This window comes from Sphaeramia orbicularis, chromosome 11 (assembly GCF_902148855.1).
Source record: "Sphaeramia orbicularis chromosome 11, fSphaOr1.1, whole genome shotgun sequence".
Classification (NCBI taxonomy): Eukaryota; Metazoa; Chordata; class Actinopteri; order Kurtiformes; family Apogonidae; genus Sphaeramia; species Sphaeramia orbicularis.
Genome location: NC_043967.1, coordinates 32,707,479 through 32,779,567, shown reverse-complemented (window position 1 = coordinate 32,779,567; position 72,089 = coordinate 32,707,479). Strand labels below are relative to the sequence as shown.

At 35.7% G+C, this 72,089-nt stretch overlaps 1 protein-coding gene and 1 long non-coding RNA gene across 2 annotated transcripts in view; one reads left to right on the top strand and one right to left on the bottom strand.

Annotated features, from left to right (window-relative positions):
* Positions 1-7,278, top strand: part of LOC115428235 (uncharacterized) — a 15,140-nt gene extending 7,862 nt beyond the window's left edge. The window contains exon 3 of the long non-coding RNA XR_003936593.1: positions 7,178-7,278. This is a non-coding gene — a long non-coding RNA (uncharacterized LOC115428235). The remainder of the gene's footprint in view (positions 1-7,177) is intronic.
* A 7,955-nt stretch (positions 7,279-15,233) lies between these two features.
* oprd1a (opioid receptor, delta 1a) lies at positions 15,234-70,109 on the bottom strand. The gene is made up of 3 exons (XM_030147082.1): positions 69,769-70,109; positions 22,154-22,509; positions 15,234-17,053 (listed from the first exon to the last, which is right to left on the bottom strand). Exons 1-3 carry the CDS (start codon positions 70,017-70,019, stop codon positions 16,524-16,526), a joined length of 1,137 nt encoding a protein of 378 aa, XP_030002942.1. The 5' UTR covers positions 70,020-70,109; the 3' UTR covers positions 15,234-16,523.
* Between the last annotated feature and the right edge of the window lie 1,980 nt (positions 70,110-72,089).

Sequence of the window (72,089 nt, the reverse complement as noted above, 5' to 3'; positions counted from 1 at the left end):
AGGCGTTCCCAGGCTAGCCCAGAGATATAATTCCTCAAGCGTGTCCTGGGTCGGCCCCGAGGTCTCCTGTAACACCTCCCCAGGGAGGTGTCAGGGAGGCATCCTCACTAGATGCCCGAACCACCATGTAAGAAATATAATATGCAAATTGAAGTTACAAGAATTTATTGGGCTATAGAACTTTTGCACATTTTTAACAGAGTTAAATGTTTCTTCTTAAATAATGTTATGCCCTGTAACAAGAAAAACTGCAACAATTGTACATTGAAATCAAAATAGTGGACTTCTCATTGAGAGTAGGTTATTTTAGGTCTGGATCTGAGGCATGTGTTTATTAAATTTGGTAAGGCTAGGTCAAACTTCATATGGGGGCTTAATTTTGGGGGGGTACTCCTGAGGGAACAATTTGTGGGAAAACAATGACATTCCATCTTCCCACAACAAACCCAAAGTCACCTGTGTTAATTCTCTTGGAGTGTGTTAAAGCACAATGGCTGAAAAAAGCAAAAATGGGCCAAACATGACATATTCAAGTTGAATTAGTAAACTTCCTTGGGAAAACTTTGTTTGAACCATGCCCCACTAATGGCATCATGATCCTACTGGCGCTCCCTCTTTGCCCAAAAAAATTGCTTGATAAAGCTGTGAGAAAGTGAGTTTCCCTCACCTTATCATTGACTACCTGCTGCACCCCGAAAATGAATTTACAACCGGTGGGTGGGGGTGATGTGTCAGACAATATGTGCCCCCCCCCCCCCCCCCCCCACCTACACACACACACACACACACACACACACACACCTACACACACAGACCTCAATCCGTGAGTAGGGGCTAAAGTGTGCCGAGTGATTTATAATGTTGTTATGTACAACAGCAGTTGCTAACGTGCCCACATGCACACACAACAATGTCACTCACGACCCCCCCCCCCCCATGTTCTTACGCCCCCCCAGTTGAAAACCACTGGTGCAGGGTATGGGTCGAAGAGGCTTAAATGCATGGGTTTGACTTTGTTGACGGCTCTATGCAGCCATTTTACAACATCCATGACCCATTAAACACAAAACTTTCCCAGCCTATCACTTGGAGTTACTTGGAGTCACATGCTGAGTAAGGCAGAGGACATCCTGGATGATTCAGATCATGAATATTTAATCAACGTGAGAAGCATTTGCAGTGGACGACTCACCTCAGTTAGATGCGGGACTAAACATTACACTGCTATACACATTTTTGGAAATTGTCTGCTTCCGAGATAAAATTGGCTAAATCTTACATACTTTGATAAGATGAAGAGGAAAACAAATGATAAAACTGATGATTGGCTAATTTTCCAAGATATTTAATGACAAAGTTTTATTATGTATATACATGTACATAAATTATTTGAAAGAATACTTATATCTGAAGTGTCCAAGTGCTACCGGAACAAGGATTAAACAAAAGAAGTCTCATGACTTTTTGTAACTAAATGTATTAGGAAAATAAAAACTGAAACATGACTTAAAACAACAGTTATTTAGTAGGTACATGATGCATTATGGCTTGTCTCTTATCCGCATTGTTCACACAGTTTTGAGGCATCTCTGGTTCCTCAGGTAAAAAATATGAGACAATTTGACAAAAGTATCACACACTGACAATTATAAAAGCTGCTACATATGACTCAGATCAATGCTCGTAGTGTAACAAAGTGTATAATATTTCAAAGAAGGCATGTTCTATCCAAACATGAGCATAGATGAACATGTTCTACATTGCAGAAATGTTTTGAGTCAGAACTTGTAGCTCAGACACACAGAACCTTTCAATTAATAATCACTGTCATTACTTTGTATAAAATTTCAATATTCGACTTATTACTGTATCTTGATAACTTGAGCCGACCATCACTTTTGACTTATTACTTCCGCCAAGGAGGTTATGTTTTTGCCGGCGTTGGTTTATCTGTCTGTCTGTTTGTCTGTCCATGTGCAAGATAACTCAAAAAGTTATGGATGGAGTTGGATGAAAATTTCAGGAAATGTTGATACTGGCACAAGGAACAAATGATTAAATTTTGGTGGTGATCGGGGGGGGCACTGATCTGCCTTGACAGAGGTCTGCACTCTCCGAGTGCTTCTAGTTTTTTTCTTTTTTAGTGACTGAAATTGGGTAAAGTTTAACTACTTTTATTCTGGAAGCATTTTGCATGTAAACCAGTGTAATAGAAAATCCACAACATCCCCACCAGTAGCTTAACCTGATGGCTGACACATCAGTGAATACTTTTTTTTTTTTTTCTTGCGCTTGTTTTCTCGAGCTCATGGAAAATGAATTTACCCCTTGTGGATAAATAAAGCTGATCTGTTTCTAGTGTGTGTGTTTGTGTGTTCAAACTTTCATGAGGTTAGCCCCCCACAAATGCAGTTCTATTGTACAAGAGCCCTTAGGGCGTTTTCACACAGCCTACTCGAATCCATATCCGAGTATGTTGGACCCAAAAATCCACTTACTTTTATCCATGTGAATGCTAACGTTCCGTACTTGAGTACTGTACCTGAGTCCAGTTGAGAAGGTAGTCCTGGGTATGGCCCGCCCAGACTCTAGCACAGTACGTTGCAGTGTGAAAGCGATCCGTGCCCGAGACCAGACGTGACCTAATCACCACAAGACTATAGACGGCACTTCTGTTGTCTCCTGAAAAAGCTTCGGATCTGTGTGGCACGAGCTCGCCTTATCGACCGAACTGCTCAGTGATATGGGACATCGAAGGTCGCTCGTCTTCACTTTGCCTCAAACTGGCTAATAGATAGAAAAGCAGTGCCTGTCTTGCCATCATTGTAGACAAAGGAACAGAACAGTCACTCAGTTGATGGCATCTTCTGACTTCCGCGTTTGTTGGATAGTGACAGAATTCTTTCCACACCGCCACCTACTGTTTTGGCCCTGGAACACCCATCGGTACTCAGGCACGGGCTATGGTACGCACTCGTAAACGCAACATCTGCGGGAAAGGTGTGAACATACCCAAGTACGGAACGGACTCAGGTACGCTGTGTGAAAATGCCTTTAGAATGCCTTTGTACTTGTTGGTTGTCAGGTTTTACAAACACAAAAAAGCTGGAAATCGATAAAACAGGAGCCGCTACACATTTTCTCCACAGTTTACAGAACACATATTTAACAACTGTTGAATATCACATAAGGGAAACGAGTCTTCCCCTCAGCTGTTAAATTGGCCAGCCCTTGGTTTATCTGGAGGGAGGCCTCTCTGTTGTTCTGAATAGAGCAATCAGGATAATTGATAAGTAGCTGCTAGTGAAGGAATCCTCCCTAATTAAACTGAACATCTTCAGCTTTTCACTGGAGCATTCTGCAGTTTGTGGTGTTGCCAGTCTCCATGGTGACTGTAGGATGTTAGTCTGAATTTGCAGAGGAGATGCAGAGTTGGTTTAATTTTCTGATAGCGGCGGATAGCACACTCTGGGACTCGGAGCAGCCTCGGGTCATCTCCGCTGTGTTTATCTGAGCACCAGTGGAAATGCACTTTCCAGCCCAATGTCATCACGGACTATTCTCAAGCACCCTCCACTTTTAAGCTGAATCTTAGTCATGCAAGATGGATTGTTGCATTATGAACCCAATTATTTTCAAAAGAATATACTATTCCATTTCCTTGTGTTTCCAGGAAGCCAAAACAGTGAAATTATAGAAAGTAGAGCCCATACGATGTGATCACAGCTTCATTTTATTTACGCCTGAGGCTTAATACACAGCTGCAGCATTATAAAGATTTTATACAACAGATGCACCAGAAAAAGCAATGAACTAATATGAAAACACCGCAGAAGAACTAGCATTGTGTCAAGAATGATCAGCACAACCGGCTTACACAATGTACTGCAGTCAGCGCTTCTACAACAAATCAGCATCTTGCACAAATGTACAGTTATTCATATCCACACAAGCTTATCAGTATTCAGGTTATTGTTAAGCAGTTGTATAGCAAATAGAAAAAAAATGACAAAATATTTACTACATTATTAATGTAAGGGTAGTCACAAAGGTACCAAAAGAAGAAGAGGAAGAAGAAGACTAAAGGAGCAATCAGTAATATGACCTCTTCAGCTACTGATAAGCTATAAGAAATGTCTGACAAAGGTGAGAACTAATTTAAGTCTAATCTAAACCCCCTCCATGGATACTCATTCATCTCCACATTGGAAAATAATCTTTTTGAAAGCTGTTTAGAGTATATTGCGTAAAAAACACAAAGAGAGTTCCAATTACTATATTTCATTCTGATTTAGAAACTTATTTTTGGAATCCAGGTCTTCCAACATAATGATAAATAACATAATTTCCTCATTGTTTGTCATAGTGAAGCAGATGTTGAATTCTCTGATTTGCAGCCACAGTTGGCAGCTTTTAGCTTTTAGCCCGAGGTACAGGTACAAAGAGATACACAGTAGGTTTGTTTGGTGCTGCCTAAACCAGCACTACGATTCAAATTAAGTACTTCCATTGATATTGTAAAGAAATAGTGGATGAACACTCCGTGATGTCACACATTGGCAACACCATCTTTGGAAACAAGTGAGTGAAGTTGGAGAAGAGAAAACACTGACCACCTCGACTGCAAACAATGCGTTAATAAGTGGTGCCAGGCACAACAAACCCCATTCCTTGTACGTATTGTAGCTTATTTTGGCATCGATCCAGCTGATGCCATCATGTCTATGCATGTGGTGATGTCAGCATATTAATTGCGTCTATATATGTGTTTTTATAGACATTTGAAATTGTGCCCATTATAAGTAAATGGGAGAAAAAAAAAGATTTGAAATTTTTCCCAAAATGTAACCACATCTATTCTGGATCACTGGCAATCAATTATTCAATTTTGGTATGAATTCAATCAATAGTTTTTCTGCTACAGGCATGTGAAATTGCGCCCCATTGTAAGTAAATGGTGAACAAAAAAGATTTTAAAAATTCATAAAAAATTTAAACTTTGACCTACGTTTCCCAAAATGTTAAAAACAATATCCTTTGCCTCCCCTTTAGGGGGCAGGGTAATAAATATCATCAAGTGATTTCAGCTACTTAAATGTTGACATATACAGCTGTTTTTGATCACAGTAGTCATGACATACAACCACACTAATAACAGCTTCTTGAGCTCATATGCAGGCTGGTTAACAGACTATATAATTTGATGTATATTATCAGCTAATGCAGCTAAGTTACACAATTTAGTACCGGTAAACTGCATGACCAAATCATCTGGTGGTATTTTTAGTGTAACTCCCAAAAACTACAAGAAATAAGCAAGATCTGTGAATGTCCAACTCACCAGCCCAACTGCTTGTAGAATAGCAAACATAGTATGGCAGACAGATCATCTTTGAAAAATCTAAACAGAGGAGTTATATCAAAATTCACCCCCTGTATAGTTGAAAATGATTTTGTACCAGGCTTTAATCGTGTTTTTCAGCTGTAAATTTAGCCATTTTAATCTTAACCCATAAAGACCCAGTGCTATTTTGGTGTCAGTTCCCAAATTAATCTTTCCTAAGTGATTTATCACCATTTAATATGATATTATATTCTGTGATTTGTGTTTTTTCAGTGAACATCAGGTATTTTCCTCATTTTAATTAACTAATCATGTAGATGTTGATAAAAGCCCAGATTAAAGTTATATTATAGGGATATTGTATCAGAAACAGTGAAAACTGAAGAAAAAGTGACCTTTTCAGTAAAATCTAACATTAACTGAACATAAACCCAGTGTCTCCATCCACCGTCATTTATTAAACTCCATGGGTTTTACTGGCGAATCAATGTTTTAGAAGATGACGGCATTTCCATGTTCACTACGGAGCCTCTGAATGTCCAAATGGGTCATATCTGATGACCATGAAAAGATGACAAACTGCATTTTACACCAGTTATTTACATGTATTGATAGGATTAGTGGATCAACAGGTATTAAACAGATTAGATCAGTAGATGGTTTTGGTCACCTGTGGCTGTTTGGGTCTTTATGAGTTAAATATCTGCAAAGATTAAGTTGTTTTTTCATTAGATTAAGTAAAAGATTAAGACTAAGTTTATACTTCTTCCTCCTCCTTTTCGACTATGCAATACTCAGACTTGTATGTGCTTGAAGATAGATTCTGTCCATTTAAATGTTATTTGGTTTATGTCTTAATTTGCTTTGTTTTGTCTTATTTTTCTTTGCATATTCGAAATAAAATATAAAAACCAAAAAGTTTGAGATCAGCCCCCTAGTGGACATTGTAGTTACTGCAGATTTTGGCACATTAGCACTAGCTTCACTTTTTTACCCCAGAGGTTAGTGCTGTTCTTCCATTAGTACATTTACATACATGACACAATAACATATCACATTTACTTTTCCAGTGGTCAAATTTCAACAGGTTGGTGTTGTCTCCATGGTGATACAACCTTTACTGCTATTTCATGGATATTCAGCCGAGCCTTCCCAGAGTAAATTTCCCTTTCAATGTCTCTGTAAGGAAGGTCAACCTCTGCATTTAACCCCTTCTAGTGCACACACAATAAGCAGTGGGCTGCCTCTGAAACCACCAAGAGACCAACTCCAGCTCTGTCAGTACCTTGGCATAAAAGCGCTGACAGGAAAACTGATCTAGAATACATGTTTTGGAAACCAGAAGACCCAGAGAAAACCTACAGGGCATGGGGAGAACAATCAAACGCTATATAGAAACTGCAAATGGAACTCAGAACTTTCACCTGCCATTAAACCTAACTGTATGTCTATTATTTGCCACTTTATGCGCTAACTTGTACTTAAATTTGTTTAAAAAAAAAAAACAATTGCCACCATTCCTGATCCCTTTCTTTCTGATATGCAGTCAAAACCGTGAGTGTTGGGGGCGAGAAGTGTCTGGCGTTCTACACTTGACATTTTGATCGCCTCGAGTGTATGTCTGGGTACTTGCAATTTGCTGTAAATGACAGTACACAAAGTAGATAGTAAGTGAAAGCCCAGAAGTACATAATTTGAGACATAGTGTTGGTCTGGCCAGTGGTGGTGATGATCTGATATGGGGCAGGTTGGAGTTAAATTGAATTGAATCAAACTATTTTATATTGTGACTGACTGGCAGTATATGTTTTCACCAAAAGGAAGAATAATCAGTAGTCGTTTTTACATTGGATATCTGCGCGAAACTTTACAGTTATTTACTAAATGTCGAAAAAACACAATTGCGTAATGTCGGTTTTTCCATTAAATCATAACATAAACACGGCGACGAACGTAAATATGGTGTTGATTTTCAGATATATTCATTATTATTATATATTACCCCTCTATCTCGTGCAAAATTAAAAAATTACCGGGTTTCCTGGTGTGTCCACACATACCATGACATATTTCTTCTTCTTTTTCACTTGTTGTAATGTATGAGGGGCAACTGAAAAGTTTTGAACCTAACATGGAAAGGATTAAGATATAAAGACCAAATTTGGTCCATGAAATCTTTCACCTATCTTAATCCTATCCACTAAATTTCTTGGTCATAGCAATCTTTTTCCCTGTTTACAGGTCCCTGAACTTTGAAAATGGACAAACTTGAGTTTTGGGCTGTCATCAAGTACGCGTACGACTTTTGCCTTCTATGGGGTTGGTGACATGGGATGTTTCCATTGTTTAGACTGCTCCTTGGTCTCAGGCTGATAGTGATGGACCCAAGTCTCATCCATAGTCACAAATCAGCCCCATACTCAAGTTTGTCCATTTTTCAGGAAACACTTGATACAGAAAGTTCAGGGACCTGTAAGACAGGGAAAAAGATTGCTATGACCAAGATATTTACTGGATAGGATTAAGATATGTGAAAGATTTCATGGACCAAATTTGGTCTTCATATCTTAATCCTTTCCATGTTAGGCTCAAAACTTTTCAGTCACCCTTCATACATCAACATCCGTTTTTTTAATTCACCTGACTCTAGTTGCGGAAAAAGGTCTTTCCATTGCAGTTTTGCATGATATACCATTTGCACTATGCCCAAAAACCCACCTCTTGCCAGCGCAAAAACTTTTAATCGAAAAATGATACTTTTGGCAAAATTCTCGTTTTTCCATAGGTAAATTTTCATGCGCAAGTTATATTTGTACAATTTGAGGGTCAATGGAAAAGCGACTATTAATAAAGGTGTGTTTGCTGTATTTATGACTTGATTTGATTTGGTAGGTTTGCTTAGTGTTCCACATTTTGTCCATAAAGCAAGAATTAACCCTTTCATGCATAGTGGACGCTACAGTGGACAGTTCTTCTCCAGCTGTTCTCTTGTATATTCATGGGTTTTGTTGTTTTAGTTCCATATCAGCCAACACAGTGGACGCTTATGCATCATCTCATACTCTGACATTCATATAATTACAGTAACTTTGCTGTTCTTGATAAACCTGATCTGCACTAACATGTTTGAGTGTAAATCAGTTACTAATTGTTATTGGACTGTAATTAACAGTTTTCTTAAACAAACTTTTTTTTTTGTATATTATTTCCACGGAGCGAGTATGATCAAATGTGAGAAAACATCATATTAGCAGCATTAAAAAAAGAAATTTCATAGTTTTCACACAGTATATCACTTTCTAATATTGCATTTTAAATACATGTTTCTTTAAATACATGGTATCCAGTTGTGTGAACATTTTTGTGACTCCATAAAAATAGGTTCATTAAAATAATTCAATCGCATAGTTTTTTTTCATGCCTAAGGACGGCTAAAAGCACTCAGGAAAAAAAAAAAAATCTTGACTATAGTTCTCATAATTCATGCATGAAAGGGTTAATGGTTTTGTAATCACCTTATGTGACACCAAAACATACAAAACTGTGTAAAATGAACCTTGAATTAATTGAAAAAAGACAAAAACAGCTTCCTGTAATATAAAGCACATATTTTTTCATCAGGATCACAACATCATTTCATTTTTTCTATTTTCTGATGCTTTGGCTTCGAGTCAAGAGTCAGTCACTTCAAAGATTATGAAGATTCTTGATAAAAAGCCACCTGTTTGTTTCATGAATATAATTTACGGTGACATTTTTTTCCGCTGTGTGAAATCGTTGTGAAGAGCTGCCAGAGAAAATGTGTTAAGAAACAGTGTAACATGACAGCCTGTTGAAGGGCTGGTGTTTTGTTCTTTTATAGTTAATGATACTGAACGTCAGCGGACCCTCACGGGGGGAACTCTAATGGGCCCGGGTGCTGCCTCAGCAAAGGCCCCGCAGTCATTAGGACAAAATGGAATGACATGGATTTATCAGTTCCACTCAGGCACCTTCAGTCATTTTGATTAGACAATGAAATATTACTGACTGCTCCATTAAACTCAAACAGGCCGAGAAATTTACAGCACTGACAACATGATTTGTTTAGCTGTTCCCAACAAGTACACCAAAAGGCTGCCCCCGAAACTTTATTGTAAAAAAACAGATCATCAGTAAATCGAAATGCAGTAGGTTTACTGCGTACAGAGTGATCGCAGACAAAATACGTTTTGTAATTTAACAGTTAAATGCTCATGCATACTCATACTCCCATATTCTCCATTTGCTCGTACCCTGATCCATGTATTGTATGTAAGATTTGTGCTTGCTAATGTGTTTACATGAAGTTTGTTGACGTTAGCTAACTCCACGCTTCAACTTTAACTCCGTGTATTTGACAGGCACATTGATGAACACCCGTATTACAATAATACAAGACGTGAACATGCTGGATAATAGCAGAAATTGCTAATTCACATCCATCATACCCACACAGATAACACATTACAGAGATTACAGTAGCTAACTTTGTACACTGTTGCAGCTGTACAGGAGCAGAAGAGAAAAATTCAAGAATTCACCAGAATGTGTATTTTCCTTTAAAAATGACTAGGAATTAGTGTATGTATTGTTACAGATGTGGGCAACTCTGCTCTTGACTGACTCCCAGCACAAACACAACCTTAATGCAACTCAAATACAAATACAAATCTTACATACATACATATGTAATTTGGCAAATTCTAATCAGTTGCATTTAGAGCTGCAGGGCCTATTAGAATATTTATACTCATTTCATTTTTTACGTTGTTAAATCTATTTATACTGTTGCTACATGCACAAAAAAGTTATTTTTGAGAATAATCCAATGAAACTAAGGTAAACAGTTGGTGCTATATTAACTCTAAGTTGCCAAACTGCTGTAAAATTAGGGTTTTAAAGGTACAATATGTAACATCTTCTGTTGACACTAGAGAAGTTTGTTTCTAATCTAACGGTAGCTAATGCTACACACTGTTGCTAAAAGAAGACAGCAGCCCCAAATAAGTAGAACAATTACAAAGCCGGAACTGTAAAAACATCTGCATCCTGTTAAAAACTGAAGAAAGTTACATGAACAATAATGTTTTTCAAGAAACGTTCTTATATCATCCCTAACCAAGGACTTTTCCTAATTCTAACCAAGTAGTTTTTAACCTAATCAAATCTGAGCCATAATGTTGTCACAACATAAATGCAACCGTATTCTACTTTAAGAGGCATTGTAGTATTTAGATCAGAAAATTCATGTATATGTTGTTTTGCTAGTGTTTGGGAATCATATTCTGTCACGTAAACATGTGGATGTGTTGAAGTCAGTTTAACCCATAAAGACCTAGTGCACTATTTAAACCTCTAAGTGATTTATCAACATGTATTACAATACTATCCTCTGTATCTTGCACTTTTTCAATGAAAATCATGTATTTTTCCAGATTTAATTTACTGATGATGTAAATGTCCATAAAAGCTCAGATTAAAGTTGATCCTCCTAACATCAGAAAAAGAGAAAACTGAAGAAATTGGGACATTTTCAGGAAAATCTGTCATTAACTAAATATAAATCCAGTGCCTCCATCCACTGTCATTGATCCAACTCCATGGGTTTTACTGGTGAATCAATGTTGTAGAACAGTGTTTCCCAACCTTTCTGAGCCGCGGCACATATTTTACATTAGAAAAATCACAATGTAGAGCACCAAAAAAAAAATGCCACAAAAAGTATATGTATTGAAATATAATGCAAATCTAGTCCAGTCTGTTTAGTTGAACACAAAGCTGATATTCTTGCAGGAATTGAAGAAAGACGTGGGGCGTTTGGAACAAGAAAGCTGAGAGGGATGTGTCAGTGACCCGATCCGTGAGTCCCATGGGTCCCACATCACTAGTGAGGGGGGCTTTATCAACAGAATGCACCCCATCAGGGCCAATTCACTTTCATTTTCACTTTGCAAAGGGAAACTGTTGTTGTAGAGTGGATCATTGGTGCATGCAGTGGTACATATCTATATCACGCCACTGGCTTAGAGTAGCAAACAGGTGAAATTGGATAATCTTCCACGGCACACCTGATGATTTCTTATGGCACACTTTAGTGCCGTGGCACAGTGGTTGGGAAACACTGTTGTAGAAGATGACGGTGTTTCCATGTTCACTACAGAGCCTCTGAACGTCCAAATGGGTCATATCTGATGACCATGAAAAGACAACAAACTGCATTTTACACCAATTATTTACATGGATTGATAGGATTAGTGGATCAATAGGTATCAAACATTTTAGATCATGTGGCTGTTTGGGTCTTTATGGGTTAAAGTTGGGAAGGTGTTCTTAAGATAAGAAAGATTAATACATGTACATTTCTTCAAAGGTTACCTATTGTACCTTTAAAGCAACTTTTAGTTAATTTAGTTCCCATGTTGTACTGAACTTCCAGGGCTCCTTTGTCAATGTGCTCCTTCATGATGAGGTTTTGTTAATGTAACAGCTGGGATATATCTTACATACCCAACATATGCAGCACATATGCGCTAAGCAGAGATAAAATATTTACACACCACTTCAAATCACCACTGTCATTGTATGAAAAGACAGAAAAAAACACTGCAAAAATGTCAGTTATGTACCACAGACAGTATTCAATATTTATTTTCTCTGCCTCTGTGGGAGTTTTTACAGCCAACCCACAAACAAATGACTGAACCAGAAACCAGAGCAAGAATACTTTTTTTTTTTTCCTCCATTTCACATTTTCTTGTTTTAGTTTGGTGTCACAAATATTGTGGTGAAATATCAAGATCCAGAAAGTGTTATAATGGCTTATATAAAACACAGGCACACCTTGAAATGTTTTATGTCTGTTGTAAAAATCCAAAGTCATTAAAATGCAAAAGCTCGGTATTATCTACAAATTGACATTCAGTGACTTTCTGCCTCGTTTCGTAATTTATCGTATCTCACTCATATTCCACTTGGATGTTTTTTTTTGTTTTTGTTTTTTTTTTATCCATTCCACATTAACTGAACCTTACATTATAGCCATGTCTACACCACTGTGGATGTTATTCTAATCTGGTAATTTCCTCTAATTTTTGGGTGCAGCTGATTCAGGGGCTTTTGTATAATGATGACATTGTAAATTGTAAACGTAATTCCATGGTTAGTGTATCTGACCACCCCCTACATGGAGAAGAACACAGGAGTATCTGTTTAGACTCACCATGCTGCAGGTCATACACTCACTAACAGGGATCAAAGATTGGTATCACCCTCTGTTTACCTTTTTTTACAGTCATTGACTTGCCTGAATCCCCAGTGGCTTATGTTGTGATGATGGAAAACTTCACTGATACAAACTGTGAGTTTTGCCAGCCAGTTGTGAGCACATGTTTTTAGCAACAAAGCAACATGAAAACACATTAACCCATAAAGACCCAGTGCTACTTTTGTGGTAAATGAATTTTTCTCTAATGTCCTGTCTTTAATTCATTGCCATTCCAACATTTATTTCAATATAAAGTAGCTCCTTGTTTTGGATAATTCCTTACGGTCCAACTAAAGCAAAAATGAATTTAAAAGAAAAAATGTAGGTCATTTAGCAACACTAATCTGTCTCTAAAATGTCCTGTCAGAGAGATTTCGAATATCGTGTTTTGACCCCTGTATATTTAACCTTTCTGAAGTGATTTATCATAATTTATTCTAATATTATCCTCTGTATTTTGTGGTTTTTCAGTAAAAATCATATATTTTCTCATATTGAATTAACTGATCATGTCGATTTTCATAAAAAGCTCAGATTCAGGTTGAAGGTTAGTATATCAAAAACAGAAAGTGCTTTATCACCATTTATTATAACATCTGCTGTATTTTGTGGGTGTTTTTTCAGTGAAAATCAGGAATTTTCCAACATTTAATTTACTAATCATGTAGATGTTCATAAAAGCTCAGAGTAAAATTGAGGGTTATTATATCAAAAATCAATAATACTGAAGAAAAAGGGACTTTTTCAGTCCGATGTCTCATTAACTGAACATAAACCAAGCGTCTCCATCCAATGTCATTGATCCAACTTCATGGGTTTTACTGGTGAATGAATGTTGTAGAAGATGATGGTGTTTCCACAGTAACTACGGAGCCTCTGAACGTCCAAATGGGTCATATCTGATGACCATGAAAAGATGAATAACTGCGTTTTATATCAATTATTTACATGTATTGGTAAGATTAATGGATCTGTGTGTGTGGTGTTACAGTATCGAATAGACTGAGGGAGGAGCACAAAGAATGTTCAAACATAAACCAATAAGAGCATGTTTTTCATAAGATACAGAAATGAGGGTTATTATTTGTAACCATATGTTCACTGTTGTTTATGGATATATTTCTTTCTTTGAGTTATTTATTATTTATTTATTCGCCAGCACAATTAAGAAATGCATAGGTAAATGATTATATGTGTATTTGTATGCGTGTATGTATTTGAAAAAAGTCTGGAAAAGTGCTGTATAAGTACCAAGGTGATAATAGTTTTGGATTTTTCATTATAGTTTAGTTTTATATCGTTTTGACTTTTTTTTTCTCTAATTCAGTTAGTTTTAATTCATTTTTAGCGCAGGTTTGTTAGTTTTTATTAGTTTTTGTTATTTTCTAAAGGCTTAGTTTTAGTTTAGTTTTAGTTTCTTTATATCTTTTATCTTCTTCGATGTTGTATTCAAATAAATCCCAGAGAGGACTCTGCCGCTTTCTCCCAACTTTAGTCTCCATGTTTCCAGGTAGAGTAGGAATGAGAAGACGACTCTAAACGACAAGTGATGAGAAGTGACAGACCATTAAATATCATATGGTGCCACCAGCTAAAATTGCTCAAGGGAAATAAATTGATTTCATATCAATCCGACAAAAACGAAAACAAAGGGAATTTTATCCATAATTTTTTTATACATTTTAGTTAGTTTTATAAGCCCACAATACAGTTTCAGTTAGTTATCATTTTTTTCTTTGAATTATAGGTTTTATTTATTTCAGTTAATGAAAATTTTTTTACAATTCTAGTTTTCGTCATTTCATTAGTTTTCGTTAACGATTATAACCTTGATAAGTACTGACCATTCCACGTTCATTACGGAGCCTCTGAACGTCCAAATGGGTCATATCTGATGACCATGAAAAGATGACAAACTGCATTTTACACCAATTATTTACATGCAATTATAGGATTAATGGATCAACAGATATTAAACATTTTAGATCAGTAGATGGTTTTGGTCGCCAGTGGATGTTTGGGTCTTTATGGGTTAAAGAAAAACCAGCAGCATTGGCCCAGACTTGAAGGACTGGTGCACCCCTACTGAAAATCCAATTATAATTTCTAGGCGTAAATGACCATAAAAAAAAAGAAAAAAACAAACAATCATCTACATCTCTGCCATTGTTAATGCTTCAGGTGCAAACTCATTACACAAAGCAACAATGGGCGCATATGAACTGATGTGTGATGTATTAGTTTACTACACTTTTCCATGTTTAGTGGACGGCCCATTTTTCATGTCAACATAGAAACACAACCATTTACATACGGATAAGTGGCCCAAACATAGAGGAAAACATTTGTTAGAGTATCCATATTAGTGTAGACGTAGCCTTCATTTAATCAAAAGTGCCCCATATTTGCCATTAATTGGTCTTTAACATATTTCTTCAAATCAGATAAACACGGCATTATTAATTCTGACATACTTCATCTGTTAAAATGCTCATTAGCTTCATACACTGATTGATGTCGCCAATTTGATCGGTGTCAAGATGTGTAACAGTAAATAAATTACTCCGAGTGAAACGTCCAACGCGGTGCGACAGATGACAGGCTTTTTTTTATCCCCCTTGTTTGAAATGCAGATCAATAATCTCCTTGAAGCAGCTCGGATGTTGACACCTCTGCGTAGAGATGAAGCTCCTCTCTGTCCAACTTGAAGCGAGTTCCTTCATTTTCTATTTGTTTTCACTAAGGGTAAGTAACGTGTTTTGGTTGCCAATAGTGTTCTCGCGGAGCAGGCTTATCATTGTTGAATGATTCTGCTTAGGGGGCTCTCTGAAGGCTTCACGCCACCCATAAAAGCCAAGCAGGTGAGCAGAAAATACTTTAAGTCCATTGAAATCTACGTCTCTGTGGTTTCATTTGACACTATTTGTGATTTTTTTCTTCAAAAGCATAAAAAAAAAACCTTCCAAACTGTGCTTGGTAGTGATTTTGTGACAGTCTGCTTAAATCCCCGGAACATTAAGCCCCCGAATTCTCTTTCAAAAGCCGACGGCGGAGGAATATTTCATCATTTGAGAGAAAAAAAAATGTAAAACAAAAGGTTGACTGTATCACATAGAGTAGCAAAGATTTCCCAAATTCTTCATGTAGAAAGTGGTTGACCTTGTTGTGCAACACACTACGTAATAATTCATCATCCAGCTGTCGGTGGGTAAGATGTGAGGTTTTGCTCTGTAAGGCTCATTTGTTTCATGCCGTTGAAGAACTAAATCATTTATTTTGTTGAATATACAAGTGTTTATTAGCAGGAGAAATGGTAAAGTTTCAGGCAGAAAGGCTATTGGTACAGATCCTTCTCTTTTGTTTCCTTTTCAAACAGTTTTATTACAAAGCTCGACCTGGATGATGTCATTTTGCTTGGTATTTCTCGGTCCTTTCTGCATCATCCAAAAGTCTGGCACTCTCAAAATCTGGTCCTTTAGGCAGACATAACACCGACTACTGATTTTTGCATCATCAAAAAGTCTGGCCCTCTCAAAATGTGATTCCCCAGGCAAACTTATCATCAACTGTTTTATCTTTTATGCTTAGCCATGTTTTAGCGTTTCGATTAATTCTTTGGGCTCTCACCATCACCCCATTTACTGTCGCTGCTTTTGTGAGACAGCACATTTTCTCTAAAGTGAACATATTCCATTTCTTTTGTTGCTTCTTTTTGTTTTCAGCACTTTATTTGAATGCCAAGTGAGTCTTCCAATTTGCAGAGAGTAAGCATCGGAACTGTTTTCTTGCAAAGATCTTTTAAAATTCAGTCGTGGAGATCTGGGTGACCTCCGATTGCAGATCTTGTTGGATCCTCCTCGAACGAGAGCCGTAGGGGACCCGGTCCATGCCTAGTCATGCCGGCTTTTTCCCTCCTTCTGATGGAGCGCAGATGGACACCGGCTCCCTGGTGGTGTGGCGGCCCCTGGTCAGACTGTTCCCGTCCACGTGGGTTCGGCACGGAAGACAGAAATCCCGGAAGCATCGCTTGAAGTTTTCATCTAAAAATGCGTAAAGGACAGGGTTGAGGCTGCTGTTGGTGTAGCCTAAAGCGATGCACAGGTGCCAGCTGGCTATCACGAAGGGGTTCCTGCTGTCGATCTCCACCATGGTCTTGACGATAATGAAAATATGGATGGGGGTCCAGCAGATGATGAAAGCGGCCACCACCACCAGGACCATGCGGGTGATACGTCGCATGTTCCGGTCTTTCTCCTTAGAGCCGGAAAGCAGACGGACGCTCCTCAGGCGAAGAATCATCAGGCCGTAGCATATAGTGATGACCATGACAGGGACCACGAAGGCAAAGATGAAGACACAGATCTTAGTGACCGTGTCCCAGTACCAGTCAGGGTCAGGGAACTTCAGCATGCACAGGGTTTTTCCTGGAAAGACACGTCAGGAAACATCAAACAGATTCATCCGTCAAAACAACAGCAATATTATTACACAACTACAACTGCTGCTGCTCAAGGGCGAAGTCGAGGGAAGGTTAACATCTGGTCAAAAAAATTTAATTACAATAATCTACACCAAACTTATTTTTGGGTAGGGAATCAATTATATTTTCAGGAAAATGTATTTTGACATGAGAAAATTTGTGAAAAAAAATTGGAGTTTTATGAGTGTGAATGTTTGGAAAGTGACAGTTTTCTGCCATCATTCTGGATTCGTTTTATAAACTCTCATAAATAAACTAAATTTATTCCAAATACATTGACATTTGACTATTATATTATTTACGTCATATTCTAAACACACTGTTTAAAACTGATAAATGCATATATCTATACAAAATACATTTGAATATAATGCTAATATCATTTGTATGTTGTAAATATTGTAAAAAAAAAAATTAAAAAAAAAGTATATGATATTGATAATTGAAATAAAAATATGTTTAATTTGATATTTACTTTTGTTGTCCATCTGTGACGCTGCCATTTGTCAAAACTCTTCCCATTTAGGTATGATAATTTTTTTTTTTTTTTTCCTCAAACCAATTATTAGTTTGTAAAATAGAGGGTTTATAGAACGAAAATGTCATAGGAACTTCACTTTTGAGAACTTTGTAATTCTTGCAAAAAAAAAAACAGACGTTAATTTTTTGTCCATCTGTGATGTAGTAGTTTTTGATATTTTTCATTTCAAAATATTTGAAACTAAATTTTACCCTTTGATTATGTTTAAGATGACATTTAGACCTTTACAATTATGTGTAATATTTGTCTGACACTTGTCTGGTTCAAAAGCTATGAATCAAAAAGTAGTGGGTTCTCCATCTGTGACGCTCTTGACCTTGCCCTAAAATAGACTAATACGAATACTTCCAATCTTTCAGTCAACTTTTATTTACATCTAATTTGTAATAATTATACAGTGGTGGAAAAAAGCCATGCATTTGTGATATATTGCATTAAGAATCACTCTTGTGTCATTGAATTCTACTGAGTATTGTTTCATTCTCCCAACCCATATGCTATCTTCTGCTCATGCTCTGTTCCGTCAAGGTCAAATTGGATGTTTCAACAAGATAAAGAATCACATCCAGCACGGCATGTTGAAACTGTCAAGTTTTTTACTTTTTCTTACTAACAATAAACAAGGGTTGTGCTATAGTTGTATTTATTTATCTATTGGTGCTGTATAGTGTCCCATGCTTCAGTATGCCATGTATGGTTGGCGTTATTTACTGCTGTCATGTGTCTGCAGTGTTATTTATTTTGTGTCTGTACTGAGATGTCTTTTTGTTTGTACTGTGTTTTCTGTATGGCGTTGCAGCCCCCTTGCATTATTGCCCTCAACAAATTTCAACAATAAAGTATATCTTACCTTATCTTTAAAAGAAAAAAAAAAAAATCACACCTTTTAAAACAAAAAAGATTTTTCTGCAAATATATGATGACAATATCAAATTTGAAGGATGTCCGACAACTTCTTTCCACTACTGTATGTTATGAAGCAGCATTTAGTTTGGATTAGGTTTTATGGATGCTTAATTTATTGAGTGGTTGAAAAGAAAATTCAGAAGGCCCCGTCAAACAAAACAAAAAAAAAATTTCTGGGGCTTCTGTGAAGTTATTGAAGTAAGCCAGGGGTGTCAAACTCATTTATGTTCAGGGGCCATATTTAGCTCAATTTGATCTCAAGCAGGCCAGACCAGTAAAATAATGTCTTAATAACTTATAAATAATGACAAATCCAAGTTTTTCTTTTTGGAAAAATCCAATTACTTTATGAAGATATTTACATTTTACAAAAAAGATGTGAATAACCTGAAAAAACTGAAATTTCATTTGAAAAATTAGTGCAACTTCAACAATATTATGCCTCGACTTATTATTTATATGTGTACGTTACACACAGTGTTACATAAACATTTGGTAACAGGCAAAATATTGTTAAAAATTTTGGAGTTTGAAACAAAAAAATTGAACAATTTCTACAATATTCCATCTCTTATTATTAACACAACTACAGATCACAGTGGATCCATAAATGCACAAAACATTTAGAAACATTTTAGTAACATTTCATTGTTAAAATTGCACATTTCAGGTTGTTCATCTTTGTTTTTATGTATGCATTGCATTTTATTGTGGAAAAAATAGTTTTGTAAATGTAAATAATTTCACAGTGTAATCTTATTTTTTCACTTACATTTTTTCCACATAATTTTTCACAAAGAAAATTTGTAGTTATCATTATTTATGGGTTATTGTGTTGTTATTTTTTACTGTAGATCACATTGGTCTGTATGTGGAACCTGAACCAAAATGATTTAGACAACCTTGACTGTTCAGGTTAATTTTTGCACTTTCATCCCGCGGGCCGGAATGGAACCTTTGGCGGGCCAGATTTGGCCCCCGGGCCACATGTTTGACACCTGTGCAGTAAGCTAAGATCACTACTTGCCATACTTTCAAAGTACCAGAGAAGCAAAATAAACTCTCAACCTCTGTGTGAATCTGGGCAGAAAACCTTTCTTTAAAAGATCAGTTCAACCACAGTGAAGCAATCTCCAAGTACTAATGGAACTGAAATAGTATCCTTGGGTTCACTGGAAGGTTTCTAGCTTCAGTGGTCTGAATTTTTCAAAGGCTGCTCCATTCACTCACAACTATCCCCATTGGGTCATTCATGGTCACAGCTGGGATTAGACACACAATACACCAATAATCTTGCCTCGCCTTTGTGTGTCATGTAAGATGTGATAAAGGTCTTAAGAACCAAAGTATTTCACAGATCAAAGCGTGCTGAAGATCTCCACTGTGCTGCATTTGTTCTGTCGGACACGGTTTAGTCAGGGTTACAGAAATGCTGAACATGTGTACTGACAAGAATTTGCATATCATATTGTTAGCCTCATAGCTTAATTGCCTAACTCATATTTTTGATATCTACATCAAATGAATCAGCAGTGTTTGGAGAGTAAAGTTACGCAGATATCACAATTTGGTCAAAAATGAGACTTTTTTGGGGGCAATTATGCTATGAGAAGGGGCGCCATTACCAATTATGGGGTCCGTGAAAGCAAAACGACTAACATTTACTTAGGAGGTCAAATGAGTGGCCATTTTTGTCAAAAAAAAAAAAAAAAAAGTTGTAAGAAATGCATAGAACTGTGTTGAAATAATGCTAATACATTTGTGCACAGACTACTGATATTATTTAACAGTGGAAGCTCTATTTTCAGAAATATTGGATTTTGAATAGCACGTGTATGTGAAAACTTTTGCTGGTGGACAGACGTGACATTACCCATGATGCTCTGGTCAGTACCAGTACTTTATAAGTAATAAACTTATATACTTACTATTGCTAATTCTCCTCTTATTCATAAATGTTAGTATTGTGGATCTAAAACAATAACAGCTGACACAAAAACACAAAATGTGGCAGTGGACGGATGTGACATGGTTGTTACAGATCCCATCATACTGATGCTCGGCAGCCATGTCACCGTTTACACTAATGATCCCTGTGCAAAAACTAGGATCAGAATTATTTGTTGTATAGTTTATCATCATACTAAAGAGTAAATAACAACATAGAATTATTTCTTTATAAAAATGCTTATCATTAGAAAACTGTTGATTTAAAAAGTGATGTGTGACATTCTTCATGTATGTATTGGCGTAACATAAGCAGGATGGATCAGCACCATACTCCATATTGAACCTGTAAAAATCAAACGTGATATGTAGGATAGAATCTTGTAAGAAAAATTGGGGAATCTAAAAGAATAGAATATTTGTTTTTCAGGTAAATTCAGTTCAAATATAACTTGGCCATTTGTGACATAAAAATATAGCATTAATTGTGATGAAATTGGACATTTTTGAGCTGAAAACATAGTTCATATGACCATCAACATGTTGCAACAGAACTGAAATCCTGTAAATTTGCAGAACTTGCATTTACCAACACAAAGTTCCTTTGGGGATTCACTTCTATTGATTTCTTATGCACAAAGACATAAATAAGACCTCTAAGCAAATTTTAGTAAATATCTACATCAAATGAATCAGCAGTGTTAGGAGAGTAAAGTTACACAGATATCACAATTTGGCCAAAAATTTGACTTTTGGGGGCAATTATGCTATGAGTAGGGGCGCCGTTACCAATTATGGGCCCCGTGAAAGCATAATCATTGCGGACCCTACAGAAATTCACTATCTTGGGCGTGCGGTCCATCAAGAATGTCACTTACAATAGCATGACATGACGCTTTCAACGTTCGCCTCCCAACCTCTACACAAAGTTGTAATAGTTTTGGATTTTTCATTAGTTTAGCTTTATTTAGTTTTGACTTTTTTTCTCTAATTCAGTTAGTTTTAATTAGTTTTTAGAGCAGGTTTGCTAGTTTTTATTTGTTTTTGTTATTCTCTAAATGCTTAGTTTTAGTTTAGTTTTAGTTTCTTTATATCTTTTCTCTTCTTCTCCTTCGTTTTCAAATAAATCCCAGACAGGACTCTGCTGCTTTCTCCCAACTTCAGTCTCCATGTTTCCAGGTAGAGTGGGGACCAGAAGACGACTAAACGACAAGTGACGAGAAGTGACGGACCGTTAAATATCATATGGTGCCAGCAGCTAAAATTGCTTGAGGGAAATAAATCGATTTTGTATCAAGCCGACAGGGAATTTTATCCATAATTTTTATACATATTATTTAGTTTTGTAAACACACAATACAGTTTCAGTTAGTTATTGTTTTTTTCTTTTAATTATTGTTTTTATTTATTTCAGTTAACGAAAATGTTTTTACAATTCTAGTTTTTGTCATTTCGTTAGTTTTCGTTAACAATAATAACCTTGCCTCTACACCTCTCTTTTACAACAAGTTTTCTCAACTTGTATATCCACTGGGCCCCCTCCAAATACTGGGCCCCATGAATTTGTCGTGTTTACCCCCTCTAATTGGCGCCCCAGGCTATGAGGCTAACGATATGATAAAGTAAAGAAGGGAAACTCTGCTTGCTCACCATTGCTAGCCTCTTTGGTCACGGCCATGATCATTATGGGCACTCCGATCGCCGACGACAATACCCAGATGAGGACGTTGATCATCTTAGCTTTGACCGGCGTCCGGAACTCCAGAGCCCTGACCGGGTGGCAAACGGCGATATAGCGGTCTACGCTCATCATGGTGAGGGTGAAGATGCTTGTGAACATGTTGTAGTAGTCGATAGCGATAATGAGCTTGCACAGGACCTCGCCGAACGGCCACGTATTCATCAGGTATTTGGCGCTCTGGAAGGGCAGCGTACTGGTGGCCAAGGCGTCGGCTAAAGCCAAGTTGAAGATGTAGATGTTTGTGGCTGTCTTCATCTTTGTGTATCTGGTAGCAGAGCAAGAGAAAATGTGCATTAAGCAGCAGCGGTAATGAAAACAGCTGGGGATAGAAGTCTCAGTTATGGGATATGGGGATTTCAAAGTGATAGTCGAGATGAGCAGTTAATTCCCTGAAGCGATACATGTGCAGAGCAGAGCAGCGAATGCTTAATGCTACTTCTCCACAGCTTAGATTTTTTTTTTTTTTTTTTTTTTATGAGATGAATGATTTAAGATAATGGTTACAATTCGCTTGTTGGCCTCTGATCAAGTAGCATACTTACAGAAAAAGCACCAGAGAACTACTGCCATCTAACTTATATGTATCTGTGTCACCCCATTTTCAACATGGGATTTTGCATTTTTCTTTGTTGTGAGACGATGAATGTTCTCTTCTTACATATTTGAAGAAAGGTCATTCAAGCTGCAGTTTGGGTCTGAGTTTTTGGGGTTTATTATAAGGGTGCTTCTATGAAACTGGGTTTATTTTGGTATCTGGCATTTTATCAGCTTTTTAGACCCAATAATAAAAGAGAAATTTTGACATGTTTTCACCCAGGATGTACCTAATGATGACCTCAGATAAATGACAAAAAAATTATACTCTTGCTCTGAGCCATCTCAAAATAAATGAATTTTTAATAAAATATCAGGGCCAAAAATAGGACCAAAATTGGGAAAAGCTACCTAGGTGTCAGTGCATTTGATCTAAAAACATGGCTGTAAACAGTCTTTTAAATAAAGACACTGTGTTAAATTTGACGATCCTAGTGGTTTTTCTAATCCAGATGTGGGTTTTTCATGAATCTCAGTCTCATTCCAGGTTTCGTGTGTAACTGATCATGTCCATCGTGGTGTTTCTTGCAGCACCTGCCCATATAAATATATAAATCGCGAGTGATTTTGCAACAGCGGTCATTTTTGTGAAACACTCTGTCTTGCATAATTAGTTCGATTAGCAAAATGTACCTGTGAGAGAACAAAAAGATATTTAAAAAATAACAGTGTGTAATTTTCATGTCCTTTTTTACCGTGTTCCATAAGGACTTTTGAATAAAAATAATATGAAAATGTGTTGTATCTCAGTAAATATTTATTTTTAAAATAGGCCCAAAGTGCTTCCAAACTTGCCTCATAACATTAGTCTAGATCTGGTTTGAATTTTTAGCCCCTCTGTCCTGTTTTTAAGGGAAGAGTTTCATTGAAGCACCCATATTTATTTACTTTTATTTATGTTTATGTATATAAGATATAGATTGTATATTCCAGAAGAATATACAATCTTGTCAGAGTTACTTCTATCAGTTAAATTAAAATACATGGTACATAGTTTGTGAATACACTGTGTTGGCAAATTATGGAACTGACTATGCATGTGTATTTTCATTGAATTATAAATAACTTGTTAATTGAACATGAGAAATAGGTTTAATGGTGATACTTAAGATCCAACCCAAAACAGAGTAATAGAAGTAACAGCATGAGTAATAATATTACACATGTAACTGTTATAATACACTAAAAGCCTTTGTTTTAATCGATATGTGTATTGATTTGTCGGTTCTCATTCATAGAGACAACAGTGTAAGGGTTTATTATTAATGGCCGGGATAGGTTACGTAATCACCACAAGCCATCACATTTATACCCAAAACATACTCTGTTATGTCATACATGTCTGGTTCTTTGGAATGGTTTGGTCCATGTTCCATTCATCAGTCACAGCCCATCAGTTATCCCTGCTCCGTTTCACGCCCTGACAGTTTTATAATTGAATTTACAGGTTTCTCATCTTCTTCTACAAGCCCTTCTCTCCTGTTGAAAATTGGTGGCATGCATAACCTGCTTATCACAACCACAGAGTGAGTATAAAGGTAGATGGAGCCCCCGTGACGTCATCCAATAGGTTTTGGAATAACGTGGAAGCTTCCAGTTTTCAGAATATTTGATGTCATTTTGACTTTTTGGAAGACAATAGAATGAAGAGAAAGGGGTGACGGCACAAATATATATGGTAATCATTAAATATTGTTATTTTGGCCTCAATTATGACCTTCTTCATCTTCCTTAACCAAGTTATGTTTTCACCTAAATCTAAACAATAGTGATGTTTGATACCATGGATTTCCTTTCAGGCTGATAACAATCCGATACCGATACTTTGTACAAATACACTGAATGTCTGGGGAAAAAAAAAAAAAAATTAAAATTCAAACCAGATGTAGACTAACGTTATGAAGGAAGTTTGGGAGCCCTTTGTGTCTATTTTAAAAATAGATATTTACTGAGATAAAAGAGAAACTGTTTTTCAGATAGAACACATTTTTAAATTTTTTAATATATTTTTTTAAAATACAAAATCCACATGTAACACGGTAAAAAAGGACACGAAAATTATTGTATTGTGTTGTATTTTGTATTTATTTTGAATATGAATGTCAAACAGAAGAAAATAAATAAACAAAACACTTAAACATAAGACATATAATGCATATTCGAAAAGGAGTGAGAAGAAGTAGAACTTATAAACTCCCACCCCTTCTCCTTATATAATTAATAACAATAATAACCTTCCCAGTCTAAGCATATCTATATTATATACCATAATATGACTGATACTTACTATTAAATAATTTGGTTTCCGGCTTTATATTATTATGAACAAATATGATATGATTTACATAAACACATAATGCAATAACACATGCAAATACATAGTCATACACAGATCTACACACACACACACACACACACATATATATATATATATATATATATATATATACACACACACACTCACACATACACACCTATACATACATATACATACACATACCACATACCTGTACATCTTTATAACATCCAGTGATCCCCAACACCTCCCTCATCCCTGTACCTCCTTTTAAATTCTTTCATGCTTGGACATTGCTTTAACTATATATTGAATCCATTCCACAATTACGTGCTACTATTTTTTTTTTTAATATCTCTTTATTCTCATGGGTACATTTTGGGAATCTAACTAATTATTCAAGGCAGAGTGTTTCACAAAAACGGCCGCTGTTGCAAAATCACTCACAATTTATTTGTGTTTAAATGGGCAGATTCTGCATGTAACGCAAGTGGATGCGATGGGTTATGCGCGAAACCTGGAATGAGACTGAGATTCATGAAAAACCTGCACGTCTGGATTAGAAAAAACACTGGGTTTGTCAAATTTAACAGTGTCTTTATTTATAGTGATACATAAGACCATTTCCAGCCATATTTTCCAGATCAAATGCACTGACACCTAGGTAGCTTTTCCTGTCCCAATTTTGGTCCTATTTTTGGCCCCAATATTTAATTAAAAATACATTAATTTTGGGATGGTTCAGAGCAAGAGTAGAATTTTTTTGCATTTATCTGAGGTCATCATTAGGTACATCCTGGGGGGAAATATGTCCAAATTTGTCTTTTATTATTACAAAAATGAACCCAGTTTCATAGAAGCACCTATATATATATATTACCTCAAATGACCAAAGTTTCAAAAGTATCGATAGTTTGAATTGTGAATCGACTCTGGAGCGTAAAGGTCAGGTAACTGAGATATCAATATTTCAGTATCAATCCGCACATCACTACAAAACGAACCATAAGCACATGTTAAAAAAATGTGGATTTCAGGTTCCTTTGTCTTGATGGCCTCATGTTACAGCACTAACCCTATAGAAGTGTTTGACTAGAAAACACACATATATAATATTTTTGTACTTGAGGGCATAAGAGGAGCTATGAGGACGTAGAAAGGCCTGGCTTCTCTTGTTAATCTGTAAGATTGCCTGTCTAGCCTTGATTGTTGGTGTGTCATTGCTTTGGGGTAATCTCCTGTTTGATAATCCAACCTTCCTGCCTACTTGACAAACTGTCAAGGATGTCAAAGCCAAATAAATGACACAACAGTAAAAAGGATGTTTACCTCAGGTTGAACTCTGCAAAGGCATAGGGGAGGGAATTTCCTCTCAAAAACAAAGTATCAGTAGTCGCTTTTCCATTGGACAGCTGCGCAAAACTTTACCGATATATATGTTGAAAAAACACAAGCGCGTAATGTCAGTTTTTCCATTAAATCACAAATACAATGATTTTATTTATTATTGCGAGATGACACGAGAAGTCATTCCATAAACATGGCGTCGAATGTAAATATTGTGTTGATTTACAGATATGTTCATTATTATTATATATTATTCCTCTATCTTATACTAAATTAAAAAAATGATTGGGTTTCCTGGTGTGTCCACACATACCGCAACATATTTCTTCTTCTTCGTTTCTTGTAATGTCCATCAACATCTGTTTTTTTAATTCACCTAACTCTAGTTGTGAAAAAAGGTCTTTCCATTCGCCTCAAGTGTATGTCTCAGTACTTGCTGTAAATGACAGTGTACACACTCTAAATAGTAAGTGAAAGCCCAGAAGAACATAATTTGAGACATAGTGTAGGTCTGGCCAGTGATGGTGATGATCTGATATGGGGCAGGTTCGAGTTAAATTGAATTGAATCAAACTGTTTTATATACTGACTGATTGACAGTATATGTTTTCACCAAATGGAAGAATAATCAGTATTTGCTTTTCCATTGGACATCTGCGCAAAACTTTACTGATATTTACTAAATGTCAAAAAAACACAATTGTGTAATGTCGGTTTTTCCATTAAATCACAACATAAACATGGCGGTGAACGTAAATATGGTGTTGATTTATAGTTATATTCATTATTATTAGGGACCGAGCCGAAAGGTAAGGCCCTCTCACGCAGTGAGAGGCCTTGCCTGCAAGCAAGGCCCTATTGTTTTTCGTTCGTTTTTATATTATTATTATTATTATTATTATTATTTTTCCGTGACGCTTTAAACTGGAATTTGCCCCCCTAAACATGCTCAAAAACTCACCAAATTTGGCACACATGTCAGGCCTGGCGAAAAATTTGATAAAATGTAAAAATTAACCCCATAGGTGCCAAAATGGCCTCTCTAGCGCCACCTATGTGAAAAAAATGGGAAAAGCCCTAGTGGCCACTAGGAATGTCGTACAGACATGAAACCAGTGCCAAAATTCTTGTTGGATGAAGCACTACAAATCATCCACTGACACTTATGACCTAACTCCAACAGGAAGTTCGCAATATGCCTTTCAAAATAAAATTTCTAAAACTAACTCCGATGACACCGTTTGTCATATTGACTTCTAAATAGCATCAAAAGATAGAGTGAAACCTCTTCAAAAAAGTGATCTCTCACTTTTTCCGGAACTGTCTTAGTTTTTTTTTTACAAGCCCGCAAAGTTGTGATGTTTGGAACTCATTTTTCACTTTGCAGTTTTTCCTGACATGTGACATATCTACACGTTCATGGGACTCAGCACAATGCTCACATGCAAAAATTTTTGAGATAGGATGTACGGTTGTTGATTTATAACAATTCTTTTATTTTCATACTTTTTCCACTTTAGACTGCCATTTGACCCCCTTAACATGCTCCAAAACTCACCAAATTTGCCATGTATGTCATGGCTGGTGAACACTTTCATACAATATCAAAAATTAACCCCTTGGGTGCCAAAATGGACTCTGTAGCGCCACCTATGTACTAAAAAACACACAAAATCTGCCCTAGCAGCCAGTAGGAATGTCACAGAAACATGAAACAAATGCCAAAATGTTGGTCTGATTGAGCCCGACAAATCATACACTGACACTCATGAGCTAACTCCAACAGGAAGTTGGCAATCTGCCTTTGAAAGTTACTCTACGTTTCTGCAATTACTGCTTATTCATTTCAGAGTTTTGACATAAAAGTTAGACCCCATTGAATTCCCACAAGTCTGCAGAATCCAAAAGTGAAAGAATTTTTCAGATACGACCTACGGTTATGGAATTATAGCGATTTTTTGAAGACTATGTTTAGTTTCACTTTTCCAAATGGCAAAATCCCTATAAAAGTCTTGCTGGTGCACATTTTCACATGTCTCTCTGTAGTGCAGTGGTTAATGTAGCTACCTATGGAGCTAAAGGACCCTGGTTCAAGTCCCAGATAATCTAAAATTTTTTTTTTTTTTTTTTTTTTATTTTAAAACAGGTTTTACTGCATTGTATTGTGGATATTGGAAATTTTGCACACATTCAAAAGTACACGGAGTACATTTTTTCAAAATAAAACCAAGATTAAGAATAATACAAAATGTCTATTACATAACTTCTTTTCATTTTTATGACCAAACACTCAACTGTCTGTACAATGTTTCTTCATTCAAAAGTACTCTTTCTCACAGACACACATCCTCACACAATAGCGTTTTTCCAAAATAAAAGCCTTAAATGTGGTAAATCATCACTTTTATACTCACTTATTCATACAATTTCAATTAATTTTTCAAACTGATTCTTTCTCTCACATTAAAAACAAATGCACATACACACAGTAGGGTTTCCAAAATAAAAGTCTCATTTTAAAGGTGATGGTGGTTTCAGCAGAGGGTCGCTGGTGTTCTGTACAGATGTAAGGAGGACAGACACTAAAGGATGGGAACTGGTATGGGGACGGACAGGTGTGAGTGGAGCTGAGGCGTCGACAGTCACGGGTGGCGGATCGCGGGGGAGGCGGATCGCCCGGTGCGAGGTCCCGCCCAATGCTGCTTGCAGCTTTAATTATATATTACCCCTCTATCTCGTACTAAATAAAAAAATGATTGGGTTTCCTGGTGTGTCTGCACATACCGCGACATGTGTCTTCTTCTTCTTCGCTTGTTATAACATCATCAACATCCGTTTTTTAATTCACTTGACTCTAGTTGCGAAAAAAGGTCTTTCCATTGCAGTTTTGCGTGATATACCATTTGCACTACGTCCGAAAAACCACCTCGTGCCAGCTCAAAAACTTTTAATTGAAAAATGAGATTTTTGGCGAAATTGACGTTTTTCCATTAGGTAAATTTTTATGCGCAAGTTACATTTGTGCAATTTGAAGCTCAATGGAAATGCGACCATTGATAATAAAGGTGTGTTTGCTGTATTTATGAGTTGATTTGATTTGGTAGGTTTGCTTAGTGTTCCACATTTTATCCATAAACCAAGAATTAATGGTTCTGTAATCACCTTATGTGACACCAAAACATACAAAACTCTGTAAAATGAACCTTGAATTAGTTGAAAAAAGACACAAACAGCCTCCTCTAATATAAAGCACATATTTTTTCATCATTTCATTTTCTCTGTTTTCTGATGCCTTGGCTTTGTGTCAAGAGTCAATCACTTCAAAGACTATGAAGATTCTTGATAAAATGCCACCTGTTTGTTTCATGAATATAATTTACTGTGACATTTTTTTCCGCTACACGCGAGAAACCACCTCTTGCCAGCACAAAAACTTTTAATCGAAAAATTTGACTTTTGGCGAAATTGTCATTTTTCATTAGATACATTTTTATGCGCAAGTTATATTTGTGCAATTTGAAGGTCAATGGAAAAGCGACTAGTTACTTGGACATTCCATTTATGCACATATTTAGCTGGATGGATGCTGCTCTCCTCTACAAATCCAGACACATTTACAGATAAATAACCCGTCTTCCTTATAAAGTTTCAGTTTGTGATAATTAGTGACATCTAATGAGGTTTGCAGATAAAACCCAACATTCTCAAGATAAAGAGAATGCAAAAAGTCCATAGTTGCAGCTAGTGTCTGTTGTCTGTCCTTGATTTTCTGTTAAATGCATATTAACCCTTTCATGCACAACGTCAACATTTGTGAACACATAGTTTAAGCTCTCTTCCCGAGGGTTTATAAAGGCAATATTCTCCAAACCACATGGGGGCAGTCTCTACAGACCCTAAGCAATACAATGAAAAACAATATCATCTTAATTTTAGAATTTTGGCTGTTCTGTGATCTTATAAAGTTAACCACCTTAGACCTAGCTATGGGTTTTCTGTCCATGTTTCTGGACTAGAGTTTCCCAGCTTTATTAAAAAAAAAAAAAAAAAAAGCAGTCCACCAAAAGGACGTATTCCATTAAAAAAAAAAATTAAATGCAGCTGAAAAAACTGTAGCCTCATGATGTTTCCAATATATGCAATTATTTAATTTTTAAAAAAGCCAAAACTTGTACTTTCCTGGGTCTCAGGAGGTTAAATATCTTCTTAATAAAACCCTATTTTTAAAAAAATTCTAAATACATTTCAACTTTAGCCTAATTTTGAGTAATAAAATCAATCTAAAAAAAATCTAGATACTTTTTTCATAATTCTTGCGTGAAAGGGTTAATACTGGTTCAGTCTCACAATAGACGACAGTAATGCACCTTAGATATCATTTCATATCAAATGGAAGAAACAGAAATCTATTCTGAGCTACAAAGCAACGCAACAGTCGATACCATGGCGATAACCCCCTCCCTCTGGTGAAATTTCCTGCTCAGTCTAAAGTAACTAAAACAAAACAATTCTAATTTTAGGGTGATTGGACATTTAATGGAAACACAAATATGAATATTACAATCAATTTCTGCAATTAGATCCTCCAAAATTCCTATTCAAGAGGATCACAGTTGACGATACTGATTAAAATGATACTAACGTGTTGTAATTTTGTGATGAATTGAATGCACGTTAGCCTAATGCGTAACAAGTGCTTTAATGGCATTATGACTAGTATGAAAAATAAAAATGAATCCTTCCATGAAAACACAGCGGAAAACCTCATATAATGAAATCCAGGACGACTGGAGGGGAAAACGGTTGATTCCACAATATGAAACAAACAACTGAAAAGCAAAGAAATGGCCTGTAGCTCAGTGAAAACATTAGATTTCAGTATGTCGAAGGATTATTTTAACACCCTATGTTTACAAGAGAGGAAAAGATACACTGAATAAAAAAACAGTATAACTGGAAAAAATCTAATTCTACTGTGTGAAAAGAGCTTTTATTGCTGTTCACCCCTCGGTTCCACTCTCTTTTATACACACACATTTTCACAATGATGCATCCCATCTAAAAACTGGTAGTAAGATTATCTAAAATAGGTAGGAGAATGAGGAGTTGAATTAGTATTGAATTAGAGGTGTTCATAACCAAAAGAGAGTCCGACAAAAGGAAAGGGGTACGCTTAACTTCACTAAAATGACAGTGGGATGTAGTTTTAAGATTTATCCACCACAATAATTCATCACAACTCAAACAAATATCCACATTTTCTTATTCTTCATGCTGATGTTTCACGGCTTACTGCCTGTATTCGACGTGTCTCCTTAAAAGTGTTTCAGCTCAAGTGGTTCCAGGCACAACAAACCCCGCCCCTCGCACATATTGTAGGTTATTTTGGCATCGATCCAGCTGATGTCATCATGTCTGTGCGTATGGTGATGTCAGCATATCAGTTGCCTCTATATATGTGCCAAGTTTGAAGTAAATTGAAACAAAATTGATGGTTTTATAGACATTTGAAATTTCGCTCATTAAAAGTAAATGGGAGAAAAAAAAAGATTTAAAAAAAAAACATAAAAAACTGGAAATCTATAAATCAATGTTGGTATGAATTCAACCAATAGTTTTGTTGTTACAAACATATGAAATGTCACCCATTGTAAGTAAGTGGATGAAAAAAGATTTTTAAAAAATTCAGAAAAAATTTGAACTTTGACCTACTTTTTCCAAAATGTAACCACATCTATTCTAGGTCACTGGCAATCTATAAACCCAATTTAATATGAATTAAACCAATAGTTTTGCTGCTACAGACATGTGGAATTTCACCCATTATAAATAAATGGGAAGGAAATAAAAGATATTTAAAAAATTAATAAAAAATCTGAACTTTGACCTACTGTTCCCAAAATGTAATGACATCTATTCTGGGTCACTGGCAATCTATAAACCCAATTTGGTATGAATTCAACCAATAGTTTTGTTGCTACAGACATGTGAAATTCCGCCTATTAAAATTAAATGTGGGGGTAAAGAACCAAAAAAAAAAAAAAAAAAGGTTTCAAAAACTTCATAAAAATTTTGAACTTTGGCCTACTTTTCCCAAAATGCAGTGACATCTATTCTGTCACTGGCAATCTATGAACCCAGTTTGGTTGAATTCATACCAAATTGGGTTTATAGATTCCCAGTGACCCAGAATAGATGTGATTACATTTTGGGAACCGTAGGTCAAAGTTTAGATTTTTTATGAAATTTTTAATATCTTTTATTTCCCTCCCATTTATTTATAATGGGGGAAATTTCTCAACCAATAGTTTTGCTGCTAAAGTGTTAACAAAAAAACAACAGGGTAATAAAAAGTCAGGTCTGGATGGATGGATGGATGGATAGATGGATAGATGGATGGATAGATAGATAGATAGATAGATAGATAGATAGATAGATAGATAGATAGATAGATAGATAGATAGATAGATAGATAGATAGATAGATAGATAGATAGATATTATTATGCAGCTGTTGGTCATTTTTCAGTCTTTCGAGAGCAGATGTAATTGACATTGACACCCTGAGGCTACTGATTTAGATGCGTTCTGTCTGTATATGTTCTAAAATACAAAGCAAGAAACAAATCAAATGTTTTATTCAGTGTGTATTTCCAGCCAGTTTAGGTGTTCATTTACATTAAATACATATGCATTCATCTTTCAGTCATGAAATGCCCAATTGGAGAAATAAAATAATTGAATAAATAAAATGACTGAGAGGGAAATGTTGCGTTTTTTGGACAAATTAGTAACAACAACCACAGCTTTTCCTCTGTAAACATGATGGAACTGGAATATGTATGTGGTGTCCATCTGGTGTTTAAGGCTGTAATGCAGGGGTGTCAAACTCATTTTAGTTCAGGGGCCACATACAGCTCCAACCCTCTGGAACTCCCTCCCACCTTCTATCCGACACTGCTCCAACCCCAACACCTTTAAATCCCTTTTAAAAACTCAGTTATTTAAGATTGCTATTAATGTTTAATCTTAATGCTTAATGTTTAACTGTTTTATGTTCGTATACCTGCCTTTTGCACCTGCTTTTAATCTGTTTTTAATATGCCTGGTTTATGTTTTTATCTGCTGCATGTAAAGTGTCTTTGAGTTCTATGAAAAGCACTATACAAAGAAAATGTATTATTATTATAAAGTGGGCCAGACCAGTAAAATAATACAAATAACAGGATAAAAACTTATAACTAATGTCAACTCCAAAGTATTGTCTGTTTTTGATTTAAAAAAAAAAGTCGAATTCTGTAATGAAAATGTTTGCGTCTACGAACTGTACTCAAACATAACATGAACAAATATGAACAACCTGAAAATTCTAAAGAAAAATAAGTGCAATTTTACCAATATTATGCTTCAGTCTATCATTTACACATGTACATTATAACTTACAGATCACAGTGGATCTACAAATGCACCAAACATTTAATAACAGGTAGAATAATATTCTACATTCTACATAAGACATTTCAGGTTGTTCATATTTGTTCTAGTTGTTCACATTTTTTGTAAAAGGGCTAGTCTAAATGTAAACGTTTTTGTGTATTTGACCTTTTTTTTACACTAAAACAAAGAGGAAAAAATGAGTTTTTCATTTATAGGTTATTCTGATAGTATTTCACTGGTCTTACCCACTTCAGATTGAATTGACCTGAAATGATTTTAACCCTCTGGTATCCAGGTGCGCTTTTTAGGCACACTTTGCAATTCTTGTTAAAAAATTTCATATTATTTTTCACAATTTAAATAAGGTTAGAAATCAAGAGTTGTTCAGTTGTGCATGATCTTTAAAATTCTGGCCACCAACTAAAATGTGCACATTGTAAACAAAAGAAAATTACAAGACTAGCATGTGTCTCCCAAGTGTGCCTAAAACGCACTATTTCTTCTATTATAACCACTGTTTTTGATCCATAAGCCATTAAGACATAAATTCTGCTTTTACTGATATCTGGGCTTCATTTGAGATGTGAGGGTCTAAATTAATTCATTAACGTTGTTAATGTTGCTGTTAATCATTGACATATGCCAGGCTGCAAAAATCAAATAATATGTCATCCAATTTTTATGTAGTGTAGTGAAAAAAAATTATTTTTCGTGTTTTTTGCATCCAAAAAAATGGTTTGTTTACATTACAAACATGGCATTTAAAGGGTTAAAAAATGTGACAATTATTGAGTATTTGATATTTTTATTTACAGCTCAAGTTGATGAAATAAAAAAAAGTGTAAAAGAATTAAAAACAAACCATATGACAATTTTTTTGACATTATTCCACAAATGTGCCAAAAAGGCCCACTTGGTGCTTAGTAAGTTTTTTAGTGTAAATCAATTGTTATTTGTTAGACAAGAAGGTGTTTGGGTTTTTTTGCATATTATCTCCATGAAGTGAATAATTGCTAGCATTAGAATATATTAAAATGTCAGAAGACATCAGATTAGCAGCATTAAAAATGTTTTTATTTCATTGCTTTCAAATCACTTTCTGATATTGGGTTTTAAACACGTTTCTTTACTTCAAAAATTAAATGCATGGATATTTTTGGAACTCCTTAGAAAAAAAAAAAAAACTCGATCGCATTGTTTTTTTCATGCCTACGGAGGAATAAAAACACAGAATAAAAAAATCTTGGCTAACTTTCTCACAATTAATGCATCAAAGGGTTAATATCTTCAGTGTATTTTTTTGCATTTCACAAATTCATCCCACGGGCTGGATTGGATCCTTCGGCGGGCCAGTTTTGGCCCCCGGGCCGCGTGTTTGACACCTGTGCTGTAATGTATGGATCTACGAGTACATCGGGTCTGTGCTTTCCTTCACTGGTCTACTTGTGAGTCCTATGTCTGTCAGCGTTCTCGCAAATTGAATGGGTTGATAAGGTCATTATCTCCAACTGTCCGCCGTCTAATGTAAGAATCATGACATCAAAACGGAAATTGAAGATGTCATCTGCTGTCATCACGATAATGAATTATTGAGCGGACAAATTGGGAAACTGTTTGACTTCAGAATGTCACAGAGGCCTTCATGGTCTTTGAGTGTTTTCTCTGTCCACATGCTGCTGTCTGTCATCTGCACTTTATGACACGTTGTACTATTGTTATATCTGCTGCTCTTACTGTCAGCTCTGACCTCACCTTTCATCACTGTATTGTGTTACCGCCAATATTGTGAATAGCTTTAATTTATATCTTTTATATTCTATTATGGTTTAGCCTTTATAACAGTGATTCTCAACTGGTGGGTCAAATACCTGTTTCCTGTGGGTCACAGTCCTTTGTCTGGGCAAAAAAATAATGTTAAGAAACACTAGTTGTACTTTATTAATTTAGTTTAGTTTATTTCGAATATGCGACAAAACAAAATAATCCTACTTAGTCCTAATAAATGAAACATATTATAAGAAAAGAAACAAACAAAAACCTATATATATATATATATATATATATATGCAGTACATGAAAACAAAGTATGACTTCATTTGTATTGCACTTTATTAATTAAATGGATTTTGCACCAAGTGTGTTAAAAATGACTTTATGATGAATGCTTGAATAAGTGATTGAATGCACTTTTCATTTTTAACTGAGTACACTTTTTGGTTTTGGTGAAAATGTACCTAATTTAGTCTTAAAGGGGTCATATTTTGCAGAAACCGCTTTTATTAGTCTTTGGTACATTTATTTGTGTATAGGGATGCAACGATTACCGGTATAACGATAAACAGCGGTAAAATTGCCAACAGTTAGTATTACCGTTTAAATTCTAATTATTATGATAACCGTGTTTGATTACCACACTTTTCCGGAGAAAACGCCTATGTAAAGATCTGCTTTTATGTCAAACATTTGAGTATAGTTTGAATTTATTATAATTTTAATTGTATATACCTAATATTTGGAACCAATATTCACTTTTAAAGTCTTTGAAAAGGTTCGTTAAGCATCTGTGTGTTATTTATGCAATAAATTATATACATTTTTCAAATCAGATTTTCACTGACATGTCCTGGGTCTTACAAGGTTAAAGGGAATATTTCCATATTGAACATCACTGCCTGCTGATCAGTTTGGTTCATTGTAAAAACTTGTCTTCTGTGTTTGAATACTGGGATATTCTTTATTATCTCAGGTTCAAAAAACCCTTTTTTTTCATTAAATAAATTTGAGAAGTTTAACTTTTTATCATTTTGGGTCGTGGCTTGTCACTGAGGGGTGATAGTGGATCCTAAAGCCAGACCAGTTGAGAACCACTGCTGCATACCACTTTATATGTTCTTGTTCTATTTTTACCTCTGTTTTTCTTTTTTATTACGTGGCATTTAATAGGAAGGTGAGAGAGAAACAGTGCCTCAATTCTCTGTATGTTCTGCTTATCTAGTGAATTCACAATAAAAATTCTTTCAGTCTTGAATCTCTGAATGACCCCATATAGCTTCTACAATATTCATATTTCTTTCTGAAATGCATTTTTGATTTTAATACTGTCTCCATATATGCTGTGTAGTCCAGTACATATTGTCGCTGTTGGGCGGAAATCTCATTTTTGGTCTTTTTTGTTTCTCATAAAATGATTCTGTTTGAATTCAAAGGACAATGAGATATATTTTCACGCAAAAAATCAATGGGAGAGAGACCTGCAAGAGGAAATACCAAATGAGATATGGTCAGAGGGATGGAAATCTAAAAGTTGTAGAACAAAGTCACTATCCTGGAGGGATTTTCAATGGAAAAGTCTGGTCAGCTTCTTTTTAACACCGGTGCAAAAATGACATTTTTCTTGCTAGAGGGAGTGCGGATGACTTGAGGCAGATCAAGCACATGTATTCTGGTCCTGTCCTGGTTTTGTTGGCTTCTGGGAAAATATGATCAAATTGATGTATTCAGTTTTTGGTGTTCATTTTGATACGTCATTGGCTACTTTGTTGTTGAGTTATGTAAAAGTGACATATAGCTGTTTAGAATACTGCTTGTCACAGGCAAAAAAAAAAAGTAATCACCAAATATTGGCTAAAAAGGATCCTCCCTCAATTTCCTTGGTGATAAATAGGGATGGGAATCGATAAGAATTCAACGATTCCGATTCCATTATCAATTTTGCTTATCGATCCGATTCCTTATCAATTCTCTTATTGATTCCCATTGGGTGAGGGAATAAAAGAGTACACATGGGTGTGTTTGCATTAACTGTCTTTTATATTTCCATCCCTGCACAGAAAATATAACATATACAGTATGTACAAATAATAATAACAGATGACGCCGGGCCTGGTTTGGGGGGTGGGGGGGTGGCGTAGTGACAGTGAAACTAAAGATGCTTTACTAATTGCCGCATTTCCACTACATGGAAGCGGTTCGACTCTGCCCATCTCCTGTTGTTGTGCACCTCATTTCCTTTCCCCTACCTTTGGAAACTTGTATTTTAGGGGGTACGACGTTTGTTGCCTGCACCGGAACTGGACCTGGATGATGGCCTGGTGTTCACTCTGCTGCTAGATTCACAAGCACCACTAAGTTGCGTATCAAATGAATCACATGCTGTGGACAAATGTTTGAACATATTGGAGGAATTCCACCCTTTTGAACAAATGGAAGCTTTGACAGTGTACCAGTGGACCTGGTGTCGTCTGTTTGGACCGTTTCTGCCTCAACACCATGTTGGCTACGTTCTGACCAAAACAATGCAGTGTACGTGTGACATCATTGTGCATGTGCAACGAAGGTGGAATCGATAAGCAGAATCATTAAGCAGGCAGGCAAACGATTCCAAGGAATCGAGCTACTGGGATCCGGTTCTCAAAAAGAACCGGTTCTCGATTCCCATCCCTGATGATAAAAATTGTCAATCATATCCATTTAATGGAAATGATGACCTATAATCTCCACCTACAACAACACAAGGGTGTAAAGTATTGGAAAAAAATGGGACTTTTTCATCCAATCTGTGGACAGTAAACAGTGTGTAAATGTCTGAATGTACCTCTAACCATTTCTATGTTTGTTTCTATGTTTGTTTTGTTCCTTTTACTAAAACAATAAAAAAAAAAAAAAAAGTACATAAAATTATTCTATTGGTCAGTTTTCACATTGGCATGAATATTTAACGAATGACAAGTATTGAAAACAGCTTGTGACTACATTCCTTAACTCCTATACATTGTTTTTTCAGTTTCCTGAAAAATAACCGTTTTGGACATAAGAGGTTTCCTGACAGTGATGATATATTAATAAAAAGACTGAGAAATGCAAATGTATGGTCATGCATTTAAGCCAAAAAAATATTTATATATGTTGTTGAAGCTAAAATTGGATTCCTGACAAAGAAATCCAATTTCATGGCTGCTTTCTAAGAGACCAATAAGCTGCTGCATTACCGTCTTTTAGTTCCAACATTTGTTTTCAGACAAACTGACAGCGTGACAGATTCCTTTCATATTAAACAGAAGCACAGACTGTGTTTCAAAAGATAAACTGGGCATTCCTTTTGGTGCACATTCCATAAAATGCAGAACCCTATTCAAGTGCACCTACAATGGACCTGACTAAACATTGGAAACATCTTAAACTACCATGATTCATTTGGAATTTGCTGAACTTTTAGGGAGACCTCGCCCTTATATTTACAGTCACACAGTGACGTCGGCAGCAGATGGCTGGCTTTGAACATATCCTTGTATGTCTGATCATTCTAATCCGATGCCTGTGTTAGAACTCCACTTTACAGCAAGGCAGACCAGTCAGCATTGTTGGTTATATAAGGGCCATCTGTGAAGAGAGCGCAGTCATAATGTGAGGCTTTGAACCTTGGAAAAGAGACACATCTTGTGAAGCACAGAGATAGGCGTCGCTGTAAAATAGGACAACACGGAGCGACTTGTGGATTAATACTGGTCATCTGAGGAGACACAGACACAGCACACAATAAAGAGGCTTTTAGAAAATGGGAAGTAAAAGCAGGGATATAAACTGTCAAATATACAGTGTATAAAAAGGCTTTTACAGTTGGGTGCGGTGGTTTTGACAAGTTCATAAGTGATTCATTGGAGCTGAGTGACAAACCAATCTTGATAAGGGATTGTGTCCATAGAAATGACATGCTTTGTGTATTTTTGCTTGTTATGGATAGCTCTAACAGCCTATCACACAGGTGTCAAACATGCGGCCCAGGGGCCAAATCCGGCCCGCCAAAGAGTCCAATCCGGCCCACGGGATGAATTTGTGAAATGCAAAAATTACACTGAAGATATTAACAATCAGTGGTGTCAAAATCATTTAAATTCAGGTTCCACATACAGACACATACAGTCCAATTAGATTTCAAGTGGGTCAGACCAGTAAAATATTATCATTATAACCTATATATAGAATGACAACCCCAAATTTTCCCTTTGTTTTTTGGTGTAAAAAAGTAAAATTACATGAAAATGTTTACATCGCCAAACTATACTTTTACAAAAAATGCGAATAACCTGAACAAATATGAACAAACGGAAATGTTTTAAGAAAAGTAAATGCAGTTTTACCTATATTCTGCCTGTTACTAAATGTTTTGTGCGATTGTAACGCACATGTGTAAATGATAAACTGAGGCAAAACACTGTCAAAATTGCACTTGTTTTTCTTAAGACGATTGAAGTTGTTCATGTTATTCAGATTTTTAAGGAAACTTTGTGGATGTAAAGCTGATCATAATAGAATTTTACATTTTTCACTGTTATTGTTTTACTGGGCCCACTTGAGATCAAATTGGGCTGAATGTGGCCCCTGAACTGAAATGAGTTTGACACCCCTGGCCTGTCACACTGAAGAACAAGCGTCTTTGAGTACTTAGAAAAGCGATATATAAAACCGATGTATTATTATTATTATTATTATTATTATTATTATTATTATTAATATTATTATTATTATTAACAAAAAAAAGTGACAACAGTCAGTCTGGTTGTGCATCCAGTGGGTAAATGTTTATCCCAAAATATTCATGCCATAAAAAAAATCTGCTTTGTGAATCTAGTGTATAGTTTTATAGTCATTTAAAGACCGCTTAATTTGACACAGGAGAAAGTCTTCATGGTGTGTTCAGGCGCACCTAATAAATCTGAAATTTACACCAGTTTGTATATAAAGCACATGGGGCTTCATGGTGCATCGAAGTGCAAATTATAAACTCAGAAGTCTGTACTTTAACCCTTTAATGCAGAGGTCTCAAACATGTGGCCTGGGGGCCAAATCCGGCCCATTAAAGGGTCCAGTCTGGCCCGTGGGATGAATTTGTGAAATACAAAAATTACACTGAAGATATAATCATTTAATTTCAGGTTCCACAAACAGACCAATTTAATCTCAAGTGGGTCGGATCAGTCAAATACTATCATAATAACATATAAATCAGTGGTTCCCAACCTTTTTTTGTCTCATGACCCCATTTTAACATCACAAATTTCTGGCAACCCCAGGCATTCAAAACAGAGAGTTTTTTGCTAAAATTAATTTATTTTTGATTGCGTAATAGTTTGCTATATGTTGCAAATAAACATCAATTTTAGGCAACATTTAGGCAATATAATGTAAATTTTTATTACTAAGTTTTAATTTATTTATTCATTTTTTTATAAATTATTAGAAATTTCAGGTGACCCCAGACATTCAAAATGGAGACATTTTATTTGCTAAAATTAATTAGGGTTTTTTTTTTTTTTTTGGTTTTGTTTTGGGTTTTTTTTTGTTTTTTTTTTCATATAATAGTTTGCTATAAAATGTTGCAAATAAACATGAATTTTAGGCAAAAGTTAGGCTATATAATGTAAATTTTTATTTGTAAGTTTTAATTTTTTATCAATTACTAGAAATCTCAGGCGACCCCATTTGAATTCCAGGCGGCCCCACATGGGGTCCTGACCTCAAGGTTGGAAAACACTGCTATAAATACTCACAATTCCAAATGTTCTCTTTGTAAATGTCGACATTTTCATGTCATTTTACTGTATTTACATTAAAACAAACTATCATTTCACAAAAATGTGAATAACCTGAACAAACAGAACATTCTGAAATGTCTGAAGTGGAAGTTTTCCAATATTCTGCCTGTTATTAAATGTTTTGTGTATTTGTAGATCCACTGTGATCTGTAAGTTGTAATTTACATGTGTAAATGATAAACTGAGACATAATATTGTTAAATTCCACTTAGTTTTCTTGAGAATTTCAGTTTGTTCGTGTTATTTACATTGTTTTAAAGGACAGTTGGTAAATGACAACATTTTCATCGCAAAACTGAACTTTTTTCGCTCTCAAACATAGAGGAAAGTTTGCCCATTTCTCAGCTCACTAGCTGGAAATGACATTCCCTAAATAAATGGATCATATTTCATATACAACAACGTTAGTCTCAATAAATCTGAATACAAAAGAAAGGTGAGTTAGTCTCTTACTCACTTGTGCCAACACACATCTGTCATTCATTTCTTACAGCTTCTCATAACAATATACCAATAATTTTTAAAAAGGCAGACTTATCAATATCCCTGTACAACAGCTCCCATACTACCTCTGTGTTCATTTTCAGGATTCACTGCACTCTTTTCTAATAATTAAATTATAAATTCATACACAATATGCATAAATATTTGTTGGTAAAATATGCATAGCTGGTAGATATCAAAATGAAATGCACTGAAACTAATTTATGTCACACAGAAGGCAAATTAATTATTTTAGCCAGTAAAATATATACTTCACTGGTATATTTTTTCATCGACCACTCCCACAGGCCAGGCAGTGAAAATATATAATGTGGACACTGCCTTCAAAGCTAAAGAAACCATTGATAAAAATGATGAGATACTGTCAGCTCTATGGAATTTGTTAGGATATATTAATAGAATCAGAACCACACAGCATAAAAGTATTAACAGTCTAAAGCTGATCCTCTGAACCTGCTTTCTTTGGTCATTATAGGTCTCATCTAATTGTATATGATGATCTGTATTAACGCTCATCAGTTTTCACCAGTGGTGTAAAATCTCATTTTAGAAAACACAGCACACTTTGTCTGGTCAGATTATGTGTTAATTAGAGACGAGTCATTAGTCATTCATTAGAGACAAAAGAAAATGCTATCCATATTAAGAGTTTTCAGTTCTTGTAAATGTGTCTCTAAGATTTAATGGAATGAAAATGACAAGATTAGAATCTTTAATTGCAAAACCACTAATTAACGCAAAAATAGACCACTTGTAAATGTCTAAAGTTGAATATAAATTTGGAATGTAAACATGGCTGTGTTCTCAAACGTCTCAGTCTGTTAGAAACACAGTTGACTGGTTTATGATCAGGATGAGGATAGTGGTTTCTGTTGGATTCATAAAAGAGAGGGGGATTGTGGGAGTTTTAGCAACTTTCTCATGACTTTGCAATGTTCAGATATGACTTCACCTATAAAGACCCAATATGTCTTCTGTGTCAGTTCCCAAATTAATTTTTCCATCTATTTAGTCATTTATCACTATTTATTATAATATTCCCTGTATTTTGTGTTTTTTCAGTATAAATCATGTATTTTCCTATATTTAATTTTCTGATCATGCAGATGTTCATAAAAACTCAGATTAAAGTTGTGTTTTATTACACTGGAAACAGAGAAAACTGAAGAAAGAGTAACTTTTTCAACTAAATATATCAATAACCAAACATAAACCCGGTGTCTCCATCCACTGTCATTCATCCAACTCCATGGGTTTCACTGGTGAGTCAATGTTGTAGAACACGGGTGCCAAACATGCGGCCCAGGGGCCAAAACTGACCCACCTAAGGTTCCATTCTGGCCCCACAGGATGAAAGTGCAAAAATGAACCTGAACAGTCCAGGTTGTCCAAATCATTTTGGTTCAGGTTCCACATACAGACCAATGTGATCTCCAGTAAAAATAACAACACAATAACCCATAAATAATGACAACTACAATTTTTTTTTGTGAAAAAAAAAAACAATTTAAGTGAAAAAACATAGCAGTACACTGTGAAAATATTTACATTTACGAAACTATTCTTTCACAATAAAAATCCATTTTGTTTTCCATGGATGGCCTACCTTGGCCTGTCCTCAGTGACATTTTCAGGCCTAAACAAGTTGAAATAACTTTGAAAGGCAGGAACAGCTGCCATGGGTAAAGAAATGAAATGGACAGGGTGGCCAAAGTGTTAATGCTGGAACCTGGCAATTTTGTGGAGAACAAAATGGAGTCCCATTGTCCCCTCCCATGACCTTTGATTGGATTTAAATCCCACCGCTACTTCACATAAACCAGTTTTAACTTTGATTGCGCAATTTGTCCCTGCTCACTCATGCATGAAAACCTGGGTCTGTAAATTTGGACAAATATCCACCAATCCCCTACCTACTGACATCCATAAAAGAAAATTCCAAAGTAAGTAATTTTTCAAAATGTACAGTTTTTTTTTTTTTTTTTATACACCCTGTATATGAAACTGTATCTGCAGTTGGATGTGGGCATTAAATTTGTTTAAAGTTGCATTAAAAAGACCATTAAATTAGATTTCCTGATACCTGCAGAAACCCTGAAACAGTCTAGATCAGTCGATGGTTTGGTCACCGGTGGCTGTTTGGGTCTTTATGGGTTAAACTAATACAAAAATCAGCACCATATCTACAATCACACAAAGGGTGGACATTTGGATACCAGCAACTGAAAACAAAGCACACATGGCAACATCTTGGCTGCAAACCGTGCATCATCTCAGTAGTTTCACAGACCACAACATCAATATTCCATCCAACACTCATGGGTCATAATGAATCTGCAACATAAAAACCCCCCACTCACTCATTACTCATCTTGATGTTGCATTATGGTAAATTGTAAAAATTTAGAGAGAGAAAAAAGAGCTGTTAAATACCATCTTCATTTTTTACAGTCTTGAAAAAAGCAATTATGTTTCTAGAAATCACTTCTCCTTAGCACAGTTGCACTCTGTGATGGCTTAGTCACCCTGTTTTTTTTTTGTTTTTTTTTGTTTGTTTCCTCGCAGCGTGGACTCCCTGCTATGAGGCTGTCATGGCTGTCCAATTTCCTTCTCTTCACACATGTCTTTTGGTGCCACCGCTACACAGAAATAAAGCCTCAAAGCAACATATGACTAATAGCTTCCATGACTTCTCTGGAAAAAAAGAAAAAAAAAAAAAAAGCAGATTTGGCTCCGGCAGCATTGGTGAGTATTGACCGTCCGACCTCTGATCCATGTAGGTGATTTAAATTACGCTGTTGGTCTACAGTATTTGGAGCATCATTGATCGTCATCTTCTACTACTTCATCACACAGCTCGCTGAAAACCAATAACTACATGCAAACAGTATGCAAATTACAAGTAAGAGGTTAGAAGTGTGTGAATATTCAATCCAATCCAGGATATTTGCAAATACTTTTCACATTTGTTACAGTTTGGTGATGCCATCCTCATTAAAAGTACTTCAAGTTCCAGTGCTGTGAAATATACATATAGATATTTAAAATATATTTATATGCTCATATCCTCCTGAGACACAGCAATGCATTTTTGTCCTCTGTAGGGGACAAAAGTTTGACAGTTTTACTTTAAAAATGGTGTCCATTGCAAAGGACATTCCATTAAAATATAAATAAATAAATAAATAAATAAATAAATAAATAAATAAATAAATAAAAGTAATTTTAAAAATGTAGCTGAAAAAACGGTTGCATTCTGCAGATTCCAAGACAATTATTTTATGTAAAAAAAAAAAAAAAAAAGCTCAAACTTTCACTTTCCTGGGTCTCAGGAGGATATAGTCTTTATATTTTTATTGCATCTTTGAACTGTTTTGTATACAACACTACTGGTGTTTTATTTTTTTTTACACTGCGTAGAAACAATGCAATGAAATCTTATTCTCTATGGTGTAAATTTGAGAGACAAATTGAGTCTGTTTATTATGTGCAGCTAAAAACACAAGCAATTTGTTGCAAGAAAACAATGTGCAATTATTATTATTTATTTATCATTATATTTATTATTGTTATTATTATAATAATAATAATAATTATTATAATTATTATTAGAGTATATGTTGTAACACTCCATAATTTGCCCTTTTAGATATACTTTCTGTACTTATGATGCTTATTATTATTGTTGTTGTAGTTTTTTATACTTTTCTATCTTATCTTATCTTATCTTATCTTATCTTATCTTATCTTATCTTATCTTATCTTATCTTATCTTATCTTATCTTATCTCATCTCATCTTATCTTGTCTATGTGAAAGGACAAGGACAGTGAATCCTACTATAATGGACGTTCTGTGTCCGGCGCGTCTTTGTCCGGCGCATGTCCCAATGTTGCAGCACGGGAGGGCGTACGGGTGTAATGCCGCTATTGCACCACAGGAGGGCGCTATCGTACAATGGCACCACAGGTACAATGCCGCTACTTTACAAAATCCAAGAACCGAGTTTTTAGGTTTTAGGCAATAAAAGTATCTTGTTTATGTCTAAAATAATATGATTTTGGTTTAAATCTGAGCTAGAATTAGTATCTTGTAGTTGTATTCCTTAAACCAACCAGCCCGGACTCAAATTATATGTGGTGAACACTTTAAAATTGGTGTTTATTAATCAACTAAAAGTGATTGTACAGAATATCATCATGCTACAGTAAAGCTGAACTTTTGGATATAAAATATTATCACTTTGTCACAATTTTATATTTTCACATAAATGTGAGAAATTCTGCCATCATTAGCATTTGATTTGTTTTTGCTAACAGCTTCGACCTTTGACCACACCATTCTAATTAATTAATCCTGAAGTCCAACTGAATGTTTGTGGCAGACATTTTGACTTATGGAAGCAATTACAACTGTTGGTAACATTACTGATTGGTTTTGTCCCTTTAGTAGGGCAAATGGGATGCAGCTGTTTTTACTGATACCAATCAGATGTGTGTTTTCTGGCTTAATGAGTCAACTTGTCGGCCATGTAAAAGATCTAATCTGTCAAGCACCTCCTGAAATTTGCATTCACAACAAGTAGAGGGACATATGGACAAACGACCTGATAACATGTTGCCTCAGGACTTGGCTATCACTGCCATGGAGGCATGACAAATATGCAGTGTGAATAACTTTAATCACACCTGTTTTTACTAGTGCTGTCAAACGATAACATTTTCTTTTTATCAGATCAATCACAGGGTTGCTGCGGATTCATTTCGATTAAGGAAAGATAGGCAAAAAAATAAGCTTCTGCTTCTGGCCTATGTCGTTTTTTGGTTTTTGTGTTTGTTGTGTTGTATGCGGTGATTACTGTACAAACCAAAAATAAACCATTCATTCATTAAAAATCACAATTAAATATCGGTCATTTTTAAACTAGATTAAGCGTGTTACATTTTGCATGAGCAAACAGACTCAGGGGAATACATATGCACTTGTTATGTTTGGGGCCAAAGTTAGCTGAAGTGCTAGCTGAGTCCCAGACTAATGTATGCTTCGCGTTAATGTGATATTTTAAGATGGAAGTGCTTCGGTGAAATGAAAACTCCTTCCTGCAGAGTATGTATAATACTTTATGTTGGTCAACTGTTCCATCTTGTTTTTGTTTTTTTTTTTTGTCCTCATATTTCCATCCAGAGGTCCAACGTGCTGTTTAGTGTCTTCCATCTTTATGGGTTGGTTCTGCTGCCTGACTAACTGACATTTGCGCATGCACGATGATAACTCTACTTGGACAAACTACCTAAAATGCGTTGACAGAAATGTTCAGACTCATTCTGTGCTGCAGATGGGTTAATTGTGTTAAAATTTTTAATCAGATTAATCATGATGATGGATTAATCTGTGTTAACGTGTTTATTTTGACAACCCTAGTTTTTACTCATTTCTACTTTTTGAAATTATACTTAAAATAATTACTAACCAAGAGGACAGAAGCAAGGAAAGCTTTTCTAAGTGTAGAAGATCACTGTAATTAAGTATATAATGAGAAATGTCACTCTCTTTATTTACTTTTCCTGACATCACTTGTGCAGCATAATAAGGATGACCCAAACGGTTAAATAGTCCTGATGAAAACAGTAAAGATAATACCCGTTTACATTATGTTTCTTTGTTAGCATAGCATAAGGTGTTGTTTTATGGAGAATAATGCAAATGAGTCCTGATTAAACTGCTTCAGGCTTCTACTTCATAGGTTGGCTGCAGTAGATCTCTATGGTAGAAGGAGAAATAAATAAAACAACACAAATGTCTGTGAAGGGACATTGAATTAGAATGTAGTCCCATCTGAGCAAATCAGTGTTTAAATGTGCCCAAAGTGTCTAAGGTTAAACAGAAGTGCAATACCAAGTAGGAAAGACTCTGGCTTTTAAATGAAGTGCCTTAAAGTTGTCGAACCACTGACAGCCTTTGGGACCGGCTCCAAAATCCCTGGCTCCCATATACTTACAGTTGAGTCAATATTTTTCTTTTCCAGAACTCACTTCTGTCTCCTTTGATTTACTTGGAAACTCTCATAAGTCATCTGGTCATCCATCTTTACATTTTTCCTCCATTAATAAGGTCCCAGGGCATGTAGAAGTGTTTGATGTCTGCTGTTTTGGGTTGGTTAACATTTGCGTACGTGACAGCATCATCATCTGCCGAGTGGGACTTTTGGAGTTTCATTTTACTTGATAAAACACATCTTTTCTAGACACAAAGCTCATGGGAAAGAAGTTAAATTAACAAGACTCTAAAGTTACTTTTTTTACTCAACGCTTGATGAAATTGACCATTTTACCAAGTCTGTGAGTTAGCATTTTGCATTAGCTTACCTCTGACCTCTCAGGCTCCTGTAGTTCCACCCTCTCTGTCCAAATATGGTCACTTCCAATTCTAAAAAGCCAACATGGCTGGGAGTAACTGCTGTAACTACTGGCTTCAAATTGTTCCTCCAACCACTAATTATATTCAGACTAAGTGCAATATCAGCATTTAATGTGTTACCATTTACTACCACTAACCCAGTCAGCAGTCTGGATGAAGTGATGGATGCTCACCTACATTTCAACAGCCTCATTAAATCAGTAAAGGCATCATCAATTATTAGGTCTTTACCCCGAATGTCTGTGGGTCAAAGAATCAATTTTGATGGTTTTTAGGCTGTTGAATGTTTAGGAGTCAAAGTGTATTCATATCTGATACTAACAATCCAAAAGGTTTGAGGCAAAGATAGTACCAAACAATCTAGTTTTGTGTTAAAAAGCACAATACACACCTTTTTTTTCCCCCGTTTGGCATACTATATATACTTGTGTACTCTCTAATAATATTAATAACATTACATGTCCATATCTTGTGTGTAGAATGTAATTGTGAATAAGCAGATTTGTCTACCATTAGGCTGTTTTTCTTTTCTTTGCCTCTATTATTTACTTTTCTTTTCTTTCTTTTTTTAAATTTTACCTGTTTTGCTTTATGAGTACTTTTCTTTTTACTGTCATTAAGTATGTTATGTAGGACCAGGAGTGGGAGGGTGAGGGGGTGGGAAGAATGGGACATGCCTCAGTTCAATGTAACTTAAATCTGCACCAAAAAATGATAAATAAATATGTTTGAAAAAATAAATAAATAAAAAGCACAATAGACTGCATCTGTCGCTGAACACGATACATGTCACTGACACCAAAACAGCACAGTTTATCTCAATCTTCAAATGAGAGGTAAAATCGTATTAAAAGAGGTGAAAATCCCTATGATCCTGTCATGAAAACAAAACTTTTAATTATGTAGTTTTTCTGTTTAAGCATTTTCACAGTCAGGTGGTTAAACAGTTTGACCCTAAATGACCACTTTCTTTGCCCTGTGATGAACTGGCAAAACCTCCAAGGTGTTCCTTACCTTGACCCAAAGGTAGCTGGCATAGGCCCTGGCAAAAAATGGATGGATGGATGGATGGACTTACTGAAGACTATAGTTTTTCAGAAAATGGATGGATGGATGGATGGATGGACTTACTGAAGACTATAGTTTTTCAGAAAATGGATGGATGGATGGATGGAGTTACTGAGGACAATAGTTTTTCAGAAAATGGATGGATGGATGGATGGATGGACTTACTGAAGACTATAGTTTTTCAGAAAATGGATGGATGGATGGATGGATGGATGGATGGATGGATGGATGGATGGATGGATGGACTTACTGAAGACTATAGTTTTTCAGAAAATGGATGGATGGATTGATTTTTAAAATGGGACAGTTTGTATTAATAAACATTTACATGTAAATACGAGAGATTATAGCCATACAGCTAATTTCTATCTGGAGTCCCATTTGCAGGTAGAAAGAAAAAAAAGGGAGCAACTTACAGATAACATAATACTATAACTGAACTAAGACAAACAAAAAGAAAAACAAGTAACAGACAAAAGTAGGGGGACCAAGGCAAGCCATCAAGCATGAATTTATTAAGGTTTGCACATGCTTATGTTGCAAATACCCCATTGTTGCTATTACTCATACCCAGGGTGGGATTTGTCAAAAAAAACCCTGATTATTATTATTTTTTTTTAAAACAAGCAATCAACCAGCCTAATTCTTTTTTAAGTTAACGGTAGGCCCTATTACATGTCGAACAGTTGAACATTCATCTTTAATGCAAACTAAAAACACATGAAACATTTAATTTCCTGTGACGGTCACACCTGCAATGTGGGAGATGATCTAATTAAATTTCAGGACCATGGATAGGGGCCGATCACACCAACATGGTAGAGGATTTATGGCCAAGGGGCAACTCAATCAGACTGTAAAAGGGAACATAAAACCTAATCGATTAAGATGTAGTTGAACATGTACAAACTAGTGATGAGCAGATCAGCAGGTTACCTGGGGGTGGGGTTGGGCGGGTTCAAAAAAATGTCACTTTCAGATCCAGAGAGAGAGAGACACTGAGATATACAGAGAGAGAAAGAGAGAGAGGTAAGGTATACAATGGATTTATGTGCATGGGGACGTTTGCAAATTCCGAGACTGACGACAGTTTGTTTCAGGTGAAAGTCCCACAAAGTCGTGTACGTAGGCTACTGTGAGTGGTCTGTTTTGGGTCCGCCTCAAGTACATGCAGACATCCACAGAGTCGAGTACGCCTGACTCTGTGGGGCCTTTAGTGCCAGTAATGTAGGCTACAGGTGTAAGAAAAGTCAGTCACAACCTGCCTGTTATTTCAGTTGGTTTTGAAGCATTGACGGGGTCACCAGTAAAACCCATGGAGTTGGATCAATGACAGTGGATGGACACACTTGGTTTATGTTCAGTTAATGATAAATTTTGTTGAAAAAGTCACATTTTCTAACTTAACCCCAGGTATCCAGGACCTGAGATACAAGCAGTGGATTAATAAAGGCATAACGGCTTGGTGTGTACTAATTAAAGATGGCCGCTTTAAAAGTTTTCAAGAATTAAAACAGGAGTTTGACTTGGCAAATCAAGAGCACTAAGGGACTTTTATAACAAAAAAATAAGGCACAATATTGATTCTAATAACAATGAGCTTGTAAAAATGATAATTGGAAAATATCATTCTAAAAAATACAAAATTATATCATCTCTTTAGAAACTTTTAATGGGGAAAAGAGGTTAGAACTCTTTGGATGTGAAACAGTAATTGGGAAAAAGAACTAGAAATATGTGTCTCAGAGGAGGAATGGATCAATTTCTGGAGAACTCAACAGTCAACCACTTCTTCAAGAACATGGAGGGAACATTGCTGGAAAAATATAATTAGATTCTTCATAACTCCTAAAATTACAGCTAAATATATGTCCAGAGTTCAATCTTGCTGGAGAGAATATGGAGATGTCAATGTAAATCATACACATCTTTTGGTTATATCCTAAACTTGCATCATTCTGGGATCATGTATATTCAACAATTGTTAAGATATTGGGTTATGCAATTCCTAAAACATGTTTGGTGATGTATTTCGGATGTATAATTGGTAATAATGTAAGGAAAAATGATAAAATACTGTTAGCAGCCTGTAAAAAGGCTATTACCAAAAAATGGTGCAGATTAGAACCTCCTACAACTAACAACTGGATACAAACTGTGAATGGAATATTTGAGATGGAGATTCTGACGCATAGATTGATGACTCAACAGCAGTGTCATGAGAAATGGAAGAAATGGACAATTTTCACATCAATGTCACACTACTAAAAACAATTGTTAGCTACAACGTTTATTGTAGTCAGTGTATCCCAAATGCCCCCTGTGTTTGTCTTGTTTTGTAATGTACATAAAATAAACAATAAAAATAAAGTTAAAAAAAAGAAAAAGTCACATTTTCTTCATTGTTCTTTTTCTGATATTATGACAATAAACTTTAATCTAGGCTTTTATGAACATCTACATATGGGAAAATACTTGATTTTTATTGAAGAAACACAAAATACAGAGGATAATATTATAATAAATGGTGATAACTTGCTTAAATAAGGTTAAATAGACAGAAAAATTCATTTGGGAAGTGTTGGAAAAGTAACAGAGGGTCATTTTGGGTTAAATACCCTACAATACCTGCCCTGTTGCAGAAATTCACTACATTAGCTGATGTTATCTTTATTTCTGTGTTGGATATATGAACCAGCCTGCTAATTAAGCCAGCTAATGCAAACTACTTCTTTTACCTAATGGAATATAATTGTATATGGATTAGTTCTATAATGCTCCTCACACATCCTCCATCTGCTACCCACCTGAACCTACTCACACATGAGTCCTCCAAGGTTTCATCTAAAACCTGTGTTTTGACAGAGGTTACGTAAAGCCTATAGTGCCTACAAAAGATAGAGCTCAAACCTTACCTCCCTGCATCAGAGTGGAAAAAACTAATTTGCTTAGATTTCAGCTAATCTCATTTCTATATTACATTTCTGCAGTACACTGTAAAAAAACAAAACAAAAAAAAACAGTAAAAACACGGTATTATTCCGGCAAGAGGGGTGCCGAAAAAATATTGTAAAATAACGGAAAATAACCATCTCGTAAAAATATGGTAATTTTCCATAATTAAAATACAGTTTTTTGCCTTAACTTTACATGAGATTTTCTTTTTTTTTTTTTTTTTTTTTTTTGACTTTTTAATGTTTAATAAAGAACATTTACATGTATTAAAACAATCAACTTACCTATAAATATATATATATAAATAATTTTCAGTGAGACTAAACTGCACAATCCACTGATAAAAACTGTATTTGGACAGTTTATCAGTGCTTATACATGTTATACATTCACAAAAACACATTTATTCAACATTTTTGTTGTGAAACCTCCTGTAATTACACAAGATATTTGTCAATTAACAAACAAGTCTTGTCAAACTTACAGTACAAATACTTCTTTTACAGTTAATTGTCACTAATTTTATGTCGTTTTATTTTTATTATTATTATTATTATTTTTATTTATTTATTTATTTATTTTTTTTACAATATTAGACTTTAAATTAACAGTTTGATCTCATAAATAGAAAATAAATATTTGTGAAATTATGATACATTTGCAAATGTATTTTAACTGTATTTTTCTGTGAAAAAAGAAAAAAAAATCTTTTAAAAAATTTTAATTTTTTTGGTTATTCACAGTTACTTTTTTTCATGTTATTTTACATTTGACATGTAAAATCACAGTCAATTTTATTAATTTCATTGATATTTTCCTGTATCGTAAAAATACAGGAAAAATCTGTAAAATAAACAGTGAATATTCTGTTAAATTACAGATTTTTTTTTTTTTACAGTGTAACTGATGTTTTCTTCCCAAAACCAGTGATTCTGATAGCAGTGAAACTACCTTACATTTGATATAATAGTAGTTTCATTCTTGTTTCCCAGCTCCATTCTTTTATCCAAATATGGTCACTTCATTTCCAAACTCCAGCCAAATTGCAGGTTTGAGGGTTCAGATTGTTGGTCTACAAACCATAGGTTACATGACTGTAGCTGAAGGCAACACATTCACACACCCACACACTATTCTAAATGCTGGCGGCTGAGATAGGAAACAGTGAGACTCAGCGGTCAGGTCGGGAAATAAACAGACTGACAGACTGCAATCTCACACACAGTCTGCTACTGGCAACATATTTTTGGCCAAATTTCCACATCCTATCCCCAGGATGTTGACTCATTCTGTATATATCTGGTATTTAGCAGAATATAAGCAGTGTGTGTTAATGCCGCCTAATGACAGTTTAGAAATTATTATTCCCACACATTCTTTCCACAGAGGGAACAATTCCAAGTAAGAAGTAGCTCTGATAAGACCCCACTTTCACAGATCACAAAAAATTGATGTCAAAAGGAAGTCATTTGATATAAATTGGATGTGCACTGAGTCAGTTCCCATCTAACAGGTGTGATGGGGAGGATGGATGGGGGGGGGGGGGGGGGGGGGGGGGGGGGGGCTGGAAGATAAGAGGATCCTGGTCCAGCTGACCCCTCCTGTGGAACAGAGTGGTATTTCCACAGGTATCAGTGTCAGCCTCTCCATCAGGGCTCTCAATACCACAGCAGCCCGGCGCCCACTGACGGGGGCATCCATGCAGAATCTGCCCTAAATGGGGTCTGTGTGCATCTGAGTGCCTCTGTCCGGGAATATAGTGGGAAGGGAACATCTACATTTTATGAGTTTTGCTATTTATAAGGTGTCCCAGTTGTCAAACAACAAATTAGAGGTAACCTTTGTAACTGGTCTTTGGTTCTTTAAATTAACCCTTTCATACATAAATTGTTAACCCTGTAAAGCCTGTACCATTAAATCATTGATAGAAAATTCCAGTTCTTTGAAACTGGAGTCTTTATTGGTCCCCCTGAACAACCTTTTTTTCCCCCTTTTTTTTTTTTTAAATATCAATTTCCGTGTATGACTTTCAGTTTTGTATCATATTTGATACATCAGGTCTCAATGCTCAAACATTATTATTTTTGAACAAACAAAAACATAATATAACACTAACATGTCTAACAAATTGTTAATTTCTTTTCAAAATTATAAAAGTTCTGCCTCCTTCCTTATTAATGTAAGTCTTGTAGTGTCACTGGAAAGGCCTCTGGTGAATGACCCCTCCCCCCCCCGGTGGATTATCTGTGTATTGCATGTATCTAATTATATACATCAGGTTTTTCAAGAAAAAAAAATCACACTGACCACATAGAGGGCTTTAAAACTCATGTATCAATAATAGTAGCAGTAGTGTAGTTTTAGTTTGAGCACATAGAATCATTAGATAACACAGAACCATACAACATGGTCAACAAAATTTTCTGTGCTCGAAAAGGAGTGGGAAGAAGTAGAACTTACTGACTCCCACCCCTTTTTACAAACTAATAATTAAATCAAATCTGCTTCCTTTGCTTTGTTAACACACCTTTTTTGTGTATATTTTTACAATAACAAACCATTCACATACACTTTTTTTGGTCACCTCACACACAATCAGTTTTGCATAATCAACTGTTTTTAAACCTTTCATGCATAAGTCACTCCAGTGGACAGTTCTTCTCCAGCTGTTCTCTTGTATATTCATGGGTTTAGTTGTTTTAGTTCCATATCAGCCAACACAGTGGACACTTATGTCTCATCTCATATCCCGACATTCAGACCATTATTTTAACTTTGCTGTTCTTGATCAACCTGATCTGCTCTAACATGTTTGAGTGTAAATCAATTGTTGTTTGTTAGACAAGAAGTTTTTTTCTTTTGCACATTATCTCGATGAAGTGAGGAATTAACAACATTAGAATATGTTAAAAATGTGAGAACACATCAGATTAGTAGCATTAAAAATGTTTTTATTTCATTGTTTTCATATCCCTCTCTGATATTGGGTTTTAAACACGTTTCTTTAATTCAAAAATTAAATGCATGGATTTTTTTGTAACTCCACAGAAAAAAACCCTTGATTGCCTTGTTTTTTTCATGCCTAAGGAGGAATAAAAACACTGAAGAAAAATATCTTGACTAAGGTTCTCACAATTAATGCATGAAAGGGTTAATATAAACTATAATATTCATATGCACTTTAAATATTTACTCCAAATAATCATCAATAAATGTGATAACATCTTATCATGATAATTAATTCATTACAATAATATCATATTTTATGCGTACTTCTATGTTACAACTACATATTCACTTATTCAGACAATGTTCTATAGTTTATTATTATAGTGGATTTATACATCCTTTTAAATGCACAAACTGAAGATGACATTTTTTAAGTTTTCCTCCAGATTATTCCACAGATGTACCTCTTTAACAGAGATACACTGGCTTTTTATGTTTGTTCTACACTTCATTTTCTTGTGGATTTCAGTTCCCCTTAAATTATAGTTACTTTGCCTGGGCTCAAATATGAGATGTTTGGTGTTATAGGGTTAATAAACTGGTGGTATTTTTGACATAAAACATATCCAGTTGGATCATTGTAGTGGATTCTATGCATCAACAGTTTAACATGTAATGGCATCACTGAAACATGTCACTAATTTAAGAAAACTGACTGGATGGATGATAATGACATCCATCGACAGCGCTATAAAATGTATTCTCAAGCTAACATGCTGATAAGGAAGTTTCTATGTGCTCTGATTCGGTGAAATATTCTCTGTTCAGAACCTGCATCACACCTTTATACTGCTCTATTGTGGTCAAACTGTTAATAAAATGAGTTTGCAGAGGCTGAAGGTAGCCTGTAATGATGTAATGAGGTTGCTGCTTCATGTCCCTAGGTGGCATAGTGCCAGTCAGCTGTTTGTAATCACAGCAGTGAGGCACTATTAAGACAGTTCATGTTTAGTTTAATGTGTCCCCTGGATAAATCAGACAACTACATAACAGAAGCCCTAGTCAGCCCCTGAAGACCTGCTATTGATTCACTTCTAAACTGAGATGGCATTGGTGCAATAGTCTGTATATTTTATAATGTGCACCAATTCTGTTCTATTTATCCTATATCAGGGGTGTCCAATCCTGGTCCTCGAGGGCCAGTATCCTGCATGTTTTAGATGTATCCCTCTTCCAACACACCTGATTCAAATGATAAGCCTATCATCAAGCTCTGCAGAAGCCTGACAATGACCATCAGGTGTGCTGGAAGAGGGATACATATAAAATATGCAGGATAGCGGCCCTCGAGGACCAGGACCGGACACCCCTGTCCTATATGTTGTAGGCTTGTGTTATATGGACTTGTGTCTGCGATAAAGTTTATTATTATTATTGCAGTGTAAAACATGTCTCCTGTGGTGAATGTCAACAATCAGTGGCACTATTCTGTGAAACTTCAGTCACAAAATGATAAAAATTACAAGGATTAAACTGTGAACAAACTATAGCTTATTAGAGAAGTTCTTTGGAACTACATTCATTACATAATATATCAGGTTAAGATAAGACTTTATTTATCCCACAGTGGGGAAATTAGAGCAGTATTTACAGTAAAGTCAGCATAAAAACACAACGATTAATAGTTGGAGTCGTTACTGCAAATAGTGCAGCTTTAATTAAAGACTAAAAAACTTGTTCAATGCAGTAAAGTCATGCATGAAAGGGTGAATGCATTTTCTGACTCCAGATTCCCAAATGTAACAGTTGGTTTTGGATTTGTCAATGAAACAAGTAGAAATCTGCATTTAGAATACGATTTACTGACATGTTTTGGACACTAACACTAGTGACATTTGAATCAAGTGGTTTGCAACCTGTGGAGCTGCAAAATTAACCCTTTCATGCATAGTGGTCACTACAGTGGACAGCTGTTCAAAGGTGCTCTCTTGTATATTCATGGACTTTTTTTTTGTTTGTTTTGTTTTAGTGGACACCTGAAATACTGAAATTCATACCATTATTGTAACTTTGCTGTTCTAGATAAACCTGATCTGCAGTAACATGTTTGAGTGTAAAAAAAAATTGGCAATTGTTATTAGACTGTAATTAACAGTTTTGTTTTCTGTTTTTTTTAACTTTTTTTTTTTTTTTTTTTATCTCCTTACAGGTATGTTAAAATGTGAGAAAACGTCAGATCAGCAGCATTAAACGTGTTTTTATTTCATTGTTTTCCCACTGTATATCAATAAATACATGTTTCTTTGCTTCTAAAATGAAATGAATGGTGTCCAGCTGAGTGGACATTTTTGTAACTCCATGAAATATAGGTTCATAAAAAACCTAAATCAAATTGTTTTGTTTTTTTCCATGCCTAAAGATGAGTAAAAACACTTAGGAAAAAAATCTTGATTAAGGTTCTCATAACTCATACATGAAAAGGTTAAACCAACACAGATTTTCCAAAACCAAAATAAAAAAACAATCTGAAATTGTCCAACCAGGTGCAATGAAACAAAATAGAACAAAAATATTAGAAATATTTTCATCTCTGTAGTTTTTTTTTCCTTGCTGATGACAACTGTATGGGGGATGATTTTTTATTTTGTGTTTTTTTTTTAAAATCCACCTGTCTAAATTGTATTTGTGCCCATACTAAAACTACAGCCAGTGTTCGGTCTGCATCACTGATTTCCTATCCTTGATTTCCCGCAAGCCTCTGATTAAAAACAAAGCTGCATGTGTAATAGGTTGTACAGTCTGTGCACATGACACATGGGATGGTGTTACAATGGGTGATCAAGTTGTGCATTCCACTGAGCGGTAAATTTACATCGTTATTCCTGTTCTGTCTTTTTTTTTTTTTTTTTACTATTTCATGCTGTGTATGAACAGAGAAGATACAAAACAGCTTTCCTGGCTTCCATTTGATTTGTCATGGATATGTTAAATGCCAACACAATGGACTTGAGAGACTATGTGAAAATGAAATGTTCGGTTATGGCACAATAAATTCACAGTTTTCTGCTTTGTTTACTGGATTTCCCTCTTAACATGATGCTGTAAAAAGTAAAATCTTATAGAAAAAAAAAAGCCCTTTTCATGCTTCATCACAAGGTTTTATATTTCTGTATGTCTATATTCCTTACATGTGTACAGATGGTGTTCATCTACATTCAGAGAGACTCCACTTTAGCTGTCAGTACTGTGTAATCACCACATTCAGTGTCTCTGTTGCATGGAATAATAATATAAGACAATGTTGACGCAATCCAGAGTATTTAAAGCAGAGTTTTTCGACATAAATGGTAGCAAAAACACTTTAAAATGTGTCTGATTGAGCAATTAACGTAGAAAATTGGAGTTAAATGTGTTGCTTTAGGCCAGGAACAGGCTACAGTGGGTTACAGATTCTTTTCCATTTAGATAAATTATCCTGTGATCTGTAGTCAAATTAAATTTAACCCTTTAAAGCCTGACGAGTCATCGCTGACGCATCCTGTGCATATGCAGTTTGGATGGCTGTAACTCCTTCGCTGTTTGTGTAACTGAAAAAATTCCAACAGTTTCTGAAAGCTGAGACATTGTGCTTTATAGGTTTTATTGGGTCATTACGGTAATTTCACTCATACCTGTACTAAAAGCTGGAGAAGAGGCCGTTTTAGCAGTATTATAACATGCAGTAAATTGTAAATACCTGCTAGATTTTGAAAGTTCTACGTGCACTTGAAAAATGGGCAAAAGGGACTCATTCACAGCATATTTTCTAACCTTTTATAGTCAAAATAAGAAAAAAAAAAAGTCTAGAAGGACCATTTTAGGCTTAGAGTTTAAAGGGTTAAAGTAAAGACAATATTATACTCATATCAATGTTACTACTACAGCTGGGTGTATCGATCTAAATATCGTTAGGTAGATAGGCAAATATTTAAAAATATGTTTGTAGTTATTTAGAACATTTGAATTTATTAAAGATTATAATGTAATTTGTGTCTCTTATCACATATTTAAGGGACCCTGTTTATAAGCTGAGGACTGCTTCTGGGGTGTCCTATTACAAAATGTATATTGTAAATGAGTTGTTGATCTTAACTGTTTGTAGTAATTACCTCGCCAAGGAACAGTGGAGGTTATGTTTTCATCTGGCTGTTTGGCTGTTAGCAAGATAACTCAAAAGTTATGGACGGATATTTGTGAAATTTTCAGGAAATGTTGATACTGGCACAAGGAACAAATGATTAAATCTTGGTGGTGATTGGGGGGGGGGGATCTGCCTTGGCAGAGGTCTGCGCTCTCTGAGTGCTGTTCTAGTTTTGTAATAAATTGAACTGATTGATTGATAGTATCGATACCAGGGTGAGTATCGGTTTTGGATCGATACTAGTGTGATGAGACTGATACTTTTGTTGCAGTTTCTCTTCTATACGTCCAGCAAATTAGACAAATTTCCTCACAGAGTTCATGTGAGCACAGCTTCTCAAGACTGTGTCAGCGTACCTCTCTCTCTCTCTCTTTCTCTCTCAGGCACACTTTTGCCCACCCCCCGTGCACTCTGCCAGAGAGCAGAGAGTTAGAGCACTGACTGAGAGCAGCCTGTGATGGCAGAGAGAAAGAGAAGCGCAGTGTGGTGCTTATTCACTGCAGGTGACAGGGAAACTGCCACGTGTGATATGTGCAATAAAGTCATTCACCACTGTGGTAACAGCACACATTTAAAAGGGGAATTATTTCATTATTTTTATACTGTTAAAATGTTTTATATTGTAGTTAGTTAATGAAAAAAAAAACATGTTTATTTGCCTAAAATCTTTGTCATGGTTTTTTTTAATCATAATTATAATCAAATAACTAAAGGAAAATTCACAAAATTATTCAATGATCATGACATTTCTAGTATAAAGTATGTATGTATATATGTATATATATGTGTGTGTGTGTGTGTGTGTGCGTGTGTGTGTGTGTGTGTGTGTGTGTGCGTGTGTATGAATGTATGTGTATGTATATGTATAGATAGATGGATGTGTACGTATATGGGTGTATATATGTATGTACAGGGTGGGGAAGCAAAATTTACAATATTTTGAGGCAGGGATTGAAAGACAGTGTATGACCAATTAGTTTGTTGAAAGTCATGAGAATTTATTTGCCACAAGAAAATGTACATAATAGAAAATGTTTTTATTCTATGTGTCCTCCTTCTTTCCCAATAACTGCCTTCAAACGCTTCCTGAAACTTGCGTAAGTGTTCCTCAAATATTCGGGTGACAACTTCTCCCATTCTTCTTTAATAGTATCTTCCAGACTTTCTCGTAATAGTTTTGCTCATAGTCATTCTCTTCTTTACATTATAAACAATCTTTATGGACACTCCAACTATTTTTGAAATCTCCTTTGGTGTGACGAGTGCATTCAGCAAATCACACACTCTTTGACGTTTGCTTTCCTGATTACTCATATGGGCAAAAGTTTCTGAAAAGGTATGGATAATAGTGTTAGGTATGATTATGACATCAATATATGTTTGGTTTCAAAACAATTGACGTAGTGCCTGCTGAGAAAAAACAACTAAATGTTCATTGTAAATTTTGCTTCCCCACCCTGTATGTATGTATATGTATGCGGCCATGGCTCAGATGGTAGAGCAGGTTGTCCAATAACCGAAGGGTTGGCAGTTCAAATCCCGCTCTGTCCATGTGCTGTTGTGTCCTTGGGCAAGACACTTCACCCTCCTTGCTTCCAGTGCTGCTACTCACACTGGTGTATGAATGTGTGTGAATGTTTGGTGGTGGTCAGAGGGGCCGTAGGCGCAGATTGGCAGCCACGCTTCTGTCAGTCTGCCCCAGGACAGCTGTGGATACAGATGTAGTTTACCACCACCAGAGGGAGAATGTGTGAGTGAATGAATAATGGATCCTCTGTTCGCACTTTGAGTATGCGTTCATAGAAAAGCGCTATGTAAATCTAATCCATTATTATAATTATTATGTATGTATATGTATATGTGTATGTATATACAGGGTGGATAAAAAAAAAGTAGACTGTCCAAAAAGTGCCCACCAAATTTACAAGTGAATGTTTTCATGAAAGGTCTTTGTTTGCCTATGTTGATATGGACGTCCTGCATCTGTCCATACCAAAATTTATTACATAACTGCATGCATGACTTCACATGGGCCCTTTTTAAGAGGGGGTAAAAAAAACTTTTCCTCCAAAAAATTAAAGGGTTAAAATTGGTTGAAAAGCCTTAAACTGTGGTGCAATGCATGATTCTTTGGTTTTCTCCACTGCGGTACCCGAATTAACCCTTTGTTTCTTGTCAGGTAAACTTGAGCAATGGGTATGAATTGGAATGTGTTTGAAAGTAACACCATGGTTAGCAAGTAATGACTACCCAACTGCATCCCAAAGAAGGTTAATTAGGTGCACATTACGAGGAGTAAGTCACTTACTTACCCTGTTTTTGTCCACTTAGTCCTCGACATGACCTCCATCTCTTTGGATGCACACTTGCGCTCTCCTTATCATGTCCTGCACTGCTCACCTGATCATTCCTCTGTCTCGCCGCAGGATGTCCACTTCGGCTCTGATGTGCTGTTCAATGTCATCAAGGTCACGTGGTGGTGTCTCATACACTTTGGATTTCAAATGTCCCCAGAGGAAAAAGTCAAGGGGCGTCAGGTCAGGAGACCTGGGGGGCCATTCCACTGGGCGGTTCAAGGCAATGGCACGGTCACCAAAAAGCTCTGTAAGCCGATCCGTTACTGTTCTTCTCCGGTGTGGGGGAGCACCATCTTGTGCCCACCAAGCACGTGCCAGTTGACCATTCGGCTGAAGATGAAAACATGGCATTGCACGGAGAGAACGAACAACGTGTTCATTCAACATTCGGAGATAATCATCGCCGTTGATGTTGTAGCGAAAAAAGTATGGTCCAACAATTGAACCACTTCCAACAAGACCGATCCAGACCGTCAAATGCATGTTCAAAAAGCACATGAAAAGCATTCACCCCAGTGTACGTGTACATTTGACAGGAAACAAAGGGTTAATTCGGGTACCGCAGTGGAGAAAACCAAAGAATCACGCATTGCACCACAGTTTAAGGCTTTTCAACCAATTTTAACCATTTAATTTTTTGGAGGAAAAAATTTTTTTAACCCCCTCTTAAAAAGGGCCCGTGTGAAGTCATGCATGCAGTTATGTAATAAATTTTGGTATGGACAAATGCAGGACGTCCATATCAACATAGGCAAACAAAGACCTTTCATGAAAACATTCACTTGTAAATTTGGTGGGCACTTTTTGGACAGTCTACTTTTTTTTTGATACACCCTGTATGTACATATTGTTGGTTTAGACAAAGGGGTGAGAGCTAATAAGCTATGCTTCTTCTCACTCCTTTTTGAATATGACTTTTTTTTCTTTTTCTTTTTGCATGTATCATTATTTTATGCTCCTTGAATTTTCATTTATATACAGGGTGACCCAAAAAAACAGGAATTTTTGAAGTGCGTATTGGCAGACATGAGCAAGTGGCAGCACTGCGAGACAGTGACCTTGAGCAAGTAAACACACCCCCATTTTAGTAACCACTGGCGGCTGTGCGAGAATTGTTCGGTAACCGTGTGATCTCAAGATTCGGTAACGTTCCCTGGCCCCCTAGATCGCCAGATTTGTCCGTTTGTGATTTTTTCTTGAGGGGCTATCTCAAGAGTAAAGTGTACACGACTCGACCAAGAACTCTGGATGAGTTAAAACAGAGAATTCAGGATGAAATTCACAGTATCCCAGCTGAGATGTTGCAGCGGTCAATGAGGAATCTCAACAGCAGATTTCAAGAATGCATTCGAACAGGAGGATGCCATCTACAGGAAGTAATTTTAAAAAATGAAAATTCCATCATTGTTTCTTAAATGGCATGGTTTAAGGTTTCAATTACTATGAATAAAATATTTTTCTTCCTTCACTCTTGGTTTTATTGGATTGTTAAAAAGTTCCCGTTTTTTTGTGTCACCCTGTACTATATTGTGCAAAGAAGTCAAATAGTAGTAATCAGGAAGCTTGTATCATATCCATATTCAAAATAAATATATATATTTTTTAAAAGTATCGGTATCGGCGATAGTAGCCCAGTATTTACTTAGTACCAGTATTGCCCACCCTTAGTTACTACTGGCCCAACACCCAAAATGGTTACATACTGTAATAGTTCTATTGGCCCCAATAGTCCCAGTCTACAGTGACATTTTATGATTTATAGCAGATTATTTTGTCATCTCCGTGATCCAATAGACCCACTATGAGAGCCACTGCTTTCTATTTACAGGTGTTCCAGTGGAGATGATTGATTCGAACTGAGATGGTTAATACGCTTATCGTCACTCTGTCCTCGCACCACTGATGAGCCTCCTCACAAACACAAATGCCGGACGAATCACTGCAGACGATGTGATTCAGTGCTGTTTTCCAACCTGTAATCCACCTCCCTTTGTCTCCCTCTTAGTTCCCTCCCTGTTTCGGTGCCTTATTTGGTCATTATTTTCAGTCTGACTCCTTAATGAAAACAATGGTCACAGTTGTAAATATTTATGAATATTTGGTGCTTCCATGTCCAAAGACTGACTCACTGGTGGCTTTTATTTTATAATCTATTCTCTATATTCAGCCTGTGTTATCAAAGTAATACCAACAATCACTCAGGGTAGATTTATACCATAAAGTAGATAACTCAGTATGTGATGACAGGGTTTGTGAGCTAAAAAATGACCTGTAATCTCTCATCAGTCTTGTCCTCCTCTTAAATCTACCTGATTGTGTGGCAGCCAGCTGGAGGAATTAATGTTCCATACTGGTAGAACACACACAGAGCAGGCTGAAGATTACTTTTTTTTTTTTTTTTTTTTTTCAGTCAGGAGCATGGGTTCCAGGTTTCTAAAAATATGACCCCATACATGTATCTTGTAGAACCCGAGTGTACACTGGGTTATATTTCACAGCTTTCAGAGCCCTCACCTCAAACTTAAAATATCAGTGCAAACAGCAAATAATGGACAAAATGTAAGTTAACTGAAAACACAACTTTTTTTTTTCCTTTGTAGACCCAAATGTTGGTAAATAATTTAAAAAATAAAATAAAATTAATCAGTCCCTCCAGGAAGTTGTGATGTGATCCCAGCATTTAATGGGAATTCAACTTATCAATGCTACTTTTCTGCAAATTTTACTAATTATTGTGTCGTCCCAAGACTTTCACCAATATTGAGATTGTCAATGCTATCTCACTGAAGGGTTGTGAAGATCCCAAAGTGCAGACATTTATTATTCTTTCGGTAATTTTATCTTGTTATAGTACTAAAAACAACACAACCTTTGTCATTGTCATTTATCATTGGCCAATGCACTTAAACATTTAGACCAGGAGTGTCAAACTCATTTTAGTTCAGGGGCCACATTCAGCCCAATTTGATCTCAAGTGGGCCGTACCAGTAAAATAATAACAGTGAAAAAAGTAAAATTATATTATGATCAGGTTTACATCTACAAAGTTTCCTTAAAAATCTGAATAACATCAACAACTTGAATTGTCTTAAGAAAAACAAGTGCAGTTTTAACAATATTATGCCTCGATTTATCAGTTTATCATTTACACATGTGCATTACAATCGCACAAAACATTTAATAACAAGCAGAATATTGGTAAAATTGCATTTACTTTTCTTAAGACATTTACGTTTGTTCAGATTTGTTCATGTTATTCACGTTTTTTTGTTAAAGTATAGTTTGGTAATGTTAACATTTTCATGTAATTTTACTTTTTTAACACCAAAAAACACAGAGGATTTAGGGTTGACATTATTTATAGGTTATTATGATAATATTTTACTGGTCTGACCCACTTGAAATCAAATTGGTCTGTATTTAGAACCTCAATTACAATGATTTTTGCACCATTGATTGTTAATATCTTCAGCATAATTTTTGCATTTCACAAATTCATCCCGCAGGCCGGAATGGAACCTTTGGCGGACCAGATTTTGCCCCCGGACCACATGTTTGACACCTGTGATTTAGACAGAACTGAAGAAGTCTCTTGTTTTAGAGACAAAATGCTTTCAAAAGAGCTAAACCAAGAAGAACTACCAAGAAGAATGATGACCTGGGCAAATGAGAACCTACATAGACATCTTAAACATTTAGACCTCATGAATAGAAAGTAATGGAAAAATTTTGGTTTAAATGTGCGCATGAATGTGGGAAAATGGATGTAGTGCCACCTAAAAAACCTCTGCATGCAGCAGATGTACCAAATTTAGTAGGTGTAATGGTCAACAGATCCAGACTTAGTAAAAAGCCTCTTGGAGCCCTAACCGAAACCTAACAGGAAATCCACCATTTTGGTTTGAATATGCGATTTGTGGTCATTTTTTGCCACTTCAATAAAATCTGACTACAGAATTAACCTCGTAAGACCCAACTATGGGTTTTCTGTCCAAATTTGTGGACAAGAGTTTCACAACTTTATACAAAAAAAAGAAAATAAAACTGTCCACCACAAAGGACATTCCATAAAAATTTGAAAAACTGCATCTGAAAAAACTGTTGCATCATGATGTTTCCAAAATAGGCACTTATTTAATAAAAACAATAAAAAGCTTGTACTTTGCTGACATTTCCTGGTTCTCAGGAGGTTAACCCAGTCAACTTCAGATTGTGTCACTGTAATATGCCACATTAAAACTATTGTCGCCACATCACAAAATTCAGTATTTAATCAGAATTAGCTCAACAGGTCCCTCTGATTTCATCCACTGCACCTAGACACAGTTCCATGTATCAGGTCTAGAGGCCTAAACTGGGATTTTAGTAGGAAATGCATTGTTTGTTCTGAACTGTTGTGTAGTGTTGGCACAGGATGTGATATTCAACGCCTCTGAAGTCAATATATACACACCTACAATAAACACTCGACTATGTTCTGATCTGGTTTACACAGAGGTACCAGTGTTCAGCCATTGCTCCTTGCAGCCTTAATTTATAACTTTGTACTTGGAGGTTTAACTGTGAGTCTGAGTGGAATATTAAAGTGGAAAACCCCTCAGGAGAAAGTCATTTATATAAATTTTTCGGAAGTTTTTGTCATTTTTTGTGATGAGCCTTATTGGTAAAACTGAAATACTCACAACAGTGCAGATACAGTCACGGAAAAAATTATTAGACCATCTAAAGCACAGGTGTCAAACATGCGGCCCGGGGGCCAAAACTGGCCCGCCAAAGGGTCCAATCTGGCCCCTGGGATGAATTTGTGAAATTCAGAAATTACACTGATGATATTAACAATCAAGGATGTTAGAATCATTTTAGGTCAATTCAATCTCAAGTGGGTCAGACCAGTAAACTGCTATCATAATAACCTAAAAATAATGAAAACTACAGATTTTCTCTCTTTGTTGTAGTGTAAAAAAAAGAAAATTACACAAAGATGTTGACATTTACACACTAGCCTTTTACAAAAAAATGTGAATAACCTGAAATTTCTTCAGAGAAGTATGTGGAATTGTACCAATATTCTGCCTCTTACTAAATGTTTTGTTTATTTGTAGATCCACTGTGATCTCTAAGTTGTGATTCATATGTATAAATTATAAACTAAGGCGTAATATTGTTAAAATTGCACTTATTTTTCTTAAGAATTTTATGGTTCACATTTGTTCATGTTATGTTCAAGTACGGTTCGTAGATGTAAACATTTTTATTACAGAATTTGACTTTTTTTTCAGTCAAAAACATAGAAAAAAAACTTTGGAGTTGACATTATTTATAAGTTCTTATCCTATTATTTATATTATTTTACTGGTCCAGCCCACTTTAGATCATATTAGGCTGAATGTGGCCTCTGAACTAAAATGAGTTTGACACCCCTGTTCTAAAGTCATCAAAAACAATAGTTATGTAATCAAGTACTAACTCCTGTGTGTATCATGTGACTGAAACAGACAGAAAAGAAAACACAGAATGTCTAAAAGCACTGTTTTTGTCAGGACAGTGCCATAGATATTGATGTAAGAACTGAAGTGATTTTGGTTATTATCAAGAAAACATGGAAAATGACTAGATATCAGCTCTGAAATTCAACTCTTATGAGCTATTTTTGTTGTTATCGTTATATTTATCCAAACAAATGTATCTTTAGTTGTACCACGCATTAAAATGAACAAGAAATTGAAGAAAACAAGGGGTGGTCTAATAATTTTTTCCACGACTGTATATTCTCACTGGAACGAGTTACTTTTGATTTATTGTACCCAATTATTTTTTAAAAATTTGTATGAAATAAGGTATTTTATTCATAATAATCTCCCCAAAAAACCTATGAAATCTCTAATGAAGGCGTTCCATAAACCCCTAAAGACATTAAAGCTGATCAATAGGGTCTGATGTCAACTCCATTCCGGTTTATAGACCAATAAATAGACAGACGCACACCATACACTTTAATTTCAACACCGTTTAAAGAGCGTCTAAACTCATAGTGTTAGCTCTCCTCTTTGGGAGCTCTTCCTCTCCCATCCAAGCCTTGTATCTGAGTGTACAGCTGCTGGTCCACAGATCTGTGTGAGGTAATAGAGACTGTCTGAGCAATCCTCTGCCTGAGGCACAGCTGAGTCAGACTGAATTGAGAAACTGCGCTTGAGATAAGACATTCAACTGCCTCCTTGTCCTCTCCACAAAGCCAGATGAGCACATCTTGATGCCCTGTCCAGAAACAATGAAAACACAATCTCGTGCGTTTTGCAGAAAGCTTGGATCATTAGCAGGATGGATGTCATTCACACAATAAACACAGCCGGCAACGCGCAAAGGTGACCAGTTGTTTGCAAAGAAGAAATCATGTTGAGTTTATGTGGTAGTATGAGCAGATTTATGAACAATCTGTTTATCTGAGTCCAGTTTTAAGCACAAACCTGGATGGACTTCCATCTGTCCAATCCTACCCTTCCTGTGAGAAGAGCTTTTGTTTTTACAATATAAGAACCCATTTATGTATCTTAATTGCATATAAAAATTCAAATTCCTCTTATAAAACTCACATTCTAATAATAATTTGAGGCATATTTATCAGTTTACTAGCAATACGTTAGAAAAAATTAAAAGTCTAACAAACCCAATGTGCTTTTAAGTGCACAAAGTGAACACGCAACTAATGTATTCAACAATAAAACCAGAGATTAAGGTTTTTACTCTGTTTGTGTCTGTTTGGATGACGAATATGAATCATGTTAACCCTTTCATGCATAGTGGTCACTACAGTGGACAGCTATTCTTCAACTGTTCTCTTGTATATTCATGTTTTTTTTTTGTTTTAGTTCTACAGGGTGTCTCATAAGTCTCCATACATAGGAGACATAATACATTCCATACATATATGGTTCTAACATGTATTTCTTTATATTTCTTCTTTATAGTTCTTCAGCAGACATGCATTGAAATGTGTTCCTGACAAAATGGCAGCCATATAGAGCATATTATATAAATAAAAATGGTTTATGTCAAGAAATGTTTATTTTTCCTATGTATGGAGACTTATGGGACACCCTGTATATCACCCAACACAGCGGATGCTTGTACATCATCCCAAACAATGCAGTTCATGCAATTACTGTAACTTTGCTGCTCTTGATAAACCTGATCTGCATTTTAGAGTAAATCAATTGCTAATTCTAATTAGACAGTAATTAACAGCTGGGCAGTTCTTTAAAAATATATATATACTTATATATATTTTTTGCATATTATCTCCATGATTTGAGTAACAACTGCTATTCGAGTATATTAAAAAGGTGAGCTTTAGCAGCATTAAAAATGTTTTTATGTCATAGTTTTTACACAGTATATCACTTTCTGATGATGGGTTTTAAATACATGTTCATTTGCTTCACAAATTAAACTCATGGTGTCCAGCTGAAGGGAACATTTTTGTAACTCCATGACAAATAGGGTCAGAAAAAATGTTAATTGCATTGTTTTTTTCATGCCTTAAGATAAATAAAAACACTCAAACACTCATGAAAGGGCATGAAAGGGTTAAAACTATATAACCCAGTGGTGCATGTACTTACTTTACAGAAATGACTAGCATGTATTAAGTGCATGTCAGATTGTACTGTGTATGAGAACCCAGTGCGCATATGGTGGTCAGTATTTTAACTCATGGGGCTTTAGAAGGTCTAATGAGCGCACATATCGGGTTGCGTGTGTTTGCATGTCATATAGAAACTGTTCTCCACTATCAAACATGTCTCAATTAAAGGTGTAATTGACAGTCTTTACCTCACAACCCCGTACATAACGAGGATGTTGCCCAGAAGTCCCACCACGCAAATGACGGAGTAGAGCGCCGTGATGGATATGGCTATGATTATCCCTCCTGCGCTCCTCGCCGGGTTCTGCCGTTCCGTACCGTTCTGCATTCTGTCACCCATCAAACCGCTCTCCTCGTCCGGGAAGGTGACGTTGAAGGGGATGACAGAGTAGAGGTCTGACAGGGAGAGCTGGGCTCCGGACACCGTGTACGGCTCCATGCTGAGGCGCTGTCCACCCTGTCCGTGGTGCTGAAAACTTGCTCACACAATAGAGTAAAAAAGGGAACTTGAATGTGAACAAACGGGTGTGAAGCTGAACAAAGACAGCCAAAGGGTCTCCAAAAAAGGACGCGCAAGAGCGGAGAAGCGGTGCGTAAAAGTGTTCTATCCAGATGGAGCAGGAGGTGGCCCCTCAGCAGCGCTCACTGTTGGCTCTGTGTCTGTCCGTCTGTCCGTCTGTGTGTCTGTGTGTCTGTCCGCTCCAGCTCTGTGTACCTCTTACACCTCAGCCCCTCGGTCGCTCTCTTATACCCGTGCGTCGACGTCAAGGCTGCGTATTTCTACTTTCATGGGCGTCTACAAGGTGATGTTTGAGACATAGTTTACATTCTGTGAAGGGGACCACGTGTGGTTTTTTTTGGCTTTATAAGCTTAAAAGTGAAAGGACATGTAGGGCAGAGTGACTAATCATGGCAAATTACAAGATAGAAGGAGAACTCTACGCCTGTCTCTGGAGATTATTACAGGGTCAGCCCTGTTAGGCACTAACTCCTCAGTCTCTGTGATTTATTTAATTCCACATGAATAAGGATGAAGTTTAATCGATGATATCACTTAATCAAAGATACAGAGACAGTAGAGAGAGAGGGGTTTTTTTTCTTAATTTTTTTCACACACCAAGTGCTACTTCTATCTCCGTTCCCAAATTAATTTTTTCTCTATATTTAACCTTTCTGAACTGATTTATCACCATTTATTTATAATATACACTGTAAAAAAAAAAACAAACAAAAAAAAAAACGTAAAAAAGCAGTAATATTCCGGCAGCAGGGGTCCCGAAAAAATACGGTTAGATAATGGAAAATAACTATCTCATAAAAATACGGTAATTTTCCATAATTAAAATACCGTTTTTCCCCTACTTTACATACGATTTTGCTTTTTTTTTTTTTTTTTTTTTTTTTTTTTTTTTTACATTTTAATGTTTAATAAAGAATATTTACATGTATTAAAACAATCAAATTACCTATATATATATATATATATATATATATATATATATATATATATATATATATATATATATAATTTTCAATGAGACTAAGTTGTGCAATCCATTGATAAAAACTGTATTTGGACGGTTTATCAGTGCTTATATATGTTACACATTCACAAAAATACATTTATTCAACATTTTTGTTGTGAAACCTCCTGTAATTACACAAGATATTTGTCAATTAACAACCAAGTCTTGTTAAACTTACAGAACAAATACTTCTTTAACAGTTAATTGTCAGTAATTTTATCTGGTTTTAATTTTTTTTTTTTTTTTTTTTTTTTTTTTTTTTTTTACAATATTAAACTTTAAATTAACAGTTTAATCTCATAAATAGAAAAGAAATATTTGTGAAATTATGATACATTTGCAAATGTATTTTAACTGTATTTTTCTGTGAAAAAAGAAAAAACTTTTAAAAAATGTAAATTTTATGGTTATTCACAGTTACAGTTTTTTTGTGTGTTATTTTACATTTGACATGTAAAATCACAGTCTATTTTTGTCATTTCATTGATATTTTCCTGTATCTTAAAAAATACAGAAAATCTGTAAAATAAACAGTGAAAATTCTGTTAAATTACAGACTTTTTTTTTTTGTTTACGGTGTATTATATATTATGTTAGTTTAGTCTTGTCTAGTCTAGTCTCAAACCAAAAACAATACACTGAAAAAAAACATGGAGTGCCATTTATTTAAAAAAAAAAAACAAATAAAACCTAGGCAACAATTTCCACACAAAAATCCTTAGTAAATTTTACCTTGGAAATTCCTAAGTAAAGATTACTTAGTAGTAACAATTACTAAATCAAACATACTCAAGTAAATTTTACTAGCATATATATTATTAAAGTTTCTTCTGACGTCACCTGCAGGGTTACTTCTGTTATCTGAGCAAATTTTACTTAGTTTTGTCAGGTTGTGTAAGGTTGTAACTCCAATCAGTACAGGAGTTAAGTAAATATTCATTAGTATTATTTATAAAATTTACAAAACAAATTGAGAATTCATA

What these genes read in the sequence shown, in the direction of transcription:
- oprd1a (XM_030147082.1), bottom strand. Translation starts at nt 70,019, where the DNA reads ATGGAGCCGTACACGGTGTCCGGAGCCCAGCTCTCCCTGTCAGACCTC. An exon ending in GTTATGTACGGGGTTGTGAG is followed by an intron (nt 22,510 to 69,768) that starts GTAAAGACTGTC and finishes CTCTGCTACCAG; the next exon opens with ATACACAAAGATGAAGACAG. An exon ending in GACCAAAGAGGCTAGCAATG is followed by an intron (nt 17,054 to 22,153) that starts GTGAGCAAGCAG and finishes GTGTCTTTCCAG; the next exon opens with GAAAAACCCTGTGCATGCTG.